Consider the following 72,089-nt stretch of genomic DNA (forward strand, 5'->3'; position numbering starts at 1 on the left):
CAGTGACCAGTAACTTCACCATCAACATTTGAACCATATATTATAAGGTTTTAAGCATATTTGTGACCACCAACGTGTGAACATGAACTCACATCTACATGAACTTTGAGGCTTCCAGATTCTATATCTTCTTTTGAAACTTGCAATCTGAGCTTATGACGACACCTAATGACCTAATGATAAGGATAAGCGGTCGAATTGACAGGAAAAGGGTATAAGCTGATCACTGATAATGGATTTTGATGGATATGACAGCTGTGTTAGATTGGCTACGGATTAGGACAAATCCCCGATTTCGTAGCGCAGCGAGTACAAAATATGAATTATGCGCTACGAAATCACTTAAAACATGTTGCGCTGCGAAACTGATAAAAAGGATTTATGTGCTGCGAAACCACTTTAAAATGATTACAGGCGCTACGAAATCACCTAGACAATTTCAGCTTTGAAACGAGTTTGGACATATGATATCCATGTGAGATGTGAGACCAATGATAGATTGAGACAGAGAATTGACCTCTTTATACATACCAACAATACTCTTAACAAGACTCCTATTTAAACTATTTAGACTCTAAAACCAGATGAAAAGACTAGACCCAAAATTGACACCAACCCTTTGACAAACAATCGAACTGATGTGAAAAATTTAAAATTTTTTCTTGAGTGATAACAGTTTACACCCTTGCATGTATATAAGGTGACTTATGGAGTAAATATAAAAAATGTTTTATTTATTTACCATACCTCTCATTTATTTATATTTTTATTAATTTACCATACCTCTTTTATAAATATGGTATTTGGGCCTTTGGCCCATAGGATTCACTTAAATAAAACCTATTTTTGAAAATGGGCGAGTGGATTCACTTAAATAAAACCTATTCTTGAAAATGGGCGAATGGAAGGTTGTAACTCCTAATTTCAAGGGCTAAATTTACCTTTTTTACCCTCTCCCTTAAAATAAGGTGGGCTATTTGAGGTGATTTGTAAAAATGTACTATGATACAAAATATTCGCCCACTAAAAATTTAAAACCCCTTAATTTCGCCAAAGGGAAAACATTCGCCCCTAAAATCACCCTTATAGGTCGATGCCTAAATTGTTTTCTTCCTCAATTGTTTGTACAACCATGTGGCTCCCATGGCCATCTAATATCAATAGGTCTCTATTATTAGGCGAGACGCCACCTAGTACCGATGCAACAAAGTGAAAAAGCCAACTTAAAAATAGTTCTTTAATCATCCATGCATGGCGATGTGCAGCCATGCATACACCTGGTTCACAGTTCTGTATATAGTTTTTCAGTTGATTTTTACCTTTGAATAGATTAAATCCTAGGATTGAAGTACCAATTGAATTGAAACAACATAAAATAGTTATCCACTCCCTACTGGCACATTTCGGCTCCCTCTCTTGGCAATTACCCACATGCCACAATTCCTCCCTGCCTGCAAACCTGTTTCATCTCAGTTCCACATATGGTTTGCTGCATAAGAATGTTTATCGTAAGCACTAGAAAGTGTGTCATAGAACTTTTGCACAACTGCAAGGTGAAAATTTATTGCTCTATCTCTTTCAAGGCCCTCAGCAGTATGCAATACAAGTTCTGGATGCCTTTTTTTAAACCCAAACCACCATGATTTACCATGAAAACCATCTTTGAATGGGTTTGGCCTCCCTTGACAGATTTGAGCAACTATGGATTTGAGTTGTATCAACTCTATCCCATGTCCCAATTGGGCCATCTCTTTACACCACTCAACCACCTCGGCCTCCTCCTCCTCAATCATAACTGTAAGAGGCCCTCTACGTTTTGTATGAGTCAGTCCATTTATCCAATAATGTATTAATGAGGGAGGAATACCATGTTTTTTGCAGATGCCTGAACTGAGTATCCATTAAACTCTATGTCGTCAATTGCAACTAACATTTCTTCTTTTGTCCATCCTCTTATAGCACTGATCATTTTAGTTGAACTTGCCCCTTCGATTTTTGTTGACGGTGGTTTTGTGGTTGATGCTGTGTTAACATCAGCTTTAGTCGCATGGTCATCCTCAACAATGTTCCTTAGGGCATTGTTGACATTGACATCACCTGTCCTGTCCTCATCAGACGATGTGGATCGCAGTTGCACACCCATTGTCACTCTCCTGCTAATTCTCCTTGTACGAACAACATAACTACCTTTTTCCATAGATGCAACAACCTGTAAAATTATTGCATGCATTTAGATAAGAATATTTGTAAATTATGCTTTCATACAAGGCAAAAATACTTCTGCTTTATTACAGGAAATTATTAACATGTATGTTAGTATCCTTGAAAAATCAAATATACAGAATCATTTTGTTGTATGTCTTCAAAATTATCAGTGAATGTTGTTTTGATAACTTGTCTTTACACTTAAAATACCATGACTGTATTGAATGCATTTCCCAACAGAGCTCTTGTTCGGTTTGACTACTTAAAATATTGTTTTGTTGTTTTGTTGTTTTCTATAAGGATGCACTTCTCTAGAAATGGATCTCTGGCTGTCAAGGAGTTATCATTGGCCAAACCAAGCATGGTATTTAAATTGACCAAGGCTCCAACTTGAGACCCCCTGAAGCACTCTTGATCACAACCTTGCCACCATAACAATTTTTTTCCTCATGTCACTTATTGTTGAAGTTTATAGTCATGTAAACATTCATTTCAACTACAACTCTTATTTGCATCTTGTCTACATATATAAGAGGGGCCATGCCTTTTTCTTAAATCAGGAAAACATATTATCATTTTGTAATGTTTTGAGTAATTATTGACCTCATATATCAAATTAGATCAAGTGAATAGGAGTAATGAGGGTGCAATTTGCCACATTTCAATAGTTTGAGGTTGGTTGTGCCTTCTTTGTGGTCCTTCATTTTGATAGGTTTCCCCTTGTGTACAACAACCTTCCAATAGGGCCCTTCCACTACTTCTTGTTCATTTGTTTATGTTATTTTATTCCTTTTACATTGTTTTGTTTATTTTCTTATCATATTTCAAGAATGATCTAAACCCCCTTTTCCTTATCTCCTTTCAACTTTTTCTTCAATTTATTTTACAGGTCTTGTTTATGCTACCATTAGTCTTGATGATGTTTATTGGTGGCCTCATACAAGTTTTTCGGTTCCAACACCGAAAGTTGTATTGCAATAGTTGACCACTAATTAAGCAACTCATCTGAAGCTTCTGATCTATATTACAGCCAACACAAGGAAAATAAATATATGCTTATCTTCCAATTGGGCCATAGTTTTTGTTTCTTATTATAAAATTTCATTAAGCTTTTGTTAAAAATGATTCTCAGAAAGAAATTGCCTTGTGAAATTATGGTTAAACAAATTTCAATTGAGTTGATCATCATGTTCCTACATATTTTTGCATGATGTCTTATGATAAGTTGCTATTTTAGCCTTCATGTCACTAGAGAAATGTCCAAGAAACCAAACTTCTGCTGCAATACCTAAGGTGCTACCATTATTGTGTTAAGTGAATGGAGGCTAAGGATCCTTCACTATGTCCAGTTGTTTTAATGGATAAGATGTATAAAATTTCGTTTTCGTGGCAACTTGTGACCATGGTTTACTTCTATTACGAAGAAAATAGTTTATTGCTTCATAAATAAAACGGTATAAGATGATAGTTTACTGCTTCAGAAATAAAGCAGTATAAGATTTGTATTCTTGCCGGGCACACCAAGCAAATAAAATCAATACTTTACTTACACTAAATTGAAATTAAATTACGTCTGTAAGTTTGAACATAGAAATAGGTGAATTGTGAAATAGAACTGTAGGTTGTGTGTTGATTTTCATGAAACTGAAACTTAAGGTGCTACCATTATTGTGTTAAGTGAATGGAGGCTAAGGCTCCTTCACTACGTCTAGTCCTTTTAATTGATAAGATGTATAAAATTTCATTGTCGTGGAAACTTGTGACCATGGTTGACTTCTATTACGAAGAAAATACTTTACTGCTTCAAAAATAAAATGGTATAAGATGGTAGTTTACTGCTTCAGAAATAAAGTGGTATAATATTTGTAGAAATAATTTTAAAACATCAACTTTTCTTGCCGATGTGTTGATTTTCATGAAACTGAAACTATAAGTGAAATTGAATCTGTAAGAACTAAAACTGTAAGAACTGTGATAAATGAAAACGGAACTATAAGAAAAATGTGTTGTAATTGATATAACTAACCTGGATATACTGGAAACTGTTCTGTGATGTTTTGTCTTCAAGGTTGCTGAATAGTTTGAAAGCATAACATGCAACTTCAACAGTGGTTGAACTTCTTTTATAGTTTTTGGCACTTGAATTTAATTGGTGGTAAGGATGGACATGGATTGCAATGGCTTCATTTTGAATGTGTGGTTTGGATTTAATTTGATGTGATCTAATGGTTGGGAATTTTTTATTTGTTGACCCATGTGCTTTGATTTTTTTTAATGAGAAGTAGAATGAGTTGGGTGTCATTTATTGAAGTTATTGGGTTGGGTGTCATTTATTGAACAAAGTGGGTTTAAATGTTATTGGGTTGGGTGTCATTTATTGAACATAGGGGGTTTAGTTGTTGAACAACACAATAGTTATGGCTGACATACATTCACTTTATTATGTGCAGGTATGGATATTTATTTGGGATACAAAGCTTCAGTTCTGATGAGTGGGGGTTGAAGTGACTGCTACTTTGTACTTTTGGAATAGACCATTTTGGAAGCATTTATGGTTTTATCTGTTTTCTAATTGGGTCAATATGGTTTGCACTCTTAAGTATTAAGATACTATTTATGGGCAGTTGTGGGCCTAGTCAATGTTTTGGGAAATTTTGGACATAAATTAATACTTATGTATACTTAATGTTATTTATCTTTGTTTAAATATTGGTTGCAAAAGTCTCAATTTCTGGTGGTTTGGTGGGACCAGTACTATATCAATTACTGGTCCTGCACAACATTAGACATCTCTCCCTATAATATTATATTTAAATTTATAACATTTTTAAATTTTGTACGTGGAAGTTATTGGTTAATTAGAGTTCTATTAAGTAATTGAATGGGATGATTTACTTGGATTCAAATTTTTATTAATGATACGATGAATACTATTGTAATGGTTTTGAATTCGATTGAGGGGATTATTTATTTATTTATTTAAGAATAAATAAAAATTATTTAATTAATTTTAATATAATATATTTTATTTAAAATTTTAAAATAAAGATTTTTTTAATTAATTAATTAGATAAAAATTCTAAAAAAATTGTTAGAATAACTAGATTTAATTTGTGTAATGCGCAATTCAAAACTTTAGTCTAATTGTTACAGGTTTTTGTTTTTTTAGGTATCTTTTCTCATAATTTTGTGTTTTTAACAAAAAGAGTAAAAATTTTATTAAAATTTGTGCCCAAACGCAACAACTACACGAGAAATCAAATATATTGATTTTTCTAGTAGAGGATCCTGATACGAGAAACTAACATGTGTTATAAAAAGACTATATTTGAAACTGATTGCTACAAGTGGATGACATATGTAGAGTTTGAAAAATGGTCCAATAAGTAAAACACATGTACAAGACGTGAGCATCAAAAAGGAAGAGAAAGAGTGTCTTCTAGAGGTCGATTGAGATCTAGAAGCAAGTTGCTAGTGGGTCGGCTAGATGCATTGTTGTTTAAGTTTTGGTTTTCATTGATCGTGAGCTGCCATGTCAGATCTTCCAGTTGCTGACGAAGAGCATCAATTTCATCCTCTTGATGGGTTAATTTATCTTTAAGGGTCTGAATCTCATCCATGAGGGAAATGGAGGTTGTCATTTGCTGATGAAGTTTCCAATTAATATCCATGTGTTCCAGTTGAAGAGCTTTTATTTGTTGATTACACTTTCTACGTTTGATGTTACCACTTGATGAAATGAATTTATCCTTCTTGGTCGACATTATTAAATTGTAGGAGGAATGGGATTAGGTGTCATTAAGGACATGACTCAAAAGAATCAGAGGATGAATGAGAGGGTTGTTGTGGAAAGCAACAGGGATAACCACGAACCAAAGAACACAAATTCCAATAAGAGAATAGTTACATAAAGAGGGTTGAAGGAAGGTGGCAACTTTCCATCAGGAGAGACAGGGCGAACATGCTAATTCGCCAAGCTAGAAGCACCTAGGCCAAAGGGGAAAAGGAGTAAGGAAGAATTCTAGTTAAGTAAGTGGAGCAATAGAGAGCAACTAAGAGCCAAATTAATAAATGATACTACACGGAGGGAAAGAGGATACCTGAGAATAAGAGTACCCAACAGAGGAAGGTTGACCTCTAAGGAATTGCATTAGTGAACAAGAACAAGCTGGTGAATGGAACAACAATGGGCCAAACTGATACTAATTGTTCCCTCATGAACGGAAAAGGAGATAAGGTGCACCTAGGAGAGGGCTAGGTTGTCGGAGTTTCCTTTGCAGTGAATCTCAAAATCACACTAGGTGACATTGTGCAAATTCACCTTGATTATGAAAGTGCTTCTAACAAAACTAAGAAGCCAATTAAGATAGAAAATCTTTGAAAATACTTCTCGGCACATATGAGCCAACATTGGGCACCATTGAAGACTAATGGGCAGAAGCTCACATTGATAAGGAAAAAGAAATCTATGAAGGTAGGAGCATAGAAAGCCATGAATTTAACCTGTAAACTAGAAATCCCACACACAATGCTAATCTGGTTGCCATTTAACTTCATTATGGCACCCATCCTTGAGACATTTAATGAGAAAGGTGCACGGTCTGATCAGAACTTGGTATATTGCCTGATCTCGAATCTTGATGTGTGCAAGAACACTGGGAGGAATTCCTTTGCATGGGTCGAGGCCTCACCAAAAGCCACAACACCTTACATTAATTGCCACCTTTTTTATCATGAGCTCTTTTGTTTGATCAAGACATGGGAGAGAGAGACTTATAGTAGGATTCGAAATCATGTTCATTAGAAATAAGGGGGACAGAGGAGAATCATGGGATGTTTCTCCATCCTGAAGATATATTTATATCAATCTAGCCCGATTTTAGAAGGAAAGAAAGATTACCCTATCTATATGCTTCTAAGTTTTGGCATCTAAGGATGTGAAAAAAGGACTTGAGGGGGAAGTAATCCAAGGCATGAGTAATTCTTTGTAGAAGAAGTTTGAGATGATTTTCTTTAGGAAATGAGTGTAATGCTCCGAATATATATATATATATATATATATATATATATATATATATATATATATATATATATATATATATATATATATATATATATATATATATATATATATATATACTATGGTAGAAACAAACTGAACTGGTTATTTTTATTTGATTAAAGATTAAATATAATTTTGGTTAATAATTTTGGCTGATTGTGAAATGTGAAAAAAATGTTTCCGGAATGAAGGGAAACCCTCAAGGAGGAAGTTGTCCTCTTGAGGTGAGAAAAAACGATTGCTGAGGAGGCAACCCTAACTACCTTCCCTAACTAGAGGATTTCCAGAAAAAAGGGAAGGGGGGAGAAAAATTCTGTGCTGTAGAGACATGTAGAAGAGAAAAAGGAAAAAAGGAAACTCCAAGGAAAAGGAGGTGGCTAAGTCTGGTGATGACCAGATAGCCCTGCTCACTGTACGAGCAACTTGCAGAGACTGGGGTCTGGCAAGAAGCAAGGGGGGAGATTCTGGTCTTGATGGACAAATCTTGTGGTCGGGCAGTTTGACAGTTGACAGACCCAGTTTTGGGTGACTATTAGAAAACTGTATTCGATCTAAGGAACTCCAGACACCGTTTCTTCCAGTAGATTGCCAGAAAACGACATTTCAACCAGAAGCAACCAGAAGAACTTCAGGTATGAGGCCAATCTCTAGATTGATATTAATTAGTAATTTTAAAAGGTTAATCTTAGTATTTCCTTTCCTGTTATATTATGAAGGATGTGAAAGAATTATTTTACAAAAAAACTGTGCTAGGATGTAACCAAGAGGGTAGAGTTTTATATTTGTCTTTCTTTTCTTGTTCTGTTTATTTTCTTTAAAAAATACATGTAGTTCAGGGAGTCAAATGTGAGCAAGGACCGTTAGGGAACCCTCTCAAGGAATTACGGAAAATGGAACAACGTCAATACAGAGACTTATTTTAATTGCAAGATTCTCGGAAATAAAATGCATGTGCAATAAAAAAAGATATATATTTCATACATTAACAAAGAGTGTGATAGTTAACTGTTCCCTATTCAGTTCCTATATAAGTCTCGAAACATGGAAAAGCAAGAAAACACATTTCTGGAAACACAACCCAAAAACACTAGCAGAATCAAACTATAATCCGTCTCAAGGAAGATCCTGAGGTATAAAGCCAAAACCGCTAGGGTATGTCGGCCTCGAGACTAGGGTTAACCTTTTAATATCATGTAGGACAAAAATCTGTAAGCCGGTACTGTAACCTCAAACGCATACATGTAATATAGCTGGTTAATAGACGGAAATCGATGCTCCCCAAAGGAATAAGTAAACAAAGAATTTATATAAGTGAGGAACCCGGACAAGTTCGCATAGGATTTCTGTGACTTGTGTAAACAAAAAGAAATTGTAGCGAGAAACCTGATGGGTAACCATTGCCCAACTCTTGAAATTGGAAGCATAGAACAATAATTGTCATATGGTAGGTAGACATACAGTGTAAAAGTAATAAGAATGAACAAGTAAACTGATAAGTGTGCAAAGCCGTATCTATATCCTAACAGAACTACAAAAATATTGTCATAACTTAAAGTGTTTTCCCACAGTTCATAAACCCTAGCAAGGGCTGGTACAAAAGGTCAATTAATACAGTAAGGCGCCTTAGGGGAAGCATACACCTCTCTAACTCATCCGAGCTCGGGTCTTAAAGACCTCAACTCTCCATAGAAGAACAAATTATAAAACATACAGATGAATTTAGACAGTTTGGGAAAAACTATAGTAAGGTAACGTAACAGTTCCGGGTTATAACCCGCATAACCTGATAACTGTAGAATTAAAATTACATAACACATGCATCTGTGAGCTCAAAGGCCCGGTAAATTTATCAAAGGAAAAGTAGAGTTATCGGTTCATAGCCCACATCCTTGCATTGGTCAGCAGATTTGTCGGGCTTAAACTCTACCAAAACCCCTGAACAGTAACCAAGAGAAAGATACTGTAAGGGGGTCTGGGCCAGAGGGCCAAATCCATCCACCAATAAACACAGGAAAAGTAAAGCAAAAAAAACCCTACACTCTGCGTAATAAATTCATCATTTCTGTAATAGAACACTTGTGTTAAAAGTATAGCATGTGGAATCATGTTGGGATGAACTCACTTGATTCACCGTAGCTTGAGGGAGTAAGAACCTGAAGCCAGGTAGCCTCACCCGCGCCTGTGCATATTGTGCTAAGAGGAGAGATTATCATGCCTCAACTCAACCAAAAAAAACGTCGAAAGCAAGTCATGAACTTCAGATTACTCATTATACAACTGAAAATAGTGCAGAGCATAGGAAAATGATAAAAATATTTTGGAGAGCACAATAAACCTTACCGCAAGAAAGTCGCTGTAAAAGACATAGTCCAATCCACCTCGAAACAGTAGCAGGCATGAGACCACGACCATACATCAACCAGAAAAGCTGGGGTATGTGTTCGGTGCCTAAGCAAGGAGGGAACTGCAACAGAGCCGAAAGGAGACATTTTTGGAACCATCGATGAAAAGATCTCATTAAGGAAGTTGAACACCAAAATAGCTCTGCTCGGATGAGCATTTCCTCTATCCACCACCAATATGGGAGGCGCCCGAGGGCATGAGAGTAAAGGGTACCAAAACCCTGCCTCCATCACGTGATAGAGCCGTCAAGAGTAATTTCCATAGCCAGGTGTATGAAACCGGAGCAGTCAACATTAAACCCAGCAGTTAATACTCTACCACCTCGAAAATATCATTTATTTTCTTACATAAGACGAGATACTTTCCATGTTAATCGTGAATGTGAACTTTACGTATAGATGGCATACTGTAGTTTACATAGGTGGGGTTAAAGATTTAAAAAAAAAATTTGCTATTACATAAATTTACCGTGGATGCATTACCAGTGGTATCAGAGCTCAGGCTCCAAAAACTGTGGCCTCTGGGAAAGTGGTGTGGATATACAGATTGAAAAGTAATTTATCTCCAGTGAGCAATTTTTTTTCAAAAAAAATTTTGTTTGACTATTCACCTAATATTTTATGTTTAAGTTCAGGAGCAAGTTCGACAGTATGAGAAGAGTGGACAGCGCGTCCCAGGGATTTGTGGCGGGTCAGGGACTTGCAGGGAACAATCCAGAGTTGTGGGTACAGCTCGGAGAGGAGACTCGCAATACAAACCGTGCAATTTTGGAGACCGTACAGCAACTGAAGAATGAAATGGACTGGTTGCGGGAGGATAACGCCAGATTAACAATGGAACAGGGGAGGATTATAAAGAGCCTCTCGGATAAACAAAATCAACAACTACCGCACCCCAGTATGGAGCAACAGGGGATATCAGGGGAACAGAATCAAAATACAGAACTTGAAGAATCGGAAGGAAGGGAGGAGGAATGATCTAATAATGCCTCTGAACAATAGACATCAAAAAGGCAATGGATAGAGTTGCAAGGGGAATTCCGCAAGATCAAACCGCCACATTTTGATGGAGAACAAGAGGAGGCAGCTGAAGCATGGTTGATCAATATGAAAAAATATTTCCAGCTGTATGAGTATGACCACAACCTTAAGGCGAGATTGGCCATTTTTCAATTGCACGAGAAGGCCACCTTGTGGTGGGAGGAAGTGAAGATGGTAAAAGGAGTGAGTGAACAGACTATCACCTGGGAAAAATTTCAAAGGTACTTTAAAGAAAGATACTTGAAAAAACGCTTCTATGACGAAAAGGCAAGAGAATTCCATGATCTGCGACTGGGACAACAGACTATGGACAAGTTCATCACTCGTTTTACTTCCTTGCTCTGCTACGTGCCCTACATTCGAGAAGAAAAAGATAAAGTGCAGAGATTTGTCAATAGTTTACCCTTGGGCATGAGGGAAAGAATCGAATTTGACAATCCAAAGACGATGGACGAGGCCATACACAAAGCCCAAATTTGTTACCAGCAAAGCAAGCAGAAGGGAGAAAGCCTGGGTAAGAGATGGGTTGATAAAAAAGGCAGCAAACTGGCTGAGAGTACCAAAGGTAACCGTGGTGGTGGTAATAGAGGATTTTCCAAAGGGCAAATCAACAGAAATTCACAGAAGAATTCGCTGCGACTAAAGCCCCCCAATGAGTCCAGAACCAATGAACAATTTGGAAAAAATGACAATGAAGGGAAAACAAGGCCTCCAGTGCAATGCTGGGGCTGTGGCGGCCCCCATTATGTGAAGAACTATCCCCAACGAAAAGGGACTGAGCAGGTTTCCCAGGTCTACGAAGCTTCTACGGTTGGCGATGTAGGGTGAAGTCTACCGAGGATTAACACTGCTATGGAGGATCGTCAGGCTGAGTACCAGTCGACCATGGTGGAATTCGAAGGTACACTCTTATACCTTGTTGTCACTATTTTAATTGACCCTAGTGCAACGTTAAGTTATATTAGTCCTAGAATTGTGGAGCAGTGTAGGTTGCAACCTGTTAAATTTAAGGACCCTTGGCTAGTCCAGTTGGCAACAGGGGCAAAAAGATGGGTAAATGCCAAAGTCAAAAACTACCCTTTAAAAATAGCAGGACAACGAGTTACAGCAAATTTAAATGTGCTTCCCCTTGGCTTGTACGATATATTAATTGGTATGGATTGGTTGGAGAAACACTGGTCCATAATTAATTGTAAAACCAAGACTATCAGTTATAAGGATGAACTGGGAATAAAGCAAGAAATGCAGGGAATCAAACGGTTAGTGCAAATTCAACCCATAACTGCCTCACAGTTATCAAAATGTATTAGGAAGGGATGTCAGATTTACGCTGTCCAAGTGGGCTATGCCAACTAAAAAGATAAAAAAGCCGCAATATAGAATATCCCTGTGATATAGGAGTTTGCTAACGTATTTTCAGAGGAAATCCTCGGGCTACCACCTAAAAGAGACAGATTTTACCATTGAATTAGTGCCAGGAGCAGCCTCGGTATCCTGGGCACCCTATAGAATGAGTATATTAGAATTGACAGAATTAAAAATGCAATTACAGGAGCTGTTAGACAAGAATTATATCCGCCCTAGTGTGTCACCCTGGGGAGCCCCGATGTTGTTCGTTAAGAAGAAAGACGGGACCCTGCGCATGTGCATAGATTATCGTCAACTAAATAAGTTGACAATCAAAAATATATATCCGCTGCCCCGTATTGATGAACTATTTGATCAGGTAAAGGGGGCAACAATTTTCTCGAAGATTGACTTGCAATCAGGGTATCACCAAGTCAGGATTAAAGAAGAGGATATAACAAAGACCGCTTTCAGAACACGATATGGCCACTATGAATTTGTGGTGTTACCGTTTGGGTTGACCAACACCCCTACCACTTTTATGTGTCTAATGAACAACGTATTTCACCAATACTTGGACAAGTTCGTGCTGATCTTTATCGACAATATCTTGATTTATTCTCGGACAATGGAGGAGCACCAAGAGCACCTCAGATTGGTACTGCAAACCCTTTGAGAACATCAACTATACACTAAGTTCAGAAAATGTGAATTTTACAAAGAACAAATACAATATTTAGGACATATAATCACTAAGGAGGGAATTGCAGTTGACCCTGAAAAGATAAGAACAATAATGGAATGGTCGGTACCTAAAGATGTGGTGAACATCCGCTCCTTTATGGGATTAGCGGGCTATTACAAACGATTTGTGGAAGGATTCTCGAGGGTAGCATATCCCATTACTTCCCTATAGAAAAAGGGAAGGGCCTTTAGGTGGACCCCGGAATGTCAAAGGAGCTTCGAGCAACTCAAATACATGCTCACCAAAGCACCCATTTTAAGCATAGCTGATCCCAACAAGAACTATGTCGTGTGCATGGATGCAAGCAAAGAAGGGGTAAGCGGTGTGTTGATGCAGGAAGGAAAGGTAATAGCATATGAATCAAGGAAATTGAAAGAACATGAGCAGAAATATTCTGCTTACGATCTCGAATTGGCAGCTGTGATTCATGCCCTGAAAATGTGGCGACATTACCTGATGGAAGAAAATTTTTGTTATTGACAGATCACCACAGCCTGACCAATTATTTTAGTCAACCCACTCTAAATGCAAGGCAAGCGCGGTGGGCAGATTTCCTAAGCGGTTTTAATTTTGAAATCAAGCATTTGAAAGGGAAGGAAAATCGGGTGGCGGACGCTTTAAGCAGAAAAGTGCAATGCCTATATGAAATTTCCTACAGTGAAGGGAAAAGCCCCTTCAGGGAAATAATTACAAAAGTAGCTGAACAAGATGCTATTTACCAGCAAATAAAAAAACAAATACAGCAACCGACCAGCAAGTAAAAACAGTCGGATTATGCCTTGGATGCGGTTGGAATGTTGTACTATAAAGAGAGGTTGTATGTGTCCAATCAGAACAATGTTAAAAATATGATATTGGACGAGTTTCATATGAGTCATTATGTTGGGCACCCTGGGTGTCAAAAGATTATTACTGCACTGCGAAAAGAATATTTTTGGCCGGGAATGAAGAAAGACGTGGTTGGTTGTTTGGCACGATGTTTAGAGTGTCAACAAATAAAAGCAGAACACCAGCATCCTACAGGATTATTACAGCCGTTACCCATACCAGAATGGAAATGGAAAACCATTTCCATGGAATTTATAACAGGTTTGCCTAAGTCAAAGAAAAATAACGACTCCATCATGGTAGTGGTGGACAAACTAAGCAAGCCAGCACATTTTATACCGGTGCAATCTACCTATAGAGCCGCACAGATTGCCCATGTGTTCATGCATAATATATTTAAATTGCATGGGTTACCAAAGACAATAATTTCAGACCGAGATGTAAAATTTACATCGGCCTTTTGGAAGACATTGTTTGAAGAATTGGGAACTCAGCTAAATTTTAGCACAGCTTATCACCCTCAAACGGACGGGCAAACTGAACGGGTGAACCAGGTGGTAGAGGATATGTTAAGAGCATATGTGATGTAGCAACCAACCAAGTGGGAGGATTATTTGCACTTGGTCGAATTTGCATACAATAATGGCTACCACACATCATTGCTGATGAGTCCCTTTGAAGTATTGTATGGGTGGAAGTGCCGCACCCCCTCGAGATGGAGTGCACCACAGGACAGATTGATGTTGGGTCCTGAGATGCTTAAGGAAATGGAAGAACTAGTGAAAAAGGTACGAACTAATTTGAAGGTAGCTCAGGATAGGCAAAAGAACTTCACTGATAGAAAAAGAAGGTTTAAGGAGTAACAGGTCAGTGACCATGTATATGTGAGGATTTGCGCAAGAAAGAGCACATTACAGTGGAGCGGGTGTGCTAAGTTGGCACCTCGATACTGTGGCCCATTTCAGATCCTAGCAAGAATTGGGTCGGTGGCCTACCAGCTTGCTTTGCCAAGTCACATATGGGTTCACAATGTCTTTCATGTTTCTGTGCTAAGAAAATATGTTTATGATCCTAAACATGTGATTAATTGGAAGGGTGTTCAGGTGAGGGTTATCACCGATAGATCTGTTTAAATGTTTCCCTTTTGGCGGAAAAACTGACTTAGGATGTTGCATGTTGCAAGTAGAACCGGAAGGAGAAATCCAGGTTGAACCGCTGAGCATCCTCGATTGGAGAGAGGTAACACTGCGGAAGCGGGATATTACCCAAGTTAAAGTGCAGTGGCAGCACTTTGGGCCTGAGGAGGCCACTTGAGAAGATTAGGAAATTATGAGAAAGACCTATCCAGGACTGTTCGTGGCTGATAGACATCGGGACGATGTCCAATCTCGGGGGGGGGGAAGACGTAATGCCCCGAAAAAAAAAAAAAAAAAAAAAAAAAAAAAAAAAAAAAAAATGTAAATATTTGATTTACTGTGGTAGAAACAAACTGAATTGGTTATTTGTATTTGATTAAAAATTAAATATAATTTTGGTTGATAATTTTGGCTGATTGTGAAATGTGAAAAAAAATGTTTCCGGAATGAAGGGAAACCCTTAAGGAGGAAGTTGTCCTCTTGAGGTGAGAAAAAATGGTTGCTGAGGAGGAAACCCTAACTACCTTCCCTAACTGGAGGATTTCCAGAAAAAGGGAAGGGGGAAGAAAAATTATGTGTTGTAGAGACAAGCAAAAGAGAAAAAGGAAAAAGGAAACTCCAAGGAAAAGGAGGTGGCTAAGTCTGGTGATGACCAGATAGCCCTGCTCACTGTATGAGCAACTTGCAGAGACTGGGGTCTGGCAAGCAGCAAGGGGGGAGATTCTGGTCCTGATGGACGAATCTCGTGGTCGGGCGGTTTGACAAATGACAGACCCAGTTTTGGGTGACTGTTAGAAAACTATATTCGATCTAAGGAACTCCAGACACCATTTCTTCCAGTAGATCGCCAAAAAACGACATTTCAACCAGAAGCAACCAGAAGAACTTCAGGTATGAGGCCAATCTCTAGACTGATATTAATTAGTAATTTTAAAAGGTTAATATTAGTATTTCCATTCCTGTTATATTATGAAGGATGTGAAAGAATTATTTTACAGAAAAAATTGTGCTAGGATGTAACCAAGAGGGAAGATTTTTATATTTGTCTTTCTTTTCCTGTTCTGTTTATTTTCGTTAAAAAATACATGTAGTTCAGGGAGTCAAATGTGAGCAAGGACCATTAGGGAAACCTCTCAAGGAATTACGGAAAATGGAACACCATCAATACAAAGACTTATTTTAATTGTAATATTCTCGGAAATAAAATGCCTGTGCAATAAAAACAGATATATATATTTCATACATTAATAGAGAGTGTGATAGTTAACTGTTCCCTGTTCAATTCCTATATAAGTCTCGAAACATAGAAAAGAAAGAAAACATGTTTCTGGAAACTCAACCCGAAAACATTGGCAGAATCAAACTATAATCCATCCCAAGGAAGACCCTGAGGTATAAAGCCGAAACCGCTAGGGTATGTCGGCCTCGGGACCAGGGTTAACCTTTTAATATCATGCAGGACAAAAATTTGTAAGCCGGTACTGTAACCTCAAACGCATACATGTAATCTAGTTGGTTAATAGACGGAAATCGATGCTCCCCCAAGGAATAAGTAAACAAAGAATTTATATAAGTGAAGAACCAGGACAAGTTCGAATAGGATTTCTGTGACTCGTGTAAACAAAAAGAAACAGTATCGAGAAACCTGACGGGTAACCATTGCCCAACTCTTGAAATTGGAAGCATAGAACAATAATTGTCATATGGTAGGCAAACATACAGTGTAAAAGTAATATGAACGAACAAGTAAACTGATAAGTGTGCAAAGCCGTATATATATCCCAACAGAACTACAAAAATACTGTCATAACTTAAAGTGTTTTCTCATAGTTCATAAACCCTAGCAAGGGCTGGTACAAAAGGGAAATTAACTATACAGTAAGGCACCTTAGGGGAAGCGCACACCTCTCCAACTCAGCCGAGCTCGGGTCGTAAAGACCTCGACTCTCCATAGAAGAACAAATTATAAAACATACAGATGAATTTAGACAGTTTGGGAAAAACTATAGTAAGGTAACGTAACAGTTCCAGGTTATAACCCACATAACCTGATAACTGTAGAATTAAAATTACATAACACATGCATTCGCGAGCTCAAAGGCCCGGTAAATATATCAAAGGAAAAGCAGAGTTATCAGTTCATAGCCCGCATCCTTGCGTTGGTCGACAGATCTGTCGGGCTTAAACTCTGCCAAAACCCCTGAACAATAACCAAGAGAAAGATATCGTAAGGGGGTTTGGGCCAGAGGGCCAAATCCAGTTGCCAATAAACACAGGAAAAGTAAAGCAAAAACAAACCCTACACTCTGTGCAATAAATTCATCATTTCTGTAATAGAACGCCTGTGTTAAAAGTATAGCATGTGGAATCATGTTGGGATGAACTCACCTGATTCGCCGCAACTTGAGGGAGTAAGAACCTGAAGCCAGGCAGCCTCACCCGCGCCTGTGCATATTGTGCTAAGAGGAGAGATTCTCATGCATCAACTCAGTCACCCAAAAAACATGTCGAAAGCAAGTCAGGAACTTCAAATTACTCATTATACAACTGAAAATAGCGCAGAGCATAGGAAAATGATAGAAATCTTTTAGACAGCACAATAAACCTTACCGCAAGAAAGCCGCTGTAAAATACATAGTCCAATCCGCCGCGAAATAGTAGCAAGCATGAGACCATGACCATACATTAACCAAAAAAGCAGGGGTATGTATTTGGTGCCTAAGGAAGGAGGGAACTGCAACAGAGCCGAAAGGAGACATTTCTGGAACCATCGATGAAAAGATCTCATTGAGGAAGGTGAACACCAAAATAGCTCTGCTTGGATGAGCATTTCCTCTATCCACCGCCAATACGGGAGGCGCCCGAAGGCATGAGAGTAAAGGGTACCAAAACCCTGCCTCCATCACGTGACAGAGTCGTCGAGAGTAATTGCCATAGCCAGGTGTATGAAACTGGAGCAATCACTATTAAACCCAACAGTTAATACTCTGCCACCTCGGAAATATCATTTATTTGCTTACATAAGACGAGATACTTTCCATGTTAATAATGAATGTGAACTTTACGTGTAGATGGCATGTTGTAGTGTACATAGGCAGGCTTAAAGATTTTAAATTTTTTTTACTGTTACATAAATTTACCGTGGATGCATTACACCAAGCAAGAGCCCGTACATTTCACCTTGATTATTGGTCCTCTTCCAAAGCCCCTAGGAGTACTTGATAGTTGGTTTTCCATCAAGATTATAATGGTTTTCCATGGGGATTATAAATAACCCCTCCTGCCACCTCTATCTTTTCCTATCAATTTTACCCAAAATCTCCGAGGGAATTTTTAGACTCTCAAGTTTTAATTGTGTAAGGTGATCAGTGCCCCGAGGAGATTTTTTAGGGTGCTGAATCAATCATACATTCAAAAAATTCATGATTTAACCAAAATTGTATCACCAAATTTTTAATGATTACACTCTTTATAAAACTTAAATTCATAGTTTAACCAAAATTGTATCACCAAATTTTTAATGGTTACACTATTTATAAAGCTTAAATTAACAAAGACTAAAAAAAATAAAACTTTAAATAAAATAATTCTAATAAATTATAAAAATTTTCCTAGTAAATAATAGTTTTTTTTTCAAATAAAAAGAACATTAACATTTTTTTGAAAAGATTAAAAAGAATAAAAAAATAAATAATTACACTAATCAAGTTAATTTTATTTTTTTCAAAATTCAAATGAAAATAACATTCACACTTTTTTAAATATAGAAATCAAAAATGAAAAACCTAAAAGATAAAATTTAAAGTAATTTATTTTTATTATTTTATATTCAAATAAAAATAACATTAATAAATTTCTTTAATACAATTATTTATTTATTTTTATTATTTTACATTCGAATGAAGATAACATTAACAAATTTTTTTAATACAATTATTTATTTATTTTTATTATTTTATATTCGAACGAAGATAACATTAACAAATTTTTATACGGTCTAAAGCAAATATATTGTAATTGGTTTAGACTTAATTTTTGATTAACTTTCTATTAATTGACTTAAATTAAATCAATTATATATATATATATAAATTAATTTTTAATAGTTATAAAAATATTTTTGTTTTCTAAAAAATATTTCCATTTTTTAATTTGCACATGACTATTTTTATGATGTTTAAATAAATATTAAAAATTTAAAAAAATAATAAAAATTTAAAAAAACAAAACGATTCACGACTTGTGCTATATCGTTTAGATAATGGATAATGTGGACTATCGTGACTGTTATAAATAACATTTAAAAACCTAATACATGTGAAAAGATATATTTTTTTATCTATGGTTAAGATTCATTGTAATAAAATCTTTAAAACATGTGTACGTCTCTTCAAAATTCTAAATGTACTAATTCACTTAAAATTTACACACATATCCAATATCAATGCGTTAAAAAACTCAGCTTTAACAAAATGATCCAACCTAACAATAATATTCATTATGCCCCATATAATTTATCTTATACCTTCCAAATATATATTTAAGATTCTATAAAGTCGTGATTCTATAATACAATATCATATATATATATAAATTAAAAAATTCTGTAAATTCATAATAAATGTATTGAAAATATGTAAAAAGTTTATAAATTTCTGTGTAATTTTGGGATTAAAGATAAGAATGTTAAGATAAATTAAATTAAAAAAAAAATTCAGTAAAAATTATATAAGAGAAATTTTTGGTTGACACATTTGAAATCAACAAATATGATTTATCATCTGATATAAACATGTTATATTTAACTTTTTATTTTATAAGTGATATAAATAGTAGTAGTTTATTTTTTTAATATTTTAGTTTATATACATATAATTTTGATTAAAATTTTATAAGTTTTAATTTTATAGTTTGTATAATTTATAAACCGTTATTACATAAATATATAAATAAGTTTAAACCCATCTTAATTATTTTACAACAAAGTTATATATATATATGAACAAATTAAAAAATAGCAAAATTTATATGCTTTTAAAGAAATTAACCATAAAGTATTTTAATGAAACTTTCATTTGTTTTAAATATACTTGTCAACCTAATATAACAAGTTATTGATATAAGTAAAATTATACATAACAAAGATTAACTAATATCAATACAATGATATTATTAATTTAAGTTTAAGTTGCAAAAAATAAATAAAATATAAATATATTGATGAATTTGAAGATATCACATCTTAATTATTTTACAAAAATGGTAAATTAAAAAAAAGTCAAAATTTAAATATTTTTAATGAAATCAAAATTTCAAATTTCATTTGTCTTAAATATACTTAACTATCACGGCAAACCTAGTAATGTGGGATAAAAAGAAGTTCCTCTTTGAAACTTTAGTCACTCCGGTTATCTTATATGAATGTGAGGTTTGGGGTTGTAGCATCTCTAGAGAATCTGGAGAAAGATTGAGCAAATCCAGAAGCGTTTATAACATATAACCTCAAAATTAAAAGCAACACACCCTATCATATTCTCCTTATAGAAGTGGGTCTTTCCCTATCGAGAGCCTAGCTATGACTAGGCTTCTGTTGTACAAGCACATACTCAATAACATGGGAGACCATAGACTTCCTAAGCTAGCTTTAAATTCCAGCCAAAACCACCTAAGGCTCAAAAGAGGTTGGTATAAAGACACTAGGGTCTGGTTAAACCATTGGGAGATCCACAAGAATGTTGCATTGCAAAACATTAATAACATTAAAAATATTTTTACTTCTAAGTTCAAAGAAAAAATGTGGTGTGAGAAAGATTTAGCAGCTTAAAGAAAATTAAGATATTATAAGGAGGTCATCAACCCCACTCTAGAAGATCAAAAGTATCTCTGTGTTTTAACTAGCTCAAAGAAGAAAATTAATATAGCCAAGATTAGAATGAACTCTCATGAACTCCATAGTGAAACGGGTTGTTGGGCAGTTCCTAAAACACCATGGATGGAAAGGTTTTGTCATCTCTGTGAGAATACGAACATCGAGGATGAAATCACTTCCTCTTAAAGTGTCCGGAGTACAACCACATTAGATATTAGTGTCAAAATCTTTGTTGCAATACTAACCTTCCTAGCATCTCAGGATGTCAAACCTAGCATCTCAGGATGTCAAAATAACAGTGAGCTCGGGAGGCTTCTCTCCAAGCTTTTTGAGCATAGGAATAAAATCTTAAATCAAACTAAGTAATTCTTTTCTTTAGGTCCAATAGACCAAAGTTTGGTCTCAGTGGACGTTAACCATCATCATCATCATCGTCATGATGTAACAAGTTACTCATATAATTAAAACTATTTATATTTACTATTTAATCTTGCAAATAACAAAGAATAAATAAAATATTACTAATAATGTTAGTAAAAAGTTTAATATTCCACCTTTGTAAATTGCAAGAATGAGCAAAACATTGAAATCCAGACAAATTAGACCTTTAGCTTCCATTTAAGAAATAGACATGTATTGTTTGGACTTCGTCCTAAGTTTATATTGACATCATGTAATTCCTCATTGTTATGAGGGTTTTTCAAATAATATTGTTTATATTGAAGAGTGAGTTTCATGATAATTCATATGTTTTTATCATTTCATCAACTATTTCGATAAATTGATGATAATTAGTTGGGATCACAATTGGCATGGGTCACACCAATTCTTAATATGGCTGGGTTTTAATTTATTGAATATTCTAAGCTTTTTTAATATAACAACTCTATATTATACCCTATAATTATTCTCAAAGGGATTAGTTTGCTATCAAATACTTTTGCATAAAAAGCAGATACTAATCAGCACGGCTGCATATTACACTGATTTAAAATTCAAATCAAGATAGAACTGGTTTTTGACTAGATTATTAGAAGATTTGATCTTAAATTTTTCTCCTCCATCTTATAAAATTGTAACCAGGGAAAAAGCCATGTACCCAGAGAGTAGCTGACTCTGAGAATTACAGCATGATATGGCATTTAATGCATTTAAAGTTCTGTATTCCCTACAAAATCCTTACTCTATGATGAGGGTGTCTTGGACTTGCTCCTGCATGATATGATCTGAATAAAAGGGGTAGTCTATGTGGCTTTTATTGTCTGGACGATTAAAAATAGTTGGAATCTGGCCAAAAAAAATTAATTTTTTTTTGGAGTGAGAATGTTTGAATTGAATTTTTAATGGTGGAAATAGATTCAACACCATAAAAAACTATTAAAGAACCCAAAATTTGAAGTTTGACCATTGTAACTTAGATTTGCAAAAATTCACACCAAATTTTATCAAAATCTTACAAGAATTCCTAAATTTGATAAAAATTTAAGAAAATTCCCATAATTTTCCAAACAAATTTAAAATTTTCCAACTAAATTTAAAAGCGAGGTATACTACTGCCATATTAAAATACATATCATTCTCTGGAATCTTATGTTTTTACAATGTGCAGCACTACACACAGAGTTCAAGTATTCCACGTACGAAATGGTCAAGTCAATGACCAAAGTCCATTGATATTCTTTAAAGGTCCTCTGCCCAATGATTTGGCTGTTTACCCTTCAAATTGCAATGCAGGCTGAGCAAAATCAAGATCGGAAATGGCTTCAAACCATCCTCTCTCCCTCTTCCTCATTGCCATAATCGGGCTGCATTCGGCCATGGGGATTCATGCAGAGATCGATCCCTGGAATATCTGGAGCCGTGACAGATCACTGCCAACGCCAAAGCAGGGAATGGACTACACCTTCTATGATGACACCTGCCCACAGGCAGAGGAGATAGTAAGATCTCGGATTAATTATTTCATGGAACAGAACATCTCCAAGGCCGCAGGATTGCTACGATTATTCCACCATGATTATTTTATAAAGGTATGCACTGTGAGCTACTATACCATAACTTCATCCCGGGTTCTGATCAGAACTCTATTAATCTATGTATTATTACAGGGATGTTATGGATCAGTATTGCTGAGAGGCTCTACAGGTGGTCCCTGGGATTTAGCTGCAGCACCAGATCAATCTCTGAGTCCAGAGGCTTTCGCTATAATCGATGACATTAAAACAAATTTGGAAGCAGTATGCCCTCAAGTTGTTTCCTGTGCAGATATTGTTGCTCTAGAGATGCTGTTCTTGCAGCAAGTAGACTTGTTATTTTCATTAACTTTGTGTTCATGGAGCCAGGAATCGATTTCTATAGAGTCCTTCCCTTCCGGTACAGATCTTAATTTCTGAATTGAAAGTAGGGAAGAGGAGAAATCTACAGAGTTACTTCTTTGAAAAAAGATAGATAAAAGCATACATTTCTCTGATGAAATTGTTGCTCCATAACTGAAGGCTAAGAACCCATATTTTCCCATCCCAAACGGTCGCAGAGACGGCAGAACATTGGACACAGCAGAAGACATTGCTAACAGCATGCCTCAACCCACTTGGAACGTTTCTCTGCTACTCCAAAACTTCAATTCCAGGGGATTGGATGTCGTAGATCTGGTTGCTCTCTCAGGTTTGCCCACTTCTATGTTAGGGTTTTATGTTTGAATAGGGTTTATCATATAGTATTGACAGGTTTGCCCACTTCTATATTAGGGTTTTATGTTTGAATAGGGTTTATCATATAGTGTTGACAGGTTTGCCCACTTCTATATTAGGGTTTTATGTTTGAATAGGGTTCATCATATAGTGTTGACATGGTTGCTTTTTTGGGGGTGGTTTTTTTAAAGCAGAGTTTGATATATAGGCAAACTGATTTTTTTTTTTTAAGAATTATAATTTTAATCTCTGTGTTTTGTAAAAGTTTAATTTGTTTTTGTATAAAAATTATTTTAAATAACAAAAAAATCACAATTTTTATTTTAAATCATTTTTAAATTATATAATAATATTTAAAAATAGATATTTTATGTTTTAGTTACTGCATTTTATTTTTCCTAAAAAATTTTAAAAAAATGTCAAATCTTCCAAAATCGTGTTACATTATGACTAGAATTTCAAACTTGCAATCCAAAAAAAAATGTTAAATCTTTATTTCCAACTCTGAACTCTTTTACCCAATCACTACATGATAATTTGTTCAAAGGTTACAAACACCAACAATTTTTACCGATATTTCGGTGGTATCTTAATGCGGATATTTACCTATTTTTAGGAATATTTTCTCCATTTTTACTTGTTTTTGGTTTTCCAGTAATTAAAACTTGGATAGCTCCAACATGTGATTCCCTAGATCCTGAGACTAAATTAAGGGGGGAAGTTGGATGGATTTGTTCGTTGGCTATTCAACCCCTTCTTAATGTTTTTCTTAGTCTCTAGAACCCTCTGTCCACTGTTTATCCTGAATTTTGGTTCATTTTGGTCTCCACTCCCCCGTTCATGCTTAATGGCGCCACAAAAAGGAACTCAAACTACAGGTGGTGGTAACAACATCTGTAAAGATTGCCCTCAATACTTTGATGTTCTCCACATCGAAAATATGGATTTGCAATGGAAAATACATCAATAAATGAATATTGTCACATTTCTCTTGGAAGAGCTCCAGACACTCAAAGAAACAATCCATCGACAGGAGGATGAACTGGGCGCTCTACATAGGCATATTCCACTTACGATCTTGAATTGACAGCAGTAGTGCATGCACTTAAAATGTGGCGACACTACCTATTGGGGAAGAAATTTTGGTTATTAATAGATCAAAACAACCTTACCAATTTCTTTAACCAATCTAGTTTAAATGCTCGGCAGGCCAGAGGGACAACATTTTTGAGTGAATTCGATTTTGAAATGAAACATCTTAAAGGAAAATAAAATCAAGTGGCTGACACATTAAGCAGAAAATTACAATGTATTTATGAAATTCAATTTAGCGAGGTGCGATCAAATATTCCTGAAAAAATTATTAAGGAAGCTTCCCTTAAGGACCGAGAGTATGCTTTCCTTTGGTAGCAAGCAACAGAAGCTCAATTGAAGGGGGAAACATCAAATTATGAAATAAATTTAGATAAGATATACTCATCTTTAAAAACCGAGTATATGTTCCTAATAAAAATTCCATCAAACAATTGATAATGGACGAATTTCATAGGAAACCATATGCTGCCCACCTAGGATACCAGAAGCTATTTTCTGCCATCAATAAAGGTTATTTCTGGCCGAGATTAAAGAAAGATGTCACCGAGTACCTATCCAAATGTTTGGAGTGTCAGTTGGTGAAGGTAGAGCATCAGCATCATGCTGGGCTACTGCAACCTTTGCACATTCTGGAGTGGAAATGGGAGACAATTTCTCTAGATTTCATCACTGGTTTACCTCGCACTAAGAAGTAGCATGACTCAATTATGGTGGTGGTCGATAAGCTAAGAAAAACTGCTCATTTTATACCTACGAAGTCCACTTACAAAATCGTGGAAATTGCAGACATATTTATGAAGGAGAATTTCCATCTGCATGAAATACCCAAAGTGGTACTTTCTGATAGGGATGTAAAATTTACATCCACATTTTGGAAAACACTCTTTTCCAGGTTGGGTACCCAAATTCAGTTTAGTACCGCCTACCATCCTCAGATCGATGGTCAAACAAAATGAGTGAATCAAGTTGTAGAGGACATGTTACGAATGTCTATGATGCAACAACCAGAGAAGTGGGAAGATTACCTCCACCTAGTGGAATTTTCTTATAATAAAGGGCATCATGAATCACTGGGCATGAGTCCCTTTGAGGTGTTGTATGGAAGAAGGTGCAGGGTGCCCATAGATTGGAATAGTCCAGTCAATAAAATAGCCTTAGGCCCTGACATGCTAGCAGAAATGGAGGAGACAGTTAAAAAGGTTCATCAGAATCTAAGAGCTGCCTAGAATAGATAGACAATGTATGCAGATAAAAATAGAACATACAAAGAGTTCCAATTGGGGGATCATGTATAGCTAAGGATAAAGCCCCAAAAAAGCTCCTTACAATGGAGGGGTTGTGCTAAGTTAGCACCCCGATACTGTGGACCTTTTCAAGTCTTAGAACAGATTGGACCTATAGCATACAAGCTTGCATTACCAAGCCATATCCGGGTCCACAATGTTTTCCATGTTTCCTTGCTAAAAAATATGTTTACAACCCTCAAGATATAATTAACTGAGAAAATATACAGGTAATAAGTTATTAGAATACATGAATTCTAAATTAACTGCTTTGGGAAAGTTTTGATGACAATTGTATATGTGCAGGTCGAACCGGAAGGAGAGTTTATGGTAGAACCTCTTTGTATTCTCGATCGAAGAGAAACCACCTTGCTAAAGTGAGCCATCACCAAGGTTAAAGTGCAAGGGAAGCACTTTGGCCTGGAAGAGGCCACCTGGGAAGAAGAGGAATTTATGCGAAAATCTTATCCGACATTATTTTCTTAAATCAGAAAGAACACCAGGGACGGTGTTCCTCACATGGGGGGGGGGGGGGGAATGTAACACCCCAAAAGACATAGACAATTATTGTGGTTACTAAGTTTTACTTATTACTTTAGATTTTTACTGTATTAGCTTTTTAATCTAGTGAGGCTGAGAGGCTAGGATATATTTTGTTACCTAATTAATGAATAATTAGGAGTTAAAGTATTTTAACAAGAACTGAAAGAAAGAATTGTTAACCTCCAGAAACAATTAAATTAAAGAAACAATTACCCATCTGCTCCCTCAAGAGGAGTAGGAGAGACAAATATGAGGGGGGAGAGTCAAGGCAATAGAAAAGGTTACCTAAATATCCTTGTGTTGGATGAAATAAGCCATTGGGAAAGACTCAAATACGGTTGGAAAGGTACAAGATTTGATGTTGGACTGTGAGTCCTAAAGCCCAAGGTACCTGACTGTGGTGGAATCAATTCGCTGTGTGGATGAGGAAGTGCTTGGGGGAGAGTGTGAACGTAATTTCGAGACTCACGACTGAGTGGTGAGACCTTCCAAGCAGGAATAGAAGTTACATGCTTACAAATCTGTGAACAGATAAGTGATCCAAAACTACACTTAAGAGATGTAAATAAAAAATGGAATATTGGTTCTGTAAATAGAGTTAAATTCTATAGATATGAATGTATTCTACATATTCTATAAGACTATCTGTAATCTATACATTCTATAGAACTGACTGCAATCCAATTAGAGGATCAAAGAAAGTAACTAGAATATGCATAGCATTCCAAGTAAAAAGATAGTACTAGATAAATTTGAAGAAAAGTAGACAAAGGATATCATAGACATTGCAGTAAGAAGAACTAGTAATTTGTATGCTTTGAATAATTTATTAACCAAGTGCTCATTATAAGAAATGCTAGTACTCATATGCTTAGTATAGTTCATTGACAAGAAATACTTAATGTTGTGATATCCAATTATTCCAAACAAACAATTTCTTGAAGAATGTAACATGGTAATAGGAAATAATACATTATAATAACCCATTCGAATCTTCCTTGGTAAACATCGACAAAAGGGAAGAAGTAAACTTCGGCATGCAAACATTCTCCAATTACGAAAATTAAACCTTCTACCATCATGTACAAGTTCTTATAAATGAAAGGTTTCAACCATTTAGCATTTGGATTCCATAATTGGAACAAATATAACGGAAGGCTGTTCATACTATTAAATAATGACTGCAAATCACAAAACAGAGTCGAGTTGATAGTTCGAGTCTGGCTTTAGAAGCCTAAACGTCTGACTCTAACATTCTCCAACAGAAAACCTAAGCAACTTAACCTTAGTGGAAATGTTCAGACTATGCTGTAAAGGATGGGTTGTAGCAAGTTCACAATAAGATTTCCAGAAACCCTTCATTAAAATTCCAGGTTATGGACCAGCGGTATCTTAGCCACTGCCCAAAACTCAAGGCATGTTCCAAGGACAACTACCAGCATAAATTTCATATTGACGAGGACCCATGAGCTGTGAGTATCATGAAAATCACAAAGCCGACATGAGGTAATGCCTGCACCACGTACAAAACCGGTTTGAGAAATCGCAGTGGGAAAAACCAAACAAGATCCCCATCAAGCATAAAGGTTAAAACACAGAGAAAGATGCCAGAGAATACGTGTGAGTGGGTGATTCCAGTGAATGGCGGTCTGCTTGTACCCAAACGAATTCAAAGTTAGATAATAGAGTTTAAATACTAGCAATAACAAATAAGACTAAAACTAAACTCGTGGATCACCTTTGCGAGGTCAATAACTGTCTAGGTTGCCCTCCACAGGATGGGAAAGCCGACGGAAACCCTGTTCAATTAGGCAAGCAATCAGAACCCCAAGTTGAGTGAGATTCTGAAGTAAAATACATCAACAAGTAGCACAAAACAAAATAACTGTGAGAAATCAAGTGCGACGAGTACCTCATGAAGTGGGCACGTTATAACTCCCCATGGAACCATGTGAAGCGGCACAAAACCCTCGCAAGGTAGCGGAAGACTAGAACAACAACAAAAGAACTCAACCTCACCAAATGAATCATGTGACGGTCGAACTCGGGAGAAGCGAGGCTAAACCCTAGCCGCTCCAAGCTGTCGGATCGCCAACTCCAAATCGGAGGAGGCATATCCAGCCCTTTGGCGAATACATGTAGAGGCATTAACCTTGCTTGTACGACATATGTATAGTACTCCTAAATTCTAAATAAACAAATTAATTATGTGTGTCAACCCCAAAGTCTCTTCACGTGAATCATAAATGGTGAATTAACATGAACCGTAGATGGATATGCATGGAGCCTCTATGTAAGAAACCTTGAAAAATGCGATACATGGTAATAAATATGATATAAGGTAAAGTCCACCATAAACCTTGCCATCATAAAAAAAAATATTTATTATTATTTCACTGTAAGTGATAAGTGTTACACAACATGTGATGCACTACCACCTATGAAAATGCAATACTTCCAACATTGCATATACCAGCCCTAAATTATGAATTATATATCTCTTAATTTATAACATTGTTTAATCTCAATCTCAAAAGCATATTAAAAATAATAAAATATTCAAAATTATTTAGAAAATATACCAATAAACATTAAAACATTTAATAAACCAATCATCAAAATGGTCAAAAATAATTATAACCATACCATACTTAAACATTTACTAAATCTTTCATCAAAATATCTGTCATCAAAATGGCCAAAGCAGGTCATAACTAAATCCCTGCAACATTATTTGACGTCTTATTAGCTTTAATGAAAACATAAATAGTAATTGACATTATTTGACGTCTTATTAGCTTTACTTAAACATAAGCAACATTAAAGTGCTAGCAACATAGGGCACAGTAGTTGGGAGGGGTGTAATAGCCGCAACATTGCAGGGTGGCGCAGCCGCAGTCCGATTGGCAGGTGTAATCCTCTTGCAACGTGACCCCTAAACATACACAACAATTTTATTAATTTTTTTATACTGTAATTTTTTCAGCAAGGAAAAATTGTCTAAAACAGTATATACTTATGAAGGCCGAATCAACAAATAGTCCTCATAAACCTTGTGATATCTACATCATGACTATATAGATAGAGAATATTCTACCTACATACAACTGAAGCTTAAAAAAACAAGTAAACAAACAAGTAACTCTAGTAAACAAGTAACTCCAAACCAAACGATCCAAATGTTGATATATCGTTTCACCAGCCTAGAATCTATTTATATCAATAAAGATTTTTTCCCAACATTAAAATTATACAACATTTTCTCCATGAACCAGCAACTCCAAACTAAACAAAGGAGCCCCCAATGGTAATTTACCTGGTGGCGTTGCCTGCGACTTTACTGGATCATCGCGTATGCTTGTTACAGCAGATAGCAGGAAAAGGGCGAAAATGCAAGTGCCTAACATTAATACCAGCTTCGAAGCAGCCATTAATATCGGTATCAACCCAAAAAGAAAAGAAGAAATCCACAAGTAAAGAAATGAAGCACCAATGAGATGAGATGGTGAGGAGAACCAACCCGGGGAAAGTATAAATAGAGATAGGGTTTGACTTGCAAGAATTAATGCAGTGTTATATTAAAAAAATAAAAATATATAAAATATCATAAAATTAATTATATTTATTTAAATTATATAAATAATTGTTTATTTTTGAAATATGATTTATTATAAAATGTTTTAATTATGGAGTTATATATGGTGGTGGAGTTATATATGGTGGTGATGATGATGATGATGATGATGATGATGATGGTGGTGGTGGTGGTGGTGGTGGTGGTGATTAACTTACCAAACTTTGGAATGTCAGACCTAAAGAAACAAATTATTTAGTTTGATTTAAGATTTTATTTCTATGCTCAAAAAGTTTGGAGAGAAGCCTAAAAAAATAAAAATATATAAAATATCATAAAATTAATTATATTTATTTAAATTATATAAATAATTGTTTATTTTTGGAATATGATTTATTATAAAATGTTTTAATTATGGAGTTATATATAGTGGTGGTGGTGGTGATGATGATGATGATGGTTGACTTACCAAACTTTGGTATATCAGACCTAAATAAACAAATTATTTAGTTTGATTTAAGATTTTATTTCTATGCTCAAAAAGTTTGGAGAGAAGCCTCTTGAGCTCACTATAATTTTGACATTGTAAAAGGCTAGGAATGTCAGTATTGTGACAAAGATTATGAAACTGAGATCTAATATGGTTGTACGCGGGGCACTCTAAGAGGAAGTGCTTTTCATCCTCGATGTTCCTATTCTCACATAGATGACAGATCCTTTCCATCCATGGTGTTTTAGGAACTGCCCAACGACTTGTTTCACTATGGAGCTCATGAGAATTCATTCTAATATTTGGTATATTAATTTTCTTCTTTGAGCTAGTTAAAATAGAGAGATACTTTTGATCTTCTAGGATGGGGTTGATGACCTTCTTATAATAACTTAATTTTCTTTTAGCTGCTAAATCTTTCTCACACCACATTTTTTCTTTGAACTTAGAAGTAACAATATCTTTCAGGTTATTAATGTTTTGCAATGCATCATTCTCGTTGATCTCCCAATAGTTTAACCAGGCCCTCATGTCTTTATACCACCCTCATTTGAGCCTTAGGTGGTTTTGGCTAGAATTTAAAGCTAGCTTAGGAAGTCTATGATCTCCTATGTTATTGAGTTTGTGCTTGTACAACAGAAGCCTAATTAGAGCTAGGCTCTCGATAGGGGAAAGACCTACTTCTATAAGGAGAATAGGATAGGGTGTATTATTTTTAATTTTCAGGTTATATGTTATAAAAAACTTATGGATTTGCTCAATCTTTCTCCAGGATTCTCTAGAGATGTTGGAACCCCAAACCTCACATCCATATAAAATAACAGGAGTGACTAAAGTTTCAAAGAGGAGCTTCTTTTTATCCCACATTACGAGGTTTGCCATTTTACAATTATTTTCAAGACCAAAATAAGCTTTCCACCCCCCATTAATCCTTTTCTCAATGCTATAGTTCGAGTTGAACGTGTGATGAATATCAATTCATAGGTACTTGTAAGAATACACTTCCTCCAAGTTATTATTGTCATACATAAAATTAGCGTAAGTGTCCTTCCTGGATTTGATAATCATAACTTTTGTTTTGTTAGTGTTAACAGTCATACCCATGGTAGAGCAGAAATCTTTAAGAAGCATGAGTTGCTTATCAAGATTAGATGGGCACCTTGCAAGAAGAACAATATCGTCAACATAGAGAAGAAGGATGACGACTATCCCAGCTAAGATCGTGCCAGCACATCCTGCTTCCTCTAAATAGCCTTCAAGATTGTCAATGTAAATGCCAAATAGGGTAGGGGAGACGAGGCAACCTCATTTAACTCCTATATTACACTTAATATCTTTCGAACACCCCTCATTTCTCTTTATCTTGGCAATTACATTCTTGTATAATCTTATAACGACAACTCTCAACTCGAAAGGAACCTTTAGCTCTTCTAATCTATTCCAAAGGTTGTTTCTAGGAATCGTATCGAAAGCCTTTCTAAAGTCCACAAAGCAACAAAAGAGATTGGATTTATCATTATGACATTCCTCCACAATGATCCTAAGCATAACGAGGTGGTCTGTTGTTGAGTGATGCCTTCTGAACTTGGCCTTTAGCTCGCTTACCTTCACTTTCAAGCCATATGCTCAACTTCTTTTCCAAAATACTACCAGATAACTTGGCTAAGAGAGGGCTGATCATAATTGTCTGATAATTAGAGGGGTTATTTGTATCCCCACTTTTAAAAATAGGGATAATGAGGCTCTCAGTCCAAGGTTTAGGGAACCCTTGCTTCACTGCTTGATTGAAAAGCTTGTGGATGTGGGGGATGAGAACAGAACCTCCAATTTTTAAGATTTCTGCCTGGTAACCTTCAATGTCCTTAGCTTTCCCATTAGCTAGGCGATTAATCCCAAACTCAATGTCTTCTAAAGAGAAAACTTCTTTTATTGTGAGCAGGGTTTCCAAGTTATCCATGACATTTGGAGATTCATAAAGCTTTTTAAGATAGGAATTCCAATCGTGTAAAGCAATTTTATTGTTATCTTTAGTTTTCCTAGTCAGAATCTACCTCCAAAATTTCTTAAGAGCTATCTTAGAGAGGTGTAAGAGATTCTCTTGTCTTTGACAAATGTACTACCTCTTTTTCCTTTTAGTTAGGGCTTTGTATATTTTTTCTTGTCCATTTTAAGAGATTCGTCAACAGCGTCCTTAATTACTCTCCTCGCACTTTTACAATCTTTGTCATACCATGGGTTGGTTTTTCTATTTCTTTTATTATTTGAAACTTCAATTGAGAACTTGTTAATAGAATATGAGAGGGTTGTAGTAAAATTATGATAGAGGTCTTCTATGTTGTCTATAATATATAAAGGAAGCAAATTAGTTTTTAATTCATTTAGAAAGAGATCGTTTTATTTCTATCAAATATTAAGTTCTTTTGGCTATAAAAATTATTTTCTATGGGATCTCTATCCATGGCAAAATTGAGAGTTATAAGTAAAAGCCTATGATCAATAGAAAAATAGAAAAATATGTAAAAGTTTATTATAATTAATTATAATTTAATTATATCTAAATAAATAATATTTTTAATTATATGAATAGATAATTATTTTAAAATATGATTTATAATATAATATAAAAATACTATATTAGAGTATGAATTAAAAGTTATATTACCTATCTATCTATCTCTATATATATGAGAGTTATATTTCAACAATATTTATATTATTATTTTAAAAATCATAATACAATAATACTTATATATTTTAAAAATCATTATTTTTAGAATTACTCAAATTAAAAAATATAATATTAAAATATAAAATATTATAAAATTAATTATATTTATTTAAATAATAATTTTAATTACATAAATAATGGTTTATTTTGAAATATGATTTATGAGAGAGTTATATTTCAACAATATTTATATTATTATTTTAAAAATCATAATACAATAATACTTATATATTTTAAAAATCATTATTTTTAGAATTACTCAAATTAAAAAATATAATATTAAAATATAAAATATTATAAAATTAATTATATTTATTTAAATAATAATTTTAATTACATAAATAATGGTTTATTTTGAAATATGATTTATTATAAAATGTTATAATTATGGAGTTATATATAGTTATGTTTTTAAAATAAATAATAATATTAATAGAAAAATATGTAAAATTTTATTATAGTTAATTGTAATTTAATTATATTTAGATAAATAATATTTTTAATTATATGAATAGATAATTTTTTTGGAATATGATTTATAATATAATATAATATAAAAATATTATATGAGAGTATAAATTAAAATTTATACAAGAGTTATAATATGGAAAATATTATAATATTAAAATAAAAATATACAAAATATTACAAAATTAATTACAATTTAAGTATATTTATGTAGGAAGTAATTTTAATTACATAAATAATTGTTTATTTTATATATATATATATATATATATATAACCAAAATAAATTATAATATTACAAAATATTATTATAATTAAGTGTAATTTAATTATATTTAATTATAATATTTTTAATTACAAAGATAGATAATTATTTTAGAATATGATTTATAATATAATGTAATATAATATAATATTATAATATAAACTAAGAGTTATATTTTTATTTACTAAATATTATATTTATTTATTTATGATGATGATGATGATTAACGTCCGCTGAGACCAAATAATGATCTATCGGACCTAAAAAGACAAATTATTTATTTTGATTTAAGATTTTATTGCTATGCTCAAAAAGCTTGGAGAGAAGTCTCCCGAGTTCACTATAATTTTGGCATTGTAAAAGGCTAGGAAGGTCAGTATTGTAACAAAGGTTGTGAAATTGAGATCTAATGTGGTTGTATGCAGGGCACTCTAAGAGGAAGTGGTTTTCATCCTCGATGCTCCTATTCTCACAAATATGGCAGATCCTTTCCATCCATGGCATTTTAGGAACTGCCCAACGGCCAGTTTCACTATGGAGCTCATGAGAATTTGTTCTAATCTTTGCTATAATAATTTTCTTCTTTGAGCTAGTTAAAATAGAGAGATACTTTATATCTTCAAGGGTGGGGTTGATGACCTTCTTATAATAACTTAATTTTCTTTTAGACGCTAAATCTTTCTCACACCACAATTTTTCTTTGAACTTAGAAGTAACAATATCTTTAATGTTATTTATGTTTTGCAAAGCATCATTCTCATTGATCTCCCAATAGTTTAACCAGACCCTTGTGTCCTTATGCCATCCTCGGTTAAGCCTTAGGTGGTTTTGGCTGGAATTTAAAGCTAGCTTAGGAAGTCTATGATTGTCTATGTTATTGAGCTTGTGCTTGTATAACAGAAACCTGAGCATAGCAAGGCTCTCAATAGGAGAAAGACCTGCTTCTATAAGGAGAATAGGATAGGGTGTATTACTTTTAATTTTCAGGTTATAAGTTATAAAACGCTTCTGGATTTGCTCAATCTTTCTCCATGATTCTCTGGAGATGCTGCAGCCCCAAACTTCACAGCCATATAAGATAACAGGAGTGACTAAAGTTTGAAAGAGGAACTTCTTTTTATCCCACATTACGAGGTTTGTTGTTTTACAATTATTTTCAAGACCAAAATAAGCTTTCCATCCCCCATTGATCCTTTTCTCAATGCTATGGTTCCAGTTGAGCTTGTGATGGATATCAATTCCTAGGTACTTGTAAGAATATACTTCCTCCAAGTTATTATTGTCATACATAAAATTAGCGCAAGTGTCCTTCTTCGATTTGATAATCATAACTTTTGTTTTGTCAGTGTTAACAGTCATACCCATGGTAGAGCAGAAATCCTTAAGAAGCTTGAGTTGCTTATCAAGATCAGAAGGGCACCTTGCCAAAAGAACAATATCGTCAGCATAGAGAAGAAGGATAACAACTATCCCAGCTAAGATTGTGCCACCACATCCTGCTTCTTCTAAATAACCTTCGAGCTTATCGATGTAAATGCCAAATAGGGTAGGGGAGAGGGGGCAACCTTGTTTAACTCCGATGTTACACTTAATATCTTTTGACCACCCCTCATTGTTCTTTAGCTTGGCAATGACATTCTCGTATAGCCTTATAGCAGCAGCTCTCAATTCAAGAGGAACCTTTAGCTCTTCTAACCTATTCCAAAGGTTGTATCTAGGAACCGTATCGAAAGCCTTTCTAAAGTCTACAAAGCAGCAAAATAAATTGGATTTATCATTACGACATTCCTCCGCAATGATCCTAAGCGTAACAAGGTGGTCTGTTGTTGAGTGATGCCTTCTGAAACCTGCTTGGCCTTTAGCCCGCTTACCTTCACTTTCAAGTCATATGCTTAATTTTTTTTCCAGAATACTACCATATATATATATATATATATATATATATATATATATAATATTAAAAAATAATACAATAATACATATATATTTTATAATCATTACTCTTAGAATTATTCAAAATTAAAAAGTAAGATTGAAATATAAATGATAGTTATAATTGAAATATAAAATTATGTTATTTAATATGAATGTTGAAATATTTTATTTATAGTTGATTATAATATTTTTATGTTATTCATATATTTTTGTATTAAATAATGGATGTCAACTTAACATATGGTTCATTAAAATATTATTTTGTCTATTAATATATTTTTGATTTAAATATTAATTGTCAACTAAACATACATTGAATTATTATATTAGGGTAAAATAAATAAATTTCAAAGTAGAGAAATGAAGATGGTGAAGAAAACTAGGGACTTGTAAGCATAAATAGAGATAGGGTTGGAGTTAGCAAAAATTAAATATAATACTAGTGCAAGAGTTATAGTAGGGAAAATATTATAATATTAAAATAAAAATATACAAAATATTACAAAATTAATTATATTTAAATTAGATAACTGTTTATTTTGAAATATGATTGATTATAAAATATTATAAATCCAACACACACAGATATATATATATATATATGTATAACCAAATAAATTATAATATTACAATAAAAATATGTAAAATATTATTATAATTATGTAATTTAATTATATTTAGATAGATAATATTTTTAATTACATGGATATAAGATTATTTTAGAATGTGACTTATAATATAATATAATATAATAATTAATATAAGCTAAGAGTTAATTATATATATGAGAACAATATAAATAATATTTAAAAAATAATACAATTTATATATATATATATATATATATATATATATATATATATATATATATATATATATATATAATTATTACTCTTAAAATTATTTCTAATTAAAAAGTAAGATTAAAATATAAATGATAGTTGTATTTGAAATATAAAATTATGTTATTTAATATGGATGTTGAAATGTTTTATTTATGGTTCATTATAATATTTTTATGTTAATAATATATTTTCGTATTAAATATTAAATGTCAACTAAGCATGTGGTTCATTAGAATATTGTTTTGTTTATTAATATATTTTTGTATTAAATATTAGATTCAACTAAACCTACATTGAATTATTATATTAGGGTAAAATAAATAAATTTGAAAGTAAAGAAATGAAGATGTGGTTCATTAGAATATTGTTTTGTTTATTAATATATTTTTGTATTAAATATTAGATTCAACTAAACCTACATTGAATTATTATATTAGGGTAAAATAAATAAATTTGAAAGTAAAGAAATGAAGATGGTGAAGAAAACTTGAGAGTTGAAAGCATAAATAAAGATCAGGCTAAAATTATAGGAATTAAATATAATGCTAGTGCAAGAATTATAATACAGAAAATATTATAATATTAAAATAAAAATATACAAAATATTACAAAATTAATTATAATTTAATTATATTTATGTACGCAGTAATTTTATATATATATATAAAACAATCAAAATATGTAAAATATTATTATAATTAATTTTAATTTAATTATATTTATATTTAGATAGATAATATTTTTAATTATATAGAAAGACAATTATTTTAGAATATGATATATATATATATATATATACTCTTAGAATTATTCAAATCAAAAAAATTAAAATTAATGTGTAAATAAGAGTTATAATTTGATTTATGAAAAGATAAATGATAGTTATATTTAAAATATATAATTATGTTATTTAATATCGCTGTTGAAATATTTTATTTATGGTTCATTAAAATATTTTTATATTACTAATATTTTTTTTTATTAAATATTAGATGTCAACTTTTTATATTACTAATATTTTTTTTTATTAAATATTAGATGTCAACTAAGCATATGGTTCATTAAAATATTTTTATATTATTAATATATTTTTGTATTAAAAATTAGATTGCAATTAAACATACATTGTTTTATTATATTAGGGTAAAAAATAAAATCTGAAAATAAAGAAATAAAGCACTAATAAGATGAGATGGGGACTAAAATTAGGAAGTTGAAAGTATAAATAGAGATAAGGTTGGAATTGCAAGAATTAAATATAATACTAGTGCAAGAGTTATAATAAGGAAAAAAAATTATAATATTAAAAAAAATACAAAATATTACAAAATTAATTATAATTTAATTATATTATGCACGCAATGATTTTAATTATATAAATAACTATTTATTTTGAAATATGTTTATTATAGAATATTATAAATCCACATATATATATATATATATATATATATATATATATATATATATATAAAATAGAGTTATATTACCAAAATAAATTATCTTATTACAAGAAAAATATGTAAAATATTAATATAATTAATTGTAATTTAATTATATTTAGATAGATAATATTTTTAATTTCATAGATAGATAATTATTTTAGAATATGATTTATAATATAATATTATAATATAAACTAAGAATTGTATTTTTATTTACTAAATATTATATATTATATATATGAGAACCATATAAATAATATTAAAAATATATATAATAATACATATATATATTTCATAATCGTTACTTTTAGAATTAGTCAAATTAAAAAGTAAGATTAATATATAAATGAGAGTTATAATTTGATTTATAAAAATATGAATGATAGTTATATTTGAGATATAAAATTATGTTATTTAGTATGGATGTTGAAATATTCTATTTATGGTTCATTAAAATATTTTTATTTTATTAATATATTTTTGTATTAAATGTTAGATGTCAATTAAAATATCGTTCATTAAAATATTCTTATGTTATTAATATATATTTGTATTAAATATTAGTTGTCAAGTACATATATAATGAATTAGACTTTATGTAATATCAACAATATTATTTTTACATGTCATCTCTCAACTCAATATTTAGTGAAAAAATCACATATTTCTTCCCATTAAAAAGTAATTTATTTATTTATTTCCAATTACTTTATATCTCTATATAAATTTGATTTAAAATTTTGTTATTTAATATGGATGTTAAAATATTTTATTTACGATTCATTGCAATATTTGTATGTTACTAATACATTTTCATATTAATAGATGTCAACTAAACATATGGTTCATTAAAATATTTGTTTGTTTATACTTTTGTATTAAATATTAGATGTCAACTAAACATATATTGAATCATTATATTAGGGTAAAATAAATAAATTTGAAAGTAAAGAAATGAACATGGTAAATTATAATTCAATAAATTATAATATTACAATAAAAATATGTAAAATATTATTATAATTATTTGTAATTTAATTATATTTAAATAGATAATATTTTTAATTACATAGATAGATAATTATTTTAGAATATGATTTATAATATAGTATAATATAATATTATATTATAACATAAAATAAGAGTTATATTTTTCTTTAATAATATATATATATATATATATATATATATATATATATATATATATAGATTGTTCTCATGTCACGACCTTAATCTCATAACATAAATGTCATAGTAAATTTATATATATATATATATATATATATATACAAATATCCTACATACAATAACATAACCATATTAGCAATGGTTCATAGAACGTGGTTGCTTGTCTATCAAATAGACAGCCATCCCACCTTGCATTTAACATTATTACACAACTGTAACTTTATTGAAAGACCCTACAACTTATTACACGGGTTACCAAGTTTACGTTGAGTGGTATAAGGTTATGACCCATGGTCTTTTCACCGCACTAACCCTTACCCACCCCAGGGTACTATGGCATTGAATGGCGCAGGTTCTGACGGTCCGACTACAGTCACTTCTGGTGCCAGCTCCTACCGAGACTTAATGCAAATTGACACAGGTGGCAAGGTCCGTTCACCAGACCATGTGACACCTTGAACCCGGTGTCCTCGGCCTTATCAACTCGTTTTCCCGCCGTGTATGGACGGTCACGATTCAGGCTAACAGATGGAGGGTCAGGATGGTTCGCGAGGTTTTGGGTGGATACTTAAACTCCCAGTGAAGCCTTGGCGTTCACTTGTTACCCATTTCATTCCGCACTGCTAGGAGTTTCCATACAGGCTCGAGGCCCGTATCTGCAGTTTCAACCTGCAACTCCTCTGAGAGTCCGAACACACCAGACACAACTTCCACAGGTAATCACATTTGATACCAGTTATATTGTCTGGATATCTTCGGCAAAATCACATAATCAATCTTTTGTCGACGCGTTTCGAACCAACCAGTGTGGTTCATCGTCAGGACAAGTTGAAGAACTGATCAGGCTAAGCTTGATTAAATAGAGTGTGCAGAGACTCCAACGGCTATATTGCAACGGCTAATTTTGACCTGAGGATCAAAGTCAAACCCTTGATTTCAATTAATAGAAGCATATAATTAATTATTATTAGTTAATTGAGTAATAAATAAAATGGTCATTATATCATCATATTTATTAAATAACCTATATTTAATATTATCCCCAAATTATTTAAATATAATTAAATCGTATTAAATTACTATTATTCCTAGAAATTAGTTACAATCGGTAAGTGTGTATTAATTTAATAATAACTATTTAAACCCAAGGGGTCCAAAGGTGAACTAGAATTATTGGTCATTAATAAATAAGGTAAATTAAATATAAAGGTCATTAATAAATTAAATCTTCAAATAACCTAAATTTATTATTATTTAGATATAATAAATAGTATTAAATTACAAATATTCTTATAATATAGTTACAATAGGTAACTGTGTAATAATTATTAAAATTCAGGGTCCAAAGGTGAACTAGATCTCCTCTAAATTTAAAACTTCTATATTTACTTAATAATTTTTATCTTATAAATAGTATTCTAGTTAAGTAAATACCATAATTAAAGTACATGTTAATCTAACCTAGTAATTTATATCCATTAAACAATCAATATTTATTACTAAAATTATTTACTTACAAGGTTTAAAAGGTTTATTTTAATTAAATACATATGAATTCAGTTAAAGGAAATAACTAGGTTAAAAAACAAAGCAAGGAATCTGATCAAAATTTAAACAACCCCCTCGGATAGGATAAAAGCCATAATTGGCCCGAAACTACTAAAACCAAATTACTCCTCCTGCAATCCAAGACACACCCGCCAAGAACATAAATTGAGGAGAGGGAAGATAGAAACCCTAAGACCTAACCAAAGGGGAAAGAGGAGGCTAGGAAGACAAGGCTGGGACCCAGCAACTGCTAATCTTCCAGCCATCATCCCTATTAAGATTGTTCGGCCTTTTCTCAATTTCCAGGGCCTCTCTATATATTGATTGTTTGATTACGGTTTATGCTGCAACAAAGTGCTTTGAGGTTAATCCTTCTTCTGTGTCAGGGTGCAGGTGGTTTATGCGACTGCGGCTTCGATGGACTGGAGGTGACTCCCCTTTGCTACTCAGCTCTCTTCAACGGCAAAGGTAGGCTCTTGTCCCCTACCGCAGATTCTCATGCTTATAAACAAGCCTGCGCGTTTGGTATGGTTATTTATGTTGTTTCCTTCCCATGCAGCCCGCCATTTCACTTGGGTTTTCTGGGCTATCTTTGATGAGGAACTCTCCCCAACGGAAACCCTCTCAATTACGTTTCTCTATTTTAATGTTTGGTTGATAACATCTCCGGCCTGGTGAGTGTTTGTACTCGGCGGAGCTTCAGAACAGATTAGTCTTTCAGGGTTTTTAATGTATAGCTTTTGAGCCCTATTCAGACTTAAATCCACAGATTCTACTGTGCGATATTTAAATTTGATTGTAACAGTAATGTTGTTCGGGCTGCCACTCCAGACCCTATTTATTTGAGATTGTAGTTAATATTCATGCAGCTATGCGGTTTACTTTTCAGGGCTATGATACTGTCAATATTTATGTTTATCATATCTGGACATTATACTTTGTCGTTGTCCTCAGCTATGATTTATAGTTAACGGTTGATAAAATTCCAAGTTTGTATGCTTAGCAATTTTGCTTGCCGTGCATGTTTAGATACAGACACATTTCGCTTAATGGGTATTCCAAACCCTTCTTTAATATCTTGTATAATAGTCACTCGTCCTCAACGACGGCTGGCTCATCAAGTTTATTCGACTATATGATGGTCTTGTGCCTTTTAATGTCAATGTTCATGTGATTCGTTGCCTTAATACAACCTTTACAAGATTAAATGACTTCACGGTGCAGCGCTGTTCTTATGAATGCGGAAGCACTTACTCATTAGAGTTTCAGAAGTTATAATTTGACATACACAGGTTCTTGTTCTGAGTTCGGTTTATTTCCTTATTGTAACTCATAGAGTCTGGTTTATGCATCCTGTGTTTACGACTATTATGCATTGTAACACTGAGATCTTTGTATATGATATACGTACCTACAGATAGCCTGCATAATAGTTTCATATCTAGATCTGTCCGCTGGTTTATATTTAGACTCGTCCGCTGAATCCAATACTTTTACAGTTACCCTATACTTTACTAAGGGTTTCCTGTTTTCCAGCACAGAGGGTTTGAGTCCGCCATATTATAGTGTTTTTCTCCACGGCACTGAGGTTTCCGACTCATTTGTTAACTGTAGAGTCTATGTAAAGTTTGACTAATAAATTGTCTCGTTAAGCTTTCTTTTATGGACATATCTCCGTACGTCTTACAAGTCTGTTGATTATGCGTTTTTTTTTTCTTCAGAACCATTCCTCTGTTCTGTGACTGTTTTTAAGGCCTAAAACTCTTTCCGCCAACAGGATTTCATTTTACTACTGTTAACAGTGTAACATTTCCATAGCAGATTTAGTCTTAAATCTTATAGTCGACTAGTGTTCTTACTGAGTCCTACACATAGGCATTCATACAGTCACTATATCATTGACTAACATTCTATTCTGAATTTAGTCCTGCTCATGACAGTATATAAATACTGAGATATTGTCTAATACTCAGTCCTGAATGTAACTTTCTCTTTAACAGTGTGTCAACACTATGACAGTCTCTTAAGAGATGTAGCACAGTTCTGGTTAACTACTGTATTTTCTGTAACTACTCTTTAACTAAAAAGGTCTCTGGTTTGAATCCATACCTGGTTCACCATAGTCAATAGGTACTCGAGCAAGTCACCTGCTTCGAGTCTGCTCTTCCTCCCATCCGTGAGATTCCTTTCCTTCATACAATGGAGATCTCCCCCGAGCCATCTTGCAGGCCTACAGCCCTCAACAAGATCTGTGCACTATTGTGCCTGGTTATCTGGTCCTTACCAGACTTAACCAGATGTCTGTTCTTTCTTTTCTTCCAGTCTTTCCCACAGGAAAATCTCTTCTGTCTGTCCCCACAGCACCGCATTCTCCATCCACCTTCCCTTCCCCCTGTTAGGGTGCTCACTGATCCATTTAACCAATGCCAAGAATTAGTTGTAACTGATATGTAATTTAAAATTACTTTTACGCAGGTTTGATTAACTGACTGTTAATTTAAAATTACTTTACGTGGGGTTAATCACAATAGGTATATTACATACTCCCCCCCTTAACAAGAACACCGTCCTCGGTGTTCATCTTTCGTCAGAACTTGATATTTTACTCGTGGTATTACCATCTAATCCACACAAAATGTGATCCTTTCTCTTTGAAATCAACGACTTCATTCCAAGAAAAGACGACAAACAAAATAGTAATGATATAGTCATAAAAAATATCATTAGTTATAAGCATCAATAGTCATAATCATGCGTAATTGCAAAAATATGCAACTTCTAATCGCCACCACCTGGCCCTTATTCATTCATAATAAACAATTCTCTGTGTCAACTTACCATAACTTACCATCTTATGCTTGAAAATCATGAATACTTTCATGTAAGCCTTTTAATAGAGGTTGGACAATTCTTCAACCTTCCATGGTAAGTAGTTCCTGCAATATATGACTAACAAATTCAACCACATTAGTCACTATATTTTGAGTCAAATGAGACACTTTTGACTAGCAATCAATTGTGCAATGTTAGATGCTTTCTAAATCACAGTACTTTTACAAGTACTTAAAGAGCACTAACACTAATCATCAAATGATAAATCACTGCTCACGTGCATACTGAACGAATTCTCACTAAAGACATCCGTAAAGTACTTCAAGAAGCACCAAAAGAGCACCTAGCTCGCTAATCATCAAAACAGTCAATCACTGCATCAAGCAAGAATTGTCTTAGCTCCCACTAAGATGTTCACAACATTAATAACACAATAAAGGAATTAAAATTTCCATTTATTCTTTATTGAGCACTAAGCTCATTTCTTATTAAATGTGCATAACATATAACTATATGTAAAATTCATTTTTAACATAACATATGGCTGATTAGTTAATTCCTTTAGCCATGAGTCCACAATGGACTAAAGAATTTCCAATCGATGGAAACTGGTTCTCACAACCAAACCGAGTCATTTTCACATCCAGACAGTTTCTTTGATAGAGACCTTACCAGGTCTAACATGGAATTCCACTGGCCAACCAGCTCAAGAATTCCAGGGAGAGTAAATCTGGGCAGACAAGTACCATCAACCCCTCCGGGCAGGTAGCTGCCATCAACCCAAGGCATTCCAGCCTTTCACAATCCGGGCAGACAAGTACCATCAACCCCTCCGGGCAGGTAACTGTCATCAACCCAAGGCATTCAAGCCTTTCACAATCCGGGCAGACAAGTACCATCAACCCCTCCGGGCAGGTAACTGTCATCAACCCAACTATCCGCAACTGTCTGGCATGTTAAATTTCTCTTTTATTACTCTTTCTCAAAGTAATTTACACAATGAACCATATGAACATTATCATTAGCACAACAAACATGCATGTATACCATGCATTTACACTTAACCCCCAACATGGGTCCACAACATCAAGATTGATGGGAAACATATCCATCATACACGTTGTATGCATGCAAATTTTCCAAATAACATAATTCATGCATATCATATAACATCATTCTTCTCATTTATAATTGCATTTCACATTGCAGCAATTTATGTGATGAGTTTTCTTGTTGCCATTAAGCTACCACTACTTAATCCCATCAGCAACGTTAGTTATAAATATGCATCAGTTAACACGTATTCCATTTCCAAGAATGTTCATGCATACAATATTGTCATGTATAAAAGCATATGCAAATACTCATTAATGTATAAATGTCAACAACAGTTGAGTTAATAATCTAAACATTTCCAATTTTGCCATAGTCTGTGGTCTTACTCCAAATCGTCATTACTGGAGTATTATCTTACGTTTATTATGGCTAGCTTTAGTCATGCATCGTTAGTGTAATTAAACATAATTTCTCTAACATACAAGAACATATCTCTTATGTCACAATGACTAATCTTTGTGCATACTATTGCTTATCATATAAGCCCTTCTTTAATGTATGCAACACTTATTCCCTTCACTATAAGACTACCATCATTTCATACGACAAACCACATACCTCTTTCTTAAAGAAAGTCATTTTAATCCTCATTTCTCTATCTTCCGATGTGAGGTTTTCTCAAGATTCCCTTTCAAGAAATTATTAAAGAGGTCTATCTTTCGGCATAAAAACCAAGATACAAAAACAAGGTTTACTTATCCTTTATGCATCAAATCAAGCAATCAACACAGCTCTTCCAACAAGACAATCTCTCCAAGAGATTATTATTTTCAAGGAAGCTATCATGACCACTGTCTCTAAGTACGCACAGTCTCATAATTCCAAAGTCAAAATAGCTACCAATATGCAACATGTGTTCTCCTAACACAATTACTTTACTTTAATGCACATAGTTCTTTTCATGAAACAAGTAAGGATTTTGGTTCTTGTATGAACACTATTCTAATGTGTCTTTAAAGGAAAGGACCTCTATTTCCATTTTCAAGAACTCTCATAAAATCCTTTATCTTCATACATGAAGTATGCATACTCTTAGGATGAGACTATATTTATGTATATATGTAATATACTCTTTCCTCAAGAAATTAGGGATAAATATCTATGTGCCTAGAAGCACATCCTTAGTTATCTTTTATCATGCATGTAATGCATAATCATTTCACTAGAACTTAGAGACTAACTAGAATCATAATGCAATTAGCATATATATATATATATATATATATATATATATATTATATATATATATATATATATATATATATATATATATATATATATATATTTCAAGAAGCTTTTATCAAATAAAGATACATATTTTAATTCAAGCAAACTTGGCCACCTTCCATGCTATGTTCTCAGGACATTTATATACCTCATCCTCTTTCTCAAGAAGATACTTGGCTATATTTAACAAGGATTTTATAGACCAGAGACAAGCATTTCACACACAAGACTCACGTGGAGTCTTTCTAATAGGAACTACCTATTTTCTTTACCAAGAAAACATACAAGATAATCAATCTTTAACTGCATGCCTTAACACATTTTCTTTACCAAGAAAATCTATAAAGGAACCATTCTTTTATTGCATGCATTCAAATACTCTCTCTACTAAGAAATCATGTAAAACATTCATACGTGTTCTTCAAGTAAGTGAACAAGACACTTATCTTATCCTTGGATCAACATGCATAACTAACAAGCTAAACCACCCCTACCGGAAGCAATTGCTCTACTTATGCAATTAGAAGTATAATCTCCTAAGTGTCACACATGCACTAGAGCTACCATTTGGTGCTATATGCAACAACTATCATAACACTACTATGTGACCATTTCAGAATAATGAGTTCAAGGAGACATTATGAAAATCATTAACATCAACACTCTATAGTTATCATTTTCCAACTCCTTAAGCATGGTCAAAGGAATACTCACATGCACATCGAGCGCTTATCTAGTCATCCCAAGACTTAGAGTCTTCCGCAAGATTCTAACACTCAAAGCTTGCTTTATCTGGTCATCACCAAACTTAGCGAGTTCTTTTTCCCATCTCCGTCTGTCTCTACAACACGGTCTTCTTCCTTCTCCTTGCTTCCATTTCCTTTGGAAGCATCTATAGTTGGGGAAGGTAATTAGAGTTTACTGACAACTGTATTAACACAGGTAGTTTATTTATGAATAATTATCACATGTAATTATACCATGAATGGGTCCTAGAAATGTTACCCACTGAACATGCCTCTACCCTTAACTTCACACTGGAATGCAACATGCATAAGAAATCCATCATTCCCATAGTAGAGATAAATTCAACCATCATTTAATCGAGGCTCCAATGGTTTTTTTTTTATCTCCCAACAAGTAATGATTAACATCAGCACATACCATGCTAATGGATTTCAGTTAATTAGAAGGTAATCATCATTAAAACTATTAGGACATAAGCATATACTATTCATCATGCATTCTCATGGTGAATAAAATTAAGACTCTTCTCATAAACAACTAGAACTATAGCACAGAGAGAGTAAGAATCTTCACACACACATTCCATGCATGTGTCATCAATCAACTTTACTTGTTTACGAATTGTAGCAATCTTAGTCCAATTCAATTAATGCATATAAATTCTATGGGTTAGTCTTCATGCATCCATGACAAGACTGAATCAAAAGTTAGTTATGACACTCAAGTCTCGCTGCTTAACCCATTGCATGTTTTTTTCAATATCTAAAGGGGTTCTTCTAATGTCTTTTTTTTTAAAACAATTTTTCATCCTATTCAAGGATGTTCCCCCTGATTTATATTCATGCATTGGTCTATTAAGTTTCGTTCATTGTAATTTCAATCTAGTTCAATATATGCATTGTTGTTATTGCCATATGTGCAAATCAAAGTTGGTAGTTGATCGTCACTTCCTCAATGAGTGTTCAATATTGTTCTTAAGTGCGACAAAAGTTTCATTGTCTTTTATCCTCATCAGGAATCCAACGTTATGAACGTAGTTATGCAACAACCTATTACCTACTTCTCAAGAAGTTATAAACATGAATCACACCTGTCATGCCAAAAGTAGTGTACGACATAAATGAATATGCGAATGATTAAACTCATACCTGAGTTAATGCCTACTGATGGCGTACTTCAATATCCTTTCCGCTTACCAATTCCCAAAGGCGCCAGTATTGCAACCTTTGGCTCTGATACCAATTTGTCACGACCTTAATCTCATAGCATAAATGTCATAGTAAATTTTTATATATATATATATATATATCCATACATATATCCTACATACAATAACATAACCATATTAGCAATGGTTCATAGAACGTGGCTGCTTGTCTATCAAATAGACAGCCATCCCACCTTGCATTTAACATTATTACACAACTGTAACTTTATTGAAAGACCCTACAACTTATTACACGGGTTACCAAGTTTACGTTGAGTGGTATAAGGTTATGACCCATGGTCTTTTCACCGCACTAACCCTTACCCACCCCAGGGTACTGTGGCATTGAATGGCGCGGGTTTTGACGGTCCGGCTACAGTCACTTCTGGTGCCAGCTCCTACCGAGACTTAATGCAAATTGACACAGGTGGCAAGGTCCGTTCACCAGACCATGTGACACCTTGAACCCGGTGTCCTCGGCCTTATCAACTCGTTTTCCCGCCGTGTATGGGCGGTCACGATTCAGGCTGACAGATGGAGGGTCAGGATGGTTTGCGAGGTTTTGGGTGGATACTTAAACTCCCAGTGAAGCCTTGGCGTTCACTTGTTACCCATTTCATTCCGCACTGCCGGGAGTTTCCATACAGGCTCGAGGCCCGTATCTGCAGTTTCAACCTGCAACTCCTCTGAGAGTCCGAACACACCAGACACAACTTCCACAGGTAATCACATTTGATACCAGTTATATTGATTGTTTGATTACGGTTTATGCTGCAACAAAGTGCTCTGAGGTTAATCCTTCTTCTGTGTCAGTGTGCAGGTGGTTTATGCGACTGCGGCTTCGATGGACTGGAGGTGACTCCCCTTTGCTACTCAGCTCTCTTCAGCGGCAAAGGTAGGCTCTCGTCCCCTACCGCAGATTCTCATGCTTATAAACAAGCCTGCGCGTTTGGTATGGTTATTTATGTTGTTTCCTTTCCATGCAGCCCGCCATTTCACTTGGGTTTTCCGGGCTATCTTTGATGAGGAACTCTCCCCAACCGGAAACCCTCTCAATTACGTTTCTCTATTTTAATGTTTGGTTGATAACATCTCCGGCCTGGTGAGTGTTTGTACTCGGCGGAGCTTCAGAATAGATTAGTCTTTCAGGGTTTTTAATGTATAGCTTTTGAGCCCTATTCAGACTTAAATCCACAGATTCTACTGTGCGATATTTAAATTTGATTGTAACAGTAATGTTGTTCGGGCTGCCACTCCAGACCCTATTTATTTGAGATTGTAGTTAATATTCATGCAGCTATGCGGTTTACTTTTCAGGGCTATGATACTGTCAATATTTATGTTTATCATATCTGGACATTATACTTTGTCGTTGTTCTCAGTTATGATTTATAGTTAACGGTTGATAAAATTCCAAGTTTGTATGCTTAGCAATTTTGCTTGCCGTGCATGTTTAGCTACAGACATATTTCGCTTAATGGGTATTCCAAACCCTTCTTTAATATCTTGTATAATAGTCACTCGTCCTCAGCGACGGCTGGTTCATCAAGTTTATTCGACTGTATGATGGTCTTGTGCCTTTTAATGTCAATGTTCATGTGATTCGTTGCCTTAATACAACTTTTACAAGATTAAATGACTTCACGGTGCAGCGCTGTTCTTATGAATGCGGAAGCACTTACTCATTAGAGTTTCAGAAGTTATAACTTGACATACACAGGTTCTTGTTCTGAGTTCGGTTTATTTCCTTATTGTAACTCATGGAGTCTGGTTTATGCATCCTGTGTTTACGACTATTATGCATTGTAACACTGAGATCTTTGTATATGATATACGTACCTACAGTTAGCCTGCATAATGGTTTCATATCTAGATCTGTCCGTTGGTTTATATTTAGACTCGTCCGCCGAATCCAATACTTTTACAGTTACCCTATACTTTACTAAGGGTTTCCTGTTTTCCAGCACAGAGGGTTTGAGTCCGCCATATTATAGTGTTTTTCTCCACGGCACTGAGGTTTCCGACTCATTTGTTAACTGTAGAGTCTATGTAAAGTTTGTCTAATAAATTGTCTCGTTAAGCTTTCTTTTATGGACATCTCTCCATACGTCTTACAAGTCTGTTGATTATGCGTTTTTCTTCAGAACCATTCCTCTGTTCTGTGACTGTTTTTAAGGCATAAAACTCTTTCCGCCAACAGGATTTCATTTTACTACTGTTAACAGTGTAACATTTCCATAGCAGATTTAGTCTTAAATCTTATAGTCGACTAGTGTTCTTACTGAGTCCTACACATAGGCATTCATACAGTCACTATATCATTGACTAACATTCTATTCTGAATTTAGTCCTGCTCATGACAGTATATAAATACTGAGATATTGTCTAATACTCAGTCCTGAATGTAACTTCCTCTTTAACAGTGTGTCAACACTATGACAATCTCTTAAGAGATGTAGCACAGTTCTGGTTAACTGCTGTATTTTCGGTAACTACTCTTTAACTAAAAAGGTCTCTGGTTTGAATCCATACCTGGTTCACCAGAGTCAAAGGTACTCGAGCAAGTCACCTGTGCTTCGAGTTTGCTCTTCCTCCCATCCGTGAGATTCCTTCATACAATGGAGATCTCCCCCCGAGCCATCTTGCAGGCCTACAGCCCTCAACAAGATCTGTGCACTATTGTGCCTGGTTATCTGGTCCTTACCAGACTTAACCAGATGTCTGTTCTTTCTTTTCTTCCAGTCTTTCCCACAGGAAAATCTCTTCTGTCTGTTCCCACAGCACCGCATTCTCCATCCACCTTCCCTTCCCCCTGTTAGGGTGCTCGCTGATCCATTTAACCAATGCCAAGAATTAGTTGTAACTGATATGTAATTTAAAATTACTTTTACGCAGGTTTGATTAACTGATTGGTAATTTAAAATTACTTTACGTGGGGTTAATCACAATAGGTATATTACATCTCATATATATATATATATAAAAGAGAACAATATAAATAATATTAAAAAAATAATACAATAATACATATATATTTTTATAATTATTATTCGGAGAATTATTCAAATTAAAAAATAAAATTAAAATATAAATAATAGTTATATTCGAAATATAAAATTATGTTATTTAATATGGATATTGAAATATTTTATTTATGGTTCATTATAATATTTTTATATTACTCATGTATTAAATATTAGATGTCAACTAAAAAAACATTAAATTATTATATTAGGTGTTAAGAACTTCCGCGTAAATCACATGTTATATTTTTATTTACTAAATATTTTATCTCTCTCTCTCTCTCTATATATATATATATATATATGAGAACAATATAAATAATATTAAAAAAATAATACAATAATACATATATATTTTATAATCATTACTCTTAGAATTATTCAAATTAAAAAATAAGATTAAAATATAAATGATAGTTATATTTGAAATATAAAATTATGTTATTTAATATAGATGTTGAAATATTTTATTTATGGTTCATTATTATATTTTTATATTACTCATATATATTTGTATTAAATATTAGATGTCAATTAAACATACATTGAATTATTATATTAAGGTTAAATAAATAAATTTGAAAGTAAAGAAATGAAGATGGTGAAGAAAAATAAAGAGTTGAAAGCATAAATAGATATAGGGTTGGAGTTGCATGAATTAAATATAATACTAGTGCAAGAGTTATAGTAGAGAAAATTTTATAAAATAAAAATAAAAATATATAAATATTATTTTGAAATATGATTAATTATAAAATATTATAAATCTAGAAATATATATATATATATATATATATATATATATATATATATATAAAACAAAATAAATTATAATATTCCAATAAAAATATGTAAAATATTATTATAATTAATTGTAATTTAACTATATTTAGATACATAGTACTTTTAAATACATAGATAGATAATTATTTTAAAATATGACTTATAATATAATATAATATTATAATATAAACTAAGAGTTTTATTTTTATTTACTAAATATTATATATATGAGAACAATATAAATAATATTAAAAAAGTAGTACAATAATACATATATATTTTATAATCATTACTCTTAAATTTATTCAAATTAAAAAGTAAGATTAAATATAAATGATAGTTATATTTGAAATATAAAATTATGTTATCTAATATAGATGTTTATATATATATATATATATTCTTAGAATTATTTAAAATAAAAAATAAGATTAATATATAAATAAAAGTTATAATTGGATTTTTGAAAATATAAATGATAATTATATTTAAAATATAAAATTATGTTTTTTTTTTTTTTTTCTACGTAAGACTATGCTATTTATATTACAAAATATCAAAAATTACAGCATTTTTTACATCAGGGCCGTGGCCCTGCATCTCCAGAGAGATTGGCATTTTCCCCATATTGGACCTTTCCAGAGCAACACAGTTACAAAAATTGGATCAGCTTACCACCCTTACTAGCATTGCGACCTTTGACGGTGCATAGTTCCGACATAGACAGCATATAAATCGACACAGTAGACATATAAACCGACATAGTGGACCCATAAACCGACAGAATGACAAACAGACATAGAGAGCAGAAGAGACGAACAGAGAGTTGCGTTCCTTTCCCGGCAGCGAAGATCAGATTGATGGCTGAGCTATTCATCATCAGTTGTGTATGGCTCATCCTTCATTTTACATTTGAGCTTCTGGGATTCGTTTGAGTCCGAGAGCAAAGTCCTCTGCACCGGCTCACTGGGGCCTGCATCAGCTGCTTGTGTGGCTGGGGGAATGTCTGCTCTGGTTGGGGCCTGCATCAGCTGCTTGTGTGGCTGGGGGAATGTCTGCTCTGGTTGGCTGCCTCATATCTACCAGAGGAACTTGCATGTCAACCATTGGCACATTCAGGTCTTCCAATTGCCCCTTGAGACTACTGCAATGTTCCACCGAGACTGAGACAATGAGAGTATTGTTCTCCAGAGTGCAGGGGATCCGGTAGCGAACAGCCGGATGCTCCACATGACCACAATCCATGATTTCTCCCCGCCCACGCACATTGCTGCGGCCTGCAAGTCTGCTCGGGTTCCTATTCTGCTCAGAAGTGATTTCCACCGAGGAGGAAGGCGAAGTGACTGGCCGCTGTGTTGCGGCTCGACCCCTGGAACCGCCACGACGACTGCTCATTCTGGGCCTTTCTCTCTGCATCTCCCAATTTATCTCCAGACAAGAATTCCTCTGAGAAATCTTACGCTGAACCAGAGAATGTTCCTTCTCTGCCAGCGTTTGCTCGGACAGCTTGAGGGAATGCAGGAAAGCGGCAGGGGGTTCAAGTTTATGGAGCGCCATCATCCTCGCTCTCTGCTGCGCATTGAATGCCGAATAGACAGGCCTTAAAACCCAAATGACTTCACCTTCCGGCGTATTAACTGTGCCAGCGTCCTGGTTATTCGTGGCTCGTCCGGGCTGACACCTGCCCATGTGACGAGCCACATGCCTATCGCACAACGAGATCACCCGCATCCGGGAAAATATAAAATTATGTTATTTAATATAGATGTTGAAATATTTTATTTATGGTTCATTAAAATATTTTTATGTTACTAATATATTTTTGTATTAAATATTAGATGTCAACTAAGCACATGGTTCATTAAAATATTTTTATATTATTAATATATTTTTTATTAAAAATTAGATTGCAATTAAACCTACATTGAGTTATTATATTAAAGTAAAAATAAAATATGAAAGTAAAGAAATGAATCACTGCTTAACCAACGACTTCATCAACTGGATCAACTGACTCAAGGTAAAGGTTCAAATCTGGATCAACCGGATCAACGGCTGCTACTGGAGCATCTACTGGATTGACTTATGCTGGTGCTATAGACGGCTCTACTGCTGGATATTCTATACGTAATAATGGTGGTGCTAAGCCTGGTACAGGTGCTACTTATAGACTGGTTCAACCGGATTAACCTGGTGAGATGGTGAAGAAAATTAGGGAGTTGAAAGCATAAATGGAGATAGGGCTAGAATTGCAAGAATTAAATATAATACTAGTGCAAGAGTTAGTGCAAGAGTTATAATAGGGAAAAAATTATAACATTAAAATAAAAATATATAAAATATTACAAAATTAATTATATTTTAATTATATTTATGTATGGTGTGATTTTAATTACATAAATAACCGTTTATTTTGAAATATGATTTATTATAGAATATTATAAATCCAGAATTATATATATATATATATAATAATAGAGTTATATTACCAAAATAAATTATCATATTATAAGAAAAATATGTAAAATATTATTATAATTAATTGTAATTTAATTATATTTAGATAGATAATATTTTTAATTATATAGATAAATAATTATTTTAGAATATGATTTATAATATAATATTATAATATAAACTAAGAATTATATTTTTATTTACTAAATATTATATATATGAGAACAATATAAAAAATATTTAAAAAAATATAATAATACAGATAGTCATTATTTTTAGAATTACTCAAATTGAAAAGTAAGATTAATATATAAATCAGAGTTATAATTTGATTTATAAAAATATAAATGATAGTTATATTTGAAATATAAATTTATGTTATTTAATATAGATGTTGAAATATTTTATTTATGGTTTATTAAAATACTTTTATGTTATTAATATATTTTTGTATTAAATGTTATATGTCAACTAAACATATGGTTCATTAAAATATTCTTATGTTATTAATATATATTTGTATTAAGTATTAGTTGTCAACTAAATGTACAATGAATTAGACTCTATGTAATATCAACAATATTATTTTTACATGTCATCTCTCAATTCAATATTTAGTGAAGAAATTACATATTTCTTCCCATTGAAAAGTAATTTTTTTTTTCCCAATTACTTTATCTCTATATAAATTTGATTTAAAACTAAGCTCTGAATTGTAGATTTTATTTATGGGTGACATTGATTTTTTTTGTTATTACTAACTTTTTAATTTGTTAATATAAATATTATTTCGATTATTGTTGGGCCAAAAGAAACTTACATTTAAAAATAATAAAATATACTTACATTTACAAATTAAAAAAAAAAATAGTAATACAATCAAATCAATATCAATTATAAATAAAATATTTCAATTTTCACCTTAATTTCACATCTAGACTTAATGTAACAAATTAATAGAAGAACCATGGAGCTTTGGATTGACGATGAATGAGTGCACTATTAAGGTACTCCTTCAAATTCCTCGTGAGTGCTTACCTACCAAAAATCAAATTAATACAAGGAACTAAAAGAAACTAATTATTAAAAAAAGAAATTAATTGTTACCATTACACTTTATAAATTCACCCCTTGCCCATTAAATCCCACCCCTGGCTGGCTGGCACACATTCGATAATCTCCATTAAAGTGGAGAGAACCCGGCCCTACACCTTTGGATCAGAGGAGATCTACGGTTTCCATGATTTGGGCCTAACAGAATAACGCAATGGGTTTAAAAAAATGAGATTGTTATTGATCTAAAATTTATATTTAATTATAAAGTTTAAGTTTATATCAGATAATTCAATATTTTAAATCTATAAATAATTTATAAATTCTATTAATAAATTATACAAATTATTAATAATAATAATAATACTATTACTATAACAAGAATATAATAATAACTAATATTACTAATAATATAGGTTAAATATTAGTATAAATATTCCCTTTTCATAACTAATATATCTGGTATAAATAATATAACAATTATTAATATTATTTTAGTTAATATTAAATCCTTGCAATTTCTAATATCCCTAGATCTATTAATACATATTCCCATTAAATAGCTTTACTATTAAATTTATATTTATTAATTACAAAAGCCATTAATAATAAGATATTTTTTTTTGTTAAGGCAAGAGTGGATCCTTCTATTCAAATAAAAAGAGAAATATTGTACAAAGGTGACCGTGGCTGTGAGGCTCACCAATACAATAGGCTAACCCCAGAACAAGGTCTCAAAACGACAAAGCATATCCAAGGACACAGGGCCGCCAAAACAAACCTACAGTCCAAAACTGACCGTTGGATTTAGAACTGATGATCCAGCGGATAAGAAAGATATCGGGTGGCCAACAAGTGCACCTTTTAACACAAGAATCAGACTCGATAAACCCAATAGACCATAAGCTATAAAATTATCGCGTCTGTTTTTGGCTTAACCTTCGATCACTTTAACCCTCCGAAATCCACCATATGCGCGCGATCCGAGAGAGGTCTTGTGAACTACTCGAAACATAACCCCTGATGTGGACCCACCAACTTGCACGCAAAATCCTGCTCGTAGATTATCCACACTTGATCCAATGGTTACGAATCATATCGCGCAAGCTAAGAGTACCGATAGTTAGCGTGTGATGAAGGTGGTAATTCCACCCCACTCCTAGCCACATGTCGCGTGGTGAGTGGAATCGCTCCCAAATGAGAAAAACCGCTTCTTGCTTGATGAGCTTGCGAAATACCAAAAACCATCGCAAGGGCAGTAAAGTTGTTCACCGGAATAAAAGTTGGGGTTTTGCAGTTGTCGAGAAAATCCGGGTTCCGGCTCATGGGCCACAGGGAGATGAAGATCCCTGAGATGTCTAGATTGCCATTACCCATGTTAATGAGGCCTCCATAGACCTGCCACCTAAAAGGGATCACACTTGTGTCAAAACACTTCATGATGAAACCAGAATAACTGCACCCTGTTACTGTGGCTTTGTGTCATCAAAAATGGTCTCTTGATTTTCCTGATGCTACTGTCGGTCGCTAAGGGCTTTGGATGAACATCCCTCCTTCAACCTATAATCTGTTATCTCCTCCCACCAGCAGCAGAGATCAATATGATTATTTTGTACCCCCTCATTAGCAAGCCAGTCTGCCACTTTGTTGGCTTCCCTACAAACATGCACCAACCTGAGGGTTCTCAACATTCTTAGGTGCACTTGGATTCTTTGGTAGACTTGCAAAAGCTGCCAATGTTCTGAGATTTTCTTAGGAGAAGCTCCAACATGTATCCTTTTTACTAAGTTAATGACAAGTTCTGAATCAACCTCAATGATGACATTTTGAATGTTGTACTTGAGCAGTATTTCTAGGCATGATTCCATTGACATGAGCTCAGCCATATTGTTAGTAGCTTTGCCTAGATAACTGTGGAAGATGACCTGTATGTTTCCTTCCTCATCCCTCAGAACCCCTCCATAACCTACTTCTCTCAGATTCCCTTTTGAAGCCCCATATATGTTGAATTTTAAAAAACCATGGGAAGGGGGTTGCCAAGAAGACTTTTCTGTGGTTTTCTTGATAATCTGCATAGAACCCTAAGGGGGATTCACCTTGAGCTCTAATTTCTTCAATATTCTTGCCTCTCTTTGTTCAATAGGTTTACGTGTATCTTCTCCTCCCAGGATATGTACAGTTTCTTTGAGTTGTTTAAGGACCAGTTTGAGGATGTTACTCATTGGACTCACTTTCTCCTTGAAAATCCTATTGTTATGCTCCTTCCATACATTCTAGATTAAGAATCCTAGGGTCAGTATCCAGGCAGAGTTTATGATCTCATTATTTGAGAAATTTTTCCTCCAGTTCTTCAAAGTGGTGATGATGTCATTAGCATCTTTGTCTATTTGCTCAAAGACTTCTCCAACCCAATTCCAAAGAGTTGTGGTAAAAGTGCATCTATTCAGGAGATGATTTGTAGTTTCTTCTTGTTATTTGCATAAGTGACATCTTGAGGGGCCAACAAAACCTCTTTTTCTTAGGTTATCCCATGTTAGAATCTTGCCCTGTTGAACCAGCCACTTGAACAGTTTTACTTTCATCCAATGAGGATTTTCCCAGATTTCTTTCCATGTCTTATCAATGTTGGGATGGTTTAGCCTTGCCTCTATTCTTTTGGCTTCCTTAAGGTTGAAGAGACCTGTCTTGTTCTTTCCCCATCTTAGTTGATCATTCAAGTTTGAGTTCAAGATTTGTCTCTTGTCTAAAAGACCTTGAAGGGTTGTGGCTTGAGTATGCAACATGCCCATTCCACTATAATCTGGAAGTTTCCAAGTTCTCCATTTCTTATCATTCCTTGCTTGGTCCCAATAGTCACTTACCCACTTTAGTCCTTTGCTGATGGTATCAGTGTGAATGTCTGCTAATTCTTCACTTCGGAGATTGTCCTCCTGCTGCCAATTGTCCTCCCAGAACCAAGCCAGGTTCCCATTTCTGATCTCCCAGAAACTATGGTTTTGGACTAGGGCTCTGTTCTCCCATGCCCTATTCCAAATTGCAAAACCTTTTACCTATCCTTTCATTCTAATTAGATTTTCCTCCTACCATTCACTAGCATATTTGTGCTTCCAGAGTTTTGCCCAAGGGGCTTGAATTTCTTTCAGCCATCTCCACCAAATTTTGGCACCAAGAACTCTATTTAGAATTCCTGGGTCATGAAGACCCAAGCCACCATGGGACTTAGGTTTGCATACTCTGTCCCATGCCACAAGGGCCCATTTCTTCTTTTCTTCACCTTTCCCCCATAGAAAGTCTCTCTGAATGTTTCTTATATTGGTCATTACACTGGCTGGTGTTGGAATGATAGATAGCATATAGATAGGGATACTTTGTAGGACAGCCTTAGTGAGAACTAGTCTCCCTACTAGATTTAGTGCTCTGTTTGTCCATTTGCTTATCTTATCTTTTAGCTTATTAAGAACTAGCTCCCAGATGTCCTTGTGAAGTGGTTTGTCAGTGAGAGGAACTCCCAGGTACTTCACAAGCAGTGTCTCCCTTTGAAAGCCCAAAATTCTGGAAAGATTTCTTTGAATTGAAATATCTGTATTGAAAAAGAATATTTTTGATATAGTGAGACTTACCTCAGTGCCTGTTGCCCTAGCAAACTCACTCAGAATCTGTTTGAATGCTTTGGCCTCCTTAATAGTGGGAGTGCCCTGAAGCATAGTGTCATCCACAAATTGTTGATGTGTCACCGTGTCCCCACCATTAGTGAGTCTCAGACCCTGAATTCTCCCTTCCTCCTTAGTAGCTCTGATAGCTCTTCCCAACCCTTCCATCATTAGAATGAAGAGGAAAGGAGAAAGAGGATCTCCTTACCTTAGACCTCTAGAAGGCTTGAAGGTTTTGGAAGGAGCTCCATTGAGAAGAATTGAACAGTTGGCTGTGGTAACTAGCACCATAACCCATTTTATCCAATCATGATCAAAGCCATAGGCTTTTAAAATTTCTCTTATATATGACCAGCTAAGTTTGTCATAGGCCTTTGCTATGTCCAGTTGCATTATCATTCCAACCTGCTTGTTGGTGATGAGTGAATGAACTGTTTCATGTGCTTGTATTATATTATCTAGAATTTGTCTTCCTTCCACATAGCCTGTTTGTTCCTCTAACACTAGGGTTGGGAGGAGAGGTTTAAGATGATTGGCAATGACTTTGGATATTATTTTGTAGATCACATTACATAATGCTATAGGTCAAAATATATCTGGAGAGGTGGCCTTCTCCTGTTTGGGGATTAAGGCTATGAAAGATTCATTAAGCGCCTTTAAGACTTTCTTAAATCTTCAAGAGTCTTCCACTACCTCCAGGATGTCCTGTTTCACTATTTTCCAACAAGATTTGAAAAAGTTCAAATTGAAGCCATCCGAGCCTGGTGCTTTCCCATTTTTCATCTCTTTCACCGCTTCCTCATTTTCTTCCACTGTTACTAATCTATTGAGATTGAAATTATATTCTCTGGTGACCAATTTATGGATGTACTGAGTGAATTTTTTTGTAAACTGGTGTCTATCTTACGAGTTTTCCTCAGCAATTTTCTGAAAATGCTAGAGTAGAATATTCTCCATCTCTTCATGAGTGTTTCTCTCTACACCATGTTGATCTATAAGTTTCACAATTCTATTGTTGTTTCGGTAAGCTATGGTGGATCTGTGAAAGAAACTGGTGTTCCTCTCCCCTTCTTTGATCCATTGTACTCAGGATTTCTGTCTCCAGAGTATTTCCTCTTGAAGGCATCTATTGTCCCACTCCTGCTAGAGTGACTCTTCCATCTCTTTCCTTTCATCTGTGTATCCTTCTGTGATAAGAATCTGGTTTATTTCCTTTAGTCTCTTTTCCACCTCTCCTTTAACTTTGAAGATGTTACCAAATTCCTTTTTGTTCCACTCTTTGAGTCTGTCTTTAATATGTTTGAGTCTGTAGTGAAACAGGAACATCTTTGTACCTTGAAGGTGAAGATCTTCCTTCCACCATTGTTTAATATTTGTGAGGAAATCTGAATGTGTGAGCCAAGAATTCTCAAACCTGAAGGGGGTTTTCCTTGGTTTGCCAAAAAGTGAGGCTTCTAATTGGATAGGCCAGTGATCTGAACCCCCAAAAGGTAAAATGAGTGCAGTAATGCTGCTTCCCCTGAGAAGAAGTTCCTCTGAAACCATAAATCTATCTAATTTTGAGGCCACTTGGGTAGGGCCTCCTCTTTTGTTGTTCCAAGTGAAGATTCCATTGCTTGTTTCCATATCAACCAATTTCATATTGGTGATGAAGTTCTGGAAGGCAATTGAATCTTTCCCAAGTTTTCTAGTTCCTCCTTTCTTCTCCATGAGTGATTTTGTTATGTTAAAATCACCTCCAAGAATCCATGGTAGAGTTGGGTATCTCTTCTTCATATCCTCCAGTGTTGTGAGGAGTTGAAGTTTGTCCTCCATTGGTTGTGGACCATAGACATTGGTGATCATGTAACATTGCCTATCTCCCACCAGTTGGAAAATCAGAGAAAGGTGATGTCTGGATGCCTCCGCATCAATCACACCAAATTTATGTGGATCCCAGAGAGTGAGAATACCACCAATAGATTTGTTTGCCTTAACTTCAAGATATTCATATCTATTTACCCATTTTATATGTTTTTCACAGATCTTCTCCACTAAGCATTTTGTTTCCTGTATGAATACTATGTCAAGTTTCTCCTCTCTAATCCTTTTACTAAGATTCCTTTGTTTCTTCTGCTCCCTAGTCCTCTAATGTTCCAAGTCGTGATTTTCATTGAGGTGGGGTTATAAAGGAGTAATTAGAAAGGTCTTTCATCCTTCCTAAATCAATCATGAGCTTTCCACACTCCAGTAGTAAGTCCTTCTGTCTCTTTCTACCCCTCCTTTTGCCTTGATTCTTTGTTAATTTTTCGGTTATTAATCCTATTGAGGAGGTTCCTTTGTTTTCCTAGTTGTCATGTCCTCTTTTGACTCCTGCAACTGTTTGATGTGTCTTGTTAAGGAATATCTGTTGGACTTTATCCACGTCCTCCTAAGGGATGGAGTTTATTCCCAGGTTTCTGCCCTATTCTAGAAACTTTTCCAGCTCTAGGTTCTCCCTTTCCAAGATCTCTTGCAAATCTTGATCCTCCGTACCACTTTCACTTTGAGTCATTTCCTGGTCTTTTTCTATGACCATGGTATTCAAAGAGTCCATCATGTGTTCATTCTGTTCCTAAATGTACTCCACGCTGGTCTCTTTTTCTTTCCCCCTTGCTGTCTGATTCTCTGCACTCTCTTTATCCCCTTCCTCAACTTCTTTTTCTCCTAAGATCTCAAAGTTGTTGTAACTTTTTGTTTTATCATTCACACTAGGGCTCTTTTGTGTCTTCCTTCCTCCCCCTTTTCCTTTCCCTCCCACTTTGGTGAAACCTGTCTGGTCTTTTCCTTTGTTGGGATTTAGGTTTTCCTCCCTTCGATTGAGTGGACAGTCTCTTAATAGATGCCCATGCTCATGACATTTGTGACATCTGAATGGGATATGTTCATAGTCAACTACTTGAACCCATTCCTCATCATAGACTTCTAGAATGACCTCATCTGGAAGGGCTCTTGATAGGTCCATCTCCACACAAATGCAGGCATAGGATGTATATTTTCCCCTTAGAGTTTCCTCTGAAATCTTTAAGAAATGACCTAATTTATTGCCTATAGCTTTTAAAGACTCTGGCATCCAGTAATCTAAAGGTAAGGAGTATAGTCGAATCCATACCGGTACCGAAGTGAAGGTTTCTCATTCAGGCACAAAGTTCATCATCCATGGCCTCATATAGAGCCCAGTAGCTGCAAAGAAGTATGGCCCTCCTTCAAAGATTCTGTCTCTGTCTTCCATGTTCGTAAACACCACAGTGAAAAAACCTTTGGATCCAAGATGAATATTTAACTCCCCCTTTGGTTTCCAGTTGTATTTTATCCAGGTGTACAACGCTTTCTTTGATGGCCAGATTCCCATAAATTTACATATGATGGCATAGTTAGCCATGTGGTCTCTGTGTGCTTGCAGAGCTGGATCGTTCAGAATAACCCAAGGTTTAGTTGTGGTCTTGGGTTTACAGGGCCCCATCTGACCCTTGACCTCTGTCCTTTGTGCTCTATCCTCTGACCCTTGACCTTTGTCTTCCGCTTTTTGTTCCCGACAATCTTCTTCATGGGCCCCTTGATCTGCATTGGTTTTGCTACCTTCCGCCTTCTGAGTGTTTGTGTCTTTTGTCTTGACCTCCCAGGGCTTTGGAGGTTTGTTATTTTTCCCTCCTCTTCCTTTGTCTACTACCATAACTCTTCCTTTGTCTACTACCATATGACTATAGGAGGGAGTGAAGCTGCCTCCTCCTTGTGCCTCCATGGATGCTTGGTACTCTCTGCCACTAGTTTCGTTAAACCCTAGAACCAGAGCTCTGTCATATATCGAGTTCTCCCCTATCCCATTAATAATAAGATTAATACTATAGCATTATAATAATAATAATATAATATTAGTTATTATTAGTTTAATTAATATTAAATCCTTTCAATTACTAATAGTTATTTTCCCTAGATCTATTATTATATGTTAACATTTCAATCAATATTATTGTAAATATTCCCTAGATGTAGTATTGTTATCTCAAATCTTGTTAACTTTTTACTTAAAATAACACATGATAGGTATTATAATAATATTTGTTTTAGCATAATAATATTATTATAATTAAACATTTTGAATGGTCAAATCTAGCCGTTTCTTGGTCAATTATAGCCATTTGTCCAGTCTGATCTAATATAGCCATCTTTTTAGTCAAACCTAGCCGTTGGAAGATCTTCTCTCCCTATTTAATATGTAGCCATGATCTGATTCTTTAACTTGTCCTAATGATGAACCACACTAATTGGTTCGAAATGCGTAGACAAATGTATTATCATGTGATTTACGCCGAATTTTTTTTTTCTCATAAACTTGATATGGATCACAAAAGCCTCAATTCAATAATTAATTATATTATTATTATAGTTATATATTTAGCAATATTAAGAGTAATAATAAATCTTACTATTAAGATATTAACATAAATATAGTTAACATTTTACATAAATAATAAACATGACTAACATAAAAGTATTAAAATAAATATTCATAAATAACATTCATAAGATTATTATTTCATACATTAATAGCATTCAAACATATATATATATATATATATATATATATATTGATAATATGTATATTAAACACTATTAATACATTGAATACATATTTATCTAATAATATTATTATAATTAAATAATATTATCAAATATAATATTAGTCCATGTCCCTATTTCTTGATCTAGTCCAGTTGGCTAGTCAAATTTAGCGGTTTCATAGTCAAATATAGTTGTTGGTCTAGTCTAGTTGCCCAGTTCAATATAGCTGTTTTCGAGTCAAACTTAGCATGCAACCATGATCTATTTCTTCAACGTGTCATGACGATGAACCACACTAGATGCACTAGATGCATTGATTTTAGTTTAGATGTTGATTTATAATCCTATTTGATTGTTTGCACTAGATGCATTGATTTTAGTGTAGATGTTGATTTCTAATTTGATGCAACAAGATGTATGATGTACATTAATTTCAAAGTAATTATATTAATAGTGCGCATTGATTTTAGTCTAAGCACATCTCTACCTCCTCCATATATACCTCTATCTCCCATTGTCTCCCCTTCTCTATCTCTCTATCTCAGCCCCTAAACATACGCACTCTCTCTCCATATCTACCTAACTCTCTCTTCCTCCCTCCCTTCCCCTCCCTCTCTCTCTCTCTTCCCCTTCTCTCTCTCTCTAACATTTCTCTCTCCATATCCATATCTCTTCCTTCCTCCCTATCTTTGCCTCTCTCTTCTGACCTCCCCCCCCCCCATCTATATCTCTATCTCCCCTTGTCTCTCCTTCTTAGCCCCAAAACATACACGCTCTCTCTCAATGTAAGCACATAAAAATTATTCAACCATAAATATAATACTTGAATTTTCATCCTAAATAAAATGTTTGTTTCTTGAATTTATAATTGGGCACATTATTATTATTCCCATTTTCCATCATTCAACATTGTTAATTACTTTGCCTGCAAATGTGGTAATAGAAAATAACTACCATTGAAAATTATTTGGGGTTTAACACTCCATAATCACAATGATTGACTTTGGAGAAAACTACTATTAATATTAGAGAGAAACAGAGACAAGGCATGTAATTGGGTACATTCTTATTATTCCCATTTTCCATCATTCAACATTGTTAATTACTTTGCATTCAAATGCGGTAATATAAAATAACTACCAAACTACTATTAATATTAGAGAGAAACAGAGACAAGGCATGTAATTGGGTACATTCTTATTATTCCCATTTTCCATCATTCAACATTGTTAATTACTTTGCATTCAAATGCGGTAATATAAAATAACAACCAAACTACTATTAATATTAGAGAGAAACATAGACAAGGTATGTAATTGGGTACATTCTTATTATGGAGAGAGAGTGTGTATGTTTTGGGGGTGAGAAGGAGAGACAAGGGGAGATATAGATATATATGGGGTGGGGGAAGGGTAGAAGAGATAGAAAAAGAGAGGGAGGGAGGAAGAGGGATAGATGGGAGATAGAGATATAGATGAAGACAGAGAGACAGGGGGGAGGAGATAGTGAGGGAAAGGAAGAGGGAGAGATAGATAAATAGATAGATATGGGGGAGATATAGAGAGCATGAAATATGTTTAGGGGGTTGAGATAGAGAGACAAATAATGAGAGATAGAGGGAGAGAGAGGAAAGAAGAGAAATATAGAGAAAGTTAGGGAGACCCATATAGAGTGAGACGAGAGAGAGAAGGAGAGGAAGAGAGAGAAGGAGAGTGGGAGGGAGATAGACACAGAATGGAAGATGGAGAGAGAGGGAAGAAGAAAGAGTCTCACAGAGACAAATACAGACATAGAAGTTAGATCTAGAAAGTCATGAATATTTTAGATTTTCACTAAAATAGATGTATTGATTTCAATTTAGTTGTTGATTTCTAATCCTATTTGATCACATGCAATATATGCATTCATTTCAGTGTAGATGTCGATTTATAATTCTATTTAATACCTTATACTAGATGCATTGATTTCAGTGTCAATGTTTATTACTACTCCTATTTGATTGCTTGCACATGATGCATTGGTTTCAATGTAGATATTGATTTCTAATCATATTTGATCGCTTGCACTATATGAGTTGATTTCAGTGTAGATGTCAATTTATAGTCATATTTAATACCTTACACTAGATGCATTGATTTCAGTGTAGATGTTGATTTCTACTCATATTTGATTGCTTGCATTAGATGCATTGGTTTCAGTGTAGGTATTGATTTCTAATCCTACTTGATTTCTTGTACTAGATGCATTGATTTCAGTATAGATATTGATTTCTAATCTTATTTGATTGTTTTCACTAGATGCATTGATTTTAGTGTAGATGTTGATTTTTGATTTGATGCAACAAGATGTATAATGTACATTTATTTCAAAGCAATTATATTAATAGTGTGCATTGATTTCAGTGTAAGAATATTTCTACCTCCTCCATCTATATCTCTATCTCCCATTGTCTCTCCTTATCTATCCCTCTATCTCAGCCCCTAAACATACACACTCTCTCTCCCTCCCTCTATTTCCCCTCCCTCCGTTTCCCCTCCTTCTCTCCCTACCTCCCTGCCTCCCTCCCTTTCCCCTCCCTCTCTCTCTCTTCCCCTTCTCTCTCTCTAACATTTCTATCTCCATATTTATATCTCTTCCTACCTCCCTATCTTTTCCTCTCTCTTCTTCCCTCTCCTCCCCCTCATCTTTATCTCTATCTCCCCTTGTCTCTCCTTCTCACCCCCAAAACATACACACTCTCTATTAGTGTAAGAACATAAAAATTATTCAACCATAAATACAATACTTGAATTTTCATCCTAAATAAAATGTTTTCTTACCCCAAATTTTTGCTTCTTGAAACTATAAAATATTTATAGTTGGGTACATTCCTATTATTCTCATTTTCCATCATTCAACATTGTTAGAAAACAAATACCATTGAAAATTATTTGGGGTTTATTTGGAGAAAACTACTATTAATATTGGAGAGCAACAAAGACAAGGTATGTTGCTTATTACAGTAGCTCGAGTTAAATATTTGAAGGGTCTATGATTCGAACTATTCTTTTCATATGATCGATATGAGAAAATGGAAAAATAATAGGTGTGACAATAGGAATAGTAGAAGAAAATAGTTATAGATTGATTGCAATGAAGATTGTTTGTAATTGAATATATTCTTTGTATTCACATTTTCTATCTATCAAAATTGTCACATTGACACTTTGCACTCAAAATTTGTATTTCATCATTCAAGTTACTAACAATCTCTCTCATCTCAACAAATTGAGGTAACTAAGAAATCTTAAATTAAATTGACCAAATTAATCTTAGACATATTTAGTATATTTAAAATGATCAAAATAATTAGATGTTCAACAATTTTTTTATGACCACACATGACTAAAACCAGCCTAGATCCATCTTAACACTGGATCTATCAAGCGCCGAGAGGGATCAAATCTATCAAGATGCAAACCTTTCCTCAAGTTTTTGACTAAAAAAATAGGTTTGCACCTCGAGATATTTGATCCCTCTCGACGCTCGATAGATTTGGTGTTAAGATGGATCTAGGCTGGCACTAACAAAATAAATTATAATATTGAAATAAAAAATTATGGAAAATATTATTATAATTAATTATAATTTAATTATATTTAGATGAATAGTATTTTTAATTACGTAAATAGATAATTATTTTGGAATATGATTTATAATATAATATAAAAATATTATATCAAAATATAAAATAAAAGTTATATTTTTATTTACTAAATCATATATATATATATATGGTTGATTGAGTTATATTTGAACAATATTTATAATGGTTGAATTGAGGCTTCTGTGATCCATAACAATTATAAGAAGAAATTTCGGTGTAAATCACATTCAGAAAATAATTTTTGGCGTGTTTCGAACTAACCAGTGTGGTTCATAGTCAGGACAAGTTGAAAAATCAGATCTATCTTTGCCAGTTAAATACTTTGAGTAGAGCCTCCAACGGCTAACTAGGGTCGACAATGATTTTCTGAATGTGATTTTATAATATTTATAATATTAAAAAAAATACAATAATGGATATATATTTCATAATCATTATTCTTAGAATCACTCAAATTAAAAAGTAAGATTAATATATAAATGAGAGTTATTATTTTATTTATCAAAATATAATTGATAGTTATATTTGAAATATAAATTAAGTTTATTTTTAATTCACTCAAAGAATCTTCTATTATGTTATTATCAAAATAAAAAATACATGTTGATTTTCAAAGGCTCTTCTTGCTTCACTATGACCAAAATTATTAGTTAGGAGAGTCGGGATGTAATACATACAATCTTTACATTGAACCTTTATTTCTAGTGGGATAAACAATCATATATATGAAAATAGAAGAAAAATGAGTAAACAACCAGTAGAATGCATATCAAGGTGGTGATTGAGGAGGATGCATGGGTTGAGCTACGAGTGGGCCCTATCGTTCATGCACATGAAAATCAATGTGCTCCATTCTAGCCTCAAGTTCATGTAGGTGGTCACTGATCTTCCATTAGCTTCTATTCACATTAGCCAGTTGTTCCAGGATCTTTGACTGGATATACTGAATATCGTTCATATAGGTCACTAGCTCATTCTTGTCCTCATATCTGTGCTCATGGACGATATCCAGGGTGGCTTGAATTCCACTCAATTGACCAGTTATCGAGTCCAAGGAGGGAGGTTGGTCGACATGGCTAAGTGAGTGAGCTGCGTCCTGTTAAATTTCACCCTATCTATCCCTGTTTTCATAATCTTCCTCACTGGAGGTGGTCTCCCTACCTGCTTGTGCCTCTGGCCGACCTTGTTGTTTGCCCCTTCTACGAGGTCTTCCGCACTGGCGAGGAAACCCTACATGAAATAAAATAACCGAGGTCTGGACAAGAACACTATCAAATGTACACTCAATTCTTCCAACCAAAATACTACACCACAAAATCAACAAAGATCAAACCAGATGATAAGGGGTTGACCCTACAAGGAATGAGGAGGGCCTAGACACTCAAAGAGGCAAGAAACTATAGCGGGTGTCAGAAACCACTTCCTGACTGAACCCCAACTAACTAGAAACTTGAGAACCACAAAGACTGATAACAGACTCCCATTCCGGCCAATTCATCTAAACATTTACCTCATCGAGGAAAACCTTACTCACAAGAAATTTCCCAAACCCAAACTAACAGGAAGCACGGTGAGTCAACTCGAGAGAGAAACTATGGAATATACCACACACAAGAACATAAAAAAGAGCAATTATAGACCTCAGGGGTCCATGGCCTTCTTTATACCATAACATTACCTTAAGGACTAGAGGGTAAACCTGAGAAGGGATATCATGGAACTATTGCTCAAACAAAACACCCAATTTAAAAATTGACAAGGGAGCCTTGCCTCCAACCAATGAGATCCACCAAGATGGGGACTAGGTCTCCCTAACTGCTCGTACCCATTTCCAATGTTGAACCCACAAGCTTGAGAGAATATATACCTATAATTTGTAGTGCTATTTGCAGGTCAGAAACAGGCCATGCTAAGAGACACCTCCAGTGTCAAAATCTATCGCTAGGCCAAGAGGAAAATTCCCAAGGTGGGGAGGCAGTGCTCTAGGATCCTAGATATATGTCTGTGAGCAACCTAGGGTAGAAAAACTAACTCCTTTTCCTTCCCCAGAATTTTGGTGGTCGTTCAACTCTCTGCCCCATTGTTGTTCTGTATTTTTGAGGTTGAGGGAGTAAACACATTGAACAACATCAAAACCACTTTGGAAGATGGGATCTAGCCCTGCTAGCTTCAGAGAGGGATCTCTCTGTTTAATTTAGCTTTGTTTTATGGATAAATTTTAGACTATCTATGATTGTACTTGTTTGTTTTGAATGATTGGTTTGGTTGATTTGAGTGTTATAATTCCATTGGGATATGGGGTCTATAAACTAAACTGGAGTTTGTTCATCAATTTTTAAAGGAGTTGTCACAGGCCAAGCTAGGTTGCAGTAAATGGATATTTTCAGAGTTTAAATGGATGGTGGAAAAGAAGAAGTGTAAGATTTAGTAGAGAACAAAGAGAAATTAAAAATTCTTTATCCTAAATTCAGTAGAAAACATTAAAATTAACAACAGCCAAAATAGGGAGCTCTTGATAACGAATATTATTTATCACAGTTTCTGTTGATGAATTTAGATTTAGAAAAATGAAGGAAATAAATAACAGCTTTTAAAAAGATAAAGACAAGAAAGACATCACCATTTAAGACACCACATGAATCCTGTAAAAGGTTCATGTATTATTGATGCTCCATTACTTCAAAATTACGATATGCAGCAAAAATTACATTCAGAAATCAACACTAATACTTCAAACAGTGAAGTATTTATAATAAAAATTACAATAATGCTTTACAAAAACGTTGTCAAACTGACAGTGTATTATTAGCCTAATTACAAACTAATATTATATAATATTGGCAAAAGAATATGCCACGTAGGTTGTTGAGGAAAACGGTGGCCCTATTTGGGTGGTTTCTGTTGCCGAGTAATCCAAAACGGAATGCGATACTGAAATGAATCTTCCGCTGGCTACTGTGCTGGAAAAATATTTCACTGCTCCTGAGTTACTGCTTAGTCCAGTAAATCAAGTAACTCTTCCCATCTCTTTTCATCTGGCACTATTAATTTTGTCACCCTATGGTAGATTTCATCTACCTCTGTATACTTAGCAAAAGTTGGTTTCACGGTAAAAATATGTTTTACCTCATTCTGCACATGGAATTCATTTGACATGGTCTCCAGAAATGCCTTTGTTGTCATGCTCCCTTTGATTCCACTGAACTTGATGCTGCTTTTGGCTACCTCTTTCATCTTCTAGATGTAATCCTCTTGAGTGATCAACTTGTCATTGATGACATAAATACTGGGCAGTCCCTTTTGCATCAAGGCTTCAATCCTATTTTTAAAAATGTTTACCTGTAGCTCCAAGGTCTCACACCTTTCCTCCAACTGGTCAATAAGGTTTCTCTTAGTCAAGAATTTCTTGATCTCTAGAATTGTGGCAATTCTGTCACTAACTCCCACTTCCTCTAGCTCATATCTGGACTTTGAATTTAAGAACCTGATAATATTGGTAGCTTCAATTGGCATTTCTCCCAGTTTTTCCCTTCCTTGCACAATGGTCTTAGTGGCCTTCTCTATTAACTCTTTCTGTTCAAATATAATTTGAATAGAAGGCCAAATCTCATTCATTGAGTCAAGTATGTTCATCCAAATTGTTTCCTTGGCTTGGGCCAAGGTCTGGCCAATAGATGTGTCTCTCTCTACCTGGCACAACTTTTCTAAAAGTCTTTGAGATTTGTCCAATTCAGTAGCCTGAGCAGCTTCAACTTTGGCCTTTTGGGCTTCCAAAGCTTTGAGTTTTCCTTGTAAGGTCTCAATTTCCTTTGATTGCAAAGACATATTTTGCAATGTTTGTGTGACCTGTTCAGCACTGGGAGTTTGAGTAGAAGTAGTAGGTGCAGTAGTTGTTCCTGTGGATGGCAATTGAGAAAGAGGTACAACATCCAAGGGAACAATGGCCATCTTCAAGCTGTCTTCCTTCTCCTTTATCAGCTTTTCCAACTCTGCTTCCATCTTCCTGATCTATATGTTTTTATCAATAATTAGTTTCATCATCTCATCTTTCTAAGCTTCACCTTTTGCAATATCCTTGATCATTGGATCCTATGTAGGTGGCAGCTTGAGCTGTTTCCTCAATGCTGCAATGTCCAAGTTTTTCTTCTTAATAATTTCTTCAGCGGCGATAACATCCTTAGGGTAATACCCTATATTGATCACCAAGCCTTCCAAAGACTTGATCCTATTGTCTTTGGCCAAGGAGGAGACCTTCTCCATCTTCAACTATGATTGCACATTTGCAAAAGAGACCGGCAATTTGGATAAAGACATGGTAGTGTTAGTGAGAGTGGAGGATATCATCTCGCTAGTTTGTTTGTGCATCTCCATTTCATCAATGGGATGTATGCCCTTTGTACCAAACTTAAAGTTGGTGCTCTTGTAATCAACTATTGATTTGGGTTATGAAGTCTGGGCCTTAAGAAAGGCCATCTACATTCTGTTATGTTCAATATCAAATACTGACATAAATCTACTCTGTGAATTGGAAGTCTTCTTCCAGAATTGGTTTTAGGTGTTATTCTTCAAGATTTCATTTTTGAGCTTTATTTCTTTGTACCTATCAAACATTGTTTTCTCTTTTTCTATTTGGACAGTGTGTGTTTCCAGCTCGGTCTCCTTATTCTGGAAGTCTTCTTCCAGAATTGGTTTTAGGTGTTATTCTTCAATATTTCATTTCTGAGCTTTATTTCTTTGTACCTATCAAACATTGTTTTCTCTTTTCTGTTTGGACAGTGTGTGTTTCCAGCTCAGTCTCCTTATGACCCTATGAAGATGAAGGTTTAGAAGGAGAAGTAGTGAACTTCATGGTTGCTGGTGGAGAATCTGTGATGATGATAGCTATTTGTTCTTCCATTTCTTTGCCTACTTCTGTTTTGTGAGTCACCTTGGGCCTCTTTCTTTAACCGATTCTAAATTATCTGGCTTCACTCCCTGTTTTAGATGATGGCCCTTTGTCCCTCTACCTTTTGTTGGATTTTTCCTGAGGAACAGGA

General features: G+C 34.1%; 2 protein-coding genes, 2 long non-coding RNA genes and 1 pseudogene across 4 annotated transcripts; 3 read left to right on the forward strand and 2 right to left on the reverse strand.

Annotated features, from left to right (window-relative positions):
- The window catches only part of LOC149230316 (replication factor C subunit 3 pseudogene), a 2,815-nt pseudogene extending 672 nt beyond the window's left edge, over positions 1–2,143 (reverse strand).
- Positions 2,144–22,392: 20,249 nt separating this feature from the next.
- On the forward strand, positions 22,393–23,334 carry LOC149230317 (peroxidase 12-like). Its single transcript, XM_089381269.1, has 3 exons — positions 22,393–22,665; positions 22,744–22,935; positions 23,131–23,334. The coding sequence occupies exons 1-3, from the start codon at positions 22,393–22,395 to the stop codon at positions 23,332–23,334; spliced, it is 669 nt and encodes a 222-aa protein (XP_089237395.1).
- A 5,623-nt stretch (positions 23,335–28,957) lies between these two features.
- LOC149230318 (uncharacterized) lies at positions 28,958–29,728 on the reverse strand. The gene is made up of 2 exons (XR_016247363.1): positions 29,563–29,728; positions 28,958–29,181 (listed from the first exon to the last, which is right to left on the reverse strand). It is a non-coding gene; the product is annotated as an uncharacterized LOC149230318 (long non-coding RNA).
- Positions 29,729–39,516: 9,788 nt separating this feature from the next.
- Positions 39,517–41,619, forward strand: LOC149230319 (uncharacterized). The gene is made up of 4 exons (XM_089381270.1): positions 39,517–39,590; positions 39,769–39,899; positions 41,118–41,199; positions 41,291–41,619. Exons 1-4 carry the CDS (start codon positions 39,517–39,519, stop codon positions 41,325–41,327), a joined length of 324 nt encoding a protein of 107 aa, XP_089237396.1. The 3' UTR covers positions 41,328–41,619.
- A 6,778-nt stretch (positions 41,620–48,397) lies between these two features.
- Positions 48,398–49,182, forward strand: LOC149230320 (uncharacterized). The gene is made up of 3 exons (XR_016247364.1): positions 48,398–48,582; positions 48,674–48,755; positions 48,847–49,182. It is a non-coding gene; the product is annotated as an uncharacterized LOC149230320 (long non-coding RNA).
- The last annotated feature ends 22,907 nt before the right edge of the window (positions 49,183–72,089 follow it).

This window comes from Pinus tabuliformis, chromosome J (genome assembly GCF_031772625.1).
Source record: "Pinus tabuliformis cultivar Carrire ecotype Pingquan chromosome J, CPIR1, whole genome shotgun sequence".
NCBI lineage: Eukaryota > Viridiplantae > Streptophyta > Pinopsida > Pinales > Pinaceae > Pinus > Pinus tabuliformis.

Coding starts and splice junctions, on each gene's coding strand:
- LOC149230317 (XM_089381269.1), top strand. CDS start 22,393: ATGGCTTCAAACCATCCTCTCTCCCTCTTCCTCATTGCCATAATCGGG. Junction 22,666..22,743: donor ACCATGATTATTTTATAAAG/GTATGCACTGTG, acceptor GTATTATTACAG/GGATGTTATGGATCAGTATT. Junction 22,936..23,130: donor AGATGCTGTTCTTGCAGCAA/GTAGACTTGTTA, acceptor CCATAACTGAAG/GCTAAGAACCCATATTTTCC.
- LOC149230319 (XM_089381270.1), top strand. CDS start 39,517: ATGGCATTGAATGGCGCAGGTTCTGACGGTCCGACTACAGTCACTTCT. Junction 39,900..41,117: donor ACCAGACACAACTTCCACAG/GTAATCACATTT, acceptor CTTCTGTGTCAG/GGTGCAGGTGGTTTATGCGA. Junction 41,200..41,290: donor AGCTCTCTTCAACGGCAAAG/GTAGGCTCTTGT, acceptor CTTCCCATGCAG/CCCGCCATTTCACTTGGGTT.